Genomic DNA, 72,089 nt, shown 5'->3' with positions numbered 1-72,089 from the left:
GTGTTGTAGTGCTGAAACAAATGTCATGCATTATTGTTAGCCTCTATTAATATATACAGTAGTTCAGGTGGGTAGCTACATCAGCATGCGTAGCCTGCAAAGGAACAAGTAATAGGTTTATTCCATGCTGAAAAGAGAAGAAAGAAAACACAATGTTTCGGCCGTTGAGCAGAATCAAAATTATTTGTGTAAGGAATTAAATAATTTCGAAGTCTAACATTGTTCTTGCGTTCTTTCTTCTACTGACACTGTAACGGATGTTTCAGCTCCATATCAGGAAGTTCCACTTCCTTCCTTCTAATTGTACTGTTGTGAAATTATAATACTAATTTGTATGCTCAGACTTTTGACATATTGTGTACAAGACATCAAATGTTACCATCTCAAAATCACAATTTGCCAAGTGGTTCTATCACATCAATTATCTATACCTATCCTGATTATTTGAAAAGTCTGGATCAGTAATAATACTGTTACTTGAAGGCATCTTTAAAAAATGAGAAACAATCAGTCTTTTACAGTCACTATATCCCAATTTATCTGTGGGAAATTGAGATCCCCCATTAATATCATGTTATGTTTGCTACACACCTTTCTTATCTCATTAAATTGTACTCAGCACACACCTGTCTGAATTTAGCTGGTATGTCACATACAGTTAATGCCTTAAGTTTTTTTTTTCAGTTTAACACCATTTTGATTCAAAACCATCTGTGCCATTTGACTTTAGTTCTTAACATATAATTTATTTTTTCTTCAGAACTCCCCATTGCCCAATCTATTTCACTTCTCTGTAATTAATTAACCATTAAAGTTATGTAGAGAAAACCTACAAAAACATTATTGGGGATAAACAACTAAACAAATATTGTATATACTGTAACATATACTTTAAATACAAATTATGTGACAGGTTAAAAAGATTATGTGCTTTACAGATCATTTAAAGGATCATCTATAAAGAGAATTGTGAAAAAGTACTTACAAGTAGCCTAAGCTTATAAAGTCCTGTTCCAGCAATTTAATTGAAAAACGTTGCTTTGTCAGACAGCCTACCTGTTTAACCTAAAACCATTGTTTCAAAAAAACAACAATGGGGAAACTTGTTGGGAGAAAAACATATAAAATGGAAAATGCATCATCAGCCTCTGTGGGAGATCAAACAAGAGTATCTTATATTTATAATAACCAAAACTGAAACAAAAAATCCAAAAATTGAGACTAAAGACAAAAACACATGAACTGATAAACAATAAAAACTCTTTCTTCCAGAATCTCAGTTTGATCAACAATGAAGCAGATTTAATATATAATATACTGTATCAAAGCACAGCCCCAAAAATATGGATACATTGATGCTATTTATTTAAAAGTAAAATAAAGTTGGAAGGTTATCAACTATCGCTACAGTATATGGCTATGAAACTATATTCCATCTGTTGAATTCTTCCACGTTCTATGTAGTTCATTATAGGATAATCCTAAAATGTATAATTGAATTATTATGCTCTTTGTTAATTGTAAGGTCTGGAAATAAATAAAGGAAACATATTTTGAGAAAGAACAGATTTAATTCATACCAAGTGGTGATGGAAAATCTTGTCTGTCAAATGGCAGAGGAGATGAGATTTTTTTACTATCATCAGTTCCTCAGCCCTAAATAGCAGTCAGTATCTCACAGGCTTTCCACAATGAAATGCTAGCCACATTGCGCTGCTGTGATGTCTATTTAAATCAGAGCTAAAAAATGATTGCAATAATTAAAGACTGGCAGCCCTTGCTCTGCTGCATTGCCTAACATTTCATCCACCAGAACAATTATCTAAACAATTGCTTCACCTCATGAGGGAATTTAACTTTTTTTTCCATTTCAAAATGACTTCAATCCTCATGAAAATTACACAATGGGACTATTGAAGGTGAAATGGAAGGAATTCATTTTTATTCTCCAGTGTATGAGTGTGTATGTGTGTCTCTGTGTTTGCTGCAGCAGAAGTAGGAGGATTAGAGTTGGCCAGGTCTGCCAAAAGTTTGTCATATTATCTCATTGTATTGTAGCAGCTCTGGTTGTCAAACAGGTGCATGGTTACAGTTAGCTGAGCTCTTTTCTCCAGGAATGTGTAGGTGGACTGCTGTTTGCAGCAATCTCTGAAAATATTGTAGCTATTATAGAACACCGACAACAGCTGAAAGCTGGGAAGCCAAAGCTAAGTGCTGTAATGAGTTGAAGTTGGTTGGACAGGACTGGCTAATATTGATACCTTTAAATGTGCTGAGCATATTTTACTGGAAACCCTTTAAACAGTGCTTTATAATAGTTCAGCCTCAAGGAAATAAAAGCATGGATAAGTCTCTTCACATCAGATTGTAAGAGAACAAGCTGGATCTTGGCAATATTTCAGAGGTGAGAAAAAAAAATAATTTGTGGAGGCTAAGGATCTGCACCTGTGGCTGGAAGGTTGCTGGTTCAAATTCTGCAGCCTGCAGAAGAATCTTACTCTGTTGGGCCCCTGAGCAAGGCTCTTAACCCCACCTGTTCCAGGGGTGCTGTATAAATGGCTGAACCTGCACTCTGACCCCAAGCTTCACTCTCCCTGTCTGTGTGTTTCGTTTTTACACATTAAAGGAAAAAAAAAACTTTTTGGGACATTCTATTACAGGTCCTTACATAAATTGCACTTTTGATAGTTTAGACTGGACTGCCCTGAAGATGTGAAAAAACTGTAATCACCTGAGGAAACATTCCTCCTCAGTGCCTCCAGGTGGTCTGAAACAATGTAAGGAGCAAAGCTGATTTATTTTTAACTGAAATATAGACAAACACAAAATCTAAAGTCTGCTGTTTTTCTCCCAGATGTCTCATTTGGAAAATGATGAAGTAGTGGCAGATGTGAGCCATCCTGCAGCATATTTTGCAGAAAATGTTGAGTGGGCCACATTTCATTCATATTTATTTTTGACTGAGTCACATTCAAAAGGTGCTACAGGCTGAAACCAGCACTTGGCATGCTGTTGACTTAAACCGTGCAAAAGCTGCTACTGTTGGAAAGCACTTGTTAAAAACTGAAATGATTTACTCTACAACTCTACATGATGAGCGATGGGGAGACATTTGGACAGATGTTACTCCTGAGGAAACCAGACAACAATTACAGTCCAGTTACTGTATTATTTGTACAAGTTCCTACAACCCCCCCAAAATGATAATATTTCATTTATTCAGTTTTTCCAAGTTCTTCAGCAACTACTACTTCATGACAAACAGTTGGAAAACACTAGTTTGTGCTCAGGATGAGGGTTCTGTTGCTGGCCTCCTTTTAATGTAGAGTAGAGGATGGTTGTCATGGAGCCATTGTACCTCAGATGGCAGGGGTGTCTAGTTTCTGACTGGAAGGTCCTGGGTGCAATCCCAGGTAGGGGTTAGTGATTTACTTTGCTCTAATTCCTTTCAGACAGCTCCCAGGTCCACTTAGCCTGCTTTCCAAATGAGTGCCAGGGGTCACAGGCCATCTGGATTGTGATGCTGATCACATCACTCCACCTCCAGTATTGGATGGTTGAGAAAAATTTAAGCCCAGTCCCCCATGGGCCTTTATGGCCTGAAAAGGGGACCTAACCTACAGTACCTAGAGGTTGGTTGTCACATTTATACCAAGTTCATATACATGTGATAAGACACATTTAATTTACAACAAATATTGTTTTTGTTGGTTTTCAACATAAAATCAAACATTTGTTGATTTTAATCAACATATGATTAAAATCTAAAAAAAAACGAGATTACACACCACAATGTTATGGTCAGATAAGGTTAGCTCTCTGATTGATTGCTTGAAGTAATTATGACACATTTCCCACATTCCAAATTACTGCTGCCCAAGAAAGGTTAAATGGATCTAAATGAAATCATTAATCATTTAAAGAAAATTACAGTACACAGAGTGTGTTATGACCCTTTTTTAAATTGACAACAAATTTAAAAATATAAATATTATTGACTGTTTAGTTACAGAGGAGCATGCAATTATTTAATATGCCCTGGGATGCTTCTTTAATTAAAATAAATTATCTTATTTTTCAAAATGAGTTGTGTAAGAATTTGTCCCGTTCTTGTGTTGAATTGTTTCAGTGGTTTCTCCATACATCGTGCTTTCTTTTCTGTCTAATTATCACAGAAACCTGAACAGAACAATTAATGTGCACAGTTTTGTTTACAAAATCACTGGTAATTTTACTCCTATAATACTTTGAGGGGACAGTGGACATTAGCAACAATTAACTAGTGTAATTACAAATATACCATGAGTTAGCTTTGTTTATCTTGGCTTCGAACATCTCCAGTCTTGACTGAAATAATTTTTTCTCTCAGCTTTCTCATTACATTGAAGCAAATTTTTCATCCAAATCATAAAAGCTCAAAAACAAGTGATAAGGTCCCAGGGTCTTCTGGTGTTGATTCAAACTTAAGATCTCACTCAGTTAATACAGGTATTTGCTGTTCGGGAAATTTCACTATTGTAAACATATTTGTCATTTGATGATTCAAAACATAAGCAAATTTCAAACTACAGTATTAGGAAAACATTTCATATGGAAATAAGAGGTTTATTATCATTATAGGAAAGGTTCCAGTCACGAGAAAGCCATTTAGTCTACTGTTCACTAAACCTAAACCTACTTTGGTGCCTTTTACTGACTCTGAGCAACTCCTCCAATGGGAGAAACTGGGCCAAGGGCTCATTTAAGGAGGGCAGCCCTTAGATATTGGACAGCAGTTATGCAGTATGCTGGACCCCCTCCTTTTGACTAGACACAGCTTATGACCTCCTTAGCTTGGATACTTGAACTCCGACCTTTAGAGCAGAGGTCCGCTGTTAAAAAAAAATGCATTCACTTACCAGATGGAGAAATACCAAACCATAGGCCTTGAAGTCACATTTGTGAGTTTTGTTTTCTCTCACTTGTGCCATATTGATAACTCTACTATATGTACCAAATAACAGTTTGGAAAATACTCTGTGGCAAATCATTTAAAAAAAATGTAATGTACCACAAAAAAATTAGTTGAAAATGAATTAATTAAGTTAACTGATCACATCCAGGAGTTTCTTCAAAGAACACACGGAACCAGATTCAACATCATCAATGGGAACACAGTTACAGATTCCAATAACTTCACTCTTTGCGTGAAGACGTACTTCCTAGCAATTACAATATGTGACCAATTAAAAATCTGGAAACTTAATTGGAACTGAAATGCAGTGAAACTTAAGCCATACTAATGTCCTGCAAATTTTAGATACTCACAACTTGAGAGTCGTTTGGCACGCAAGTACAAAATAGGATTCTGACTAGGATTTAGTGAAATAAAAAAAAATGTGATAGGGATTTGTTAAAAACACAAAGGTTATCTAGCTATCTCCGTTGTACATTTGTACATGTTCTCTTGGAGTACCACAGACACATAGCTCTTTAAAGGAAATTGCTGGCATATTTGTAACTAAGCTACTTCTTGTTTATTATGATACTATTTTCAGAAGATCATTTCCAGTAAACATCTGAACATTTTGCAAGTGAACATTTTTGCAAACAGGGCCAGTGCACTTTTTATTTACTAACAAAATGAGTATCTTGCCATTCAGAGAGGTAATAATGAGTCCATGCAATGTAATAAGGATCTCTCTTCCTTCAAAGCTGCAGAGGTCATGTGACCTTTGGGAGGCAGCAGAGGTCTGATTTTGGTGCAGCTATAGAATTCATTGAACTATAAATGTATCCATTCAATTCTGAGTGGCACTGGAGGCCTGAGATTTCCAGGCTTCCTGTAGATTCCGCACCTGTTTAGGATACATGCTAAAAGCAATTACGCTGTAGTTGCCATTGAACATTCATCAACATGAGAAAAACAGAGCAGTTCAGCAATCTCATTGGGCACATTAGAAGAAACAGCAGAATGCAGAAGTTATGAGGTTGTCTCTTAAGGGTTTATGGGTGGATTTATGGTTTTATACTGCACAATAGTTATCAACCCAGTTTCCCTGCTTATATGTCTGTTATATTTATGTGAAATAATATTTTTTACAGGCTTGACCCTGGTGACTATAATTATCTATTATGAGAATTGAAACTTATATCTGCATATTGTAAACCTAGACTGTTTGTTTAAATATATAATAGATATGAACAGATACATTACTGATATACTGTAGGTATATATTTTAGAAGATATACAATACAGTATATTGTACATTTTCTGTATTTATGTCAAATTAGTGATGATACTATAATTTAAGTTTATAGTGTACTGTATCTACTGCATGTAATGTATACTTTCCAGTTTGTTTACTTTAATTACTTTTTTTTTCTATTGATCTCTCTCAAAATAAACTGATTTACAGTATGTGAACTAAGGGATTGTTTTGTAGGAAATGCACCCCAAAGAATACCAATGTAATGTTGCTATGTAAACATTTTAAATGAATGATTTTCCAGTTTTTCTTTCCTTTCGATGTTGTTTAATTTTGTTTTTCATCATGGTATTGTACTGTTCTTGTATTATTGTCAAATATGTTATATGTTTATGAGCTCTTGATGACAAATTCCCTTAGGGGCAATGAAGTTTAATTCATTCAATTTAATTCATTCAAAAGATAAATAATAAATAATAATAAACCTGTTGAGTACATTCAGAGCTGCTGTTAGTATGAAAGATCCTGTAGATGGCCATAAAGGGAGCTTCAAACACTTAATCTATATAAATTCTTTGAGATAAGGATGCCAAAGAGAATGAGTTTTTCAGTAAGAACAGCATATAGTGTAGTAAGAAGATCACAGGTGGCTACACCAGCAAGAGTGTTATGAATGCAGAATAGAGTTCAAGATGTCTAGTACAGACTTCACAAGTTTGAGCCTTTGGATTTTTCATTAGCCACCTGGAGCTGGGATAATACAAGCTGTAGCATGTAATAGTCCCAGCAGGAGAGGTGGTTAGAAATTCTGAGATTCTTCGGATTGCTGTGCAGTTAGTTGAAGTATGTGTCTGTGAGCTAGCAGAGCTGCATCTCTCTTTCAGTCAACATCATTACTCTAGTGAGCTGGCTGAGGCCCTGTACTTCAGCAGAAAACATTGATGGTTCTTGTTATCCTTTCTGGTACAGTACATGGCTTTAGAGGTGAGCCCAGCTGATTAATAGCTGGAGATATCAAATTGGAAGTGTATCTCTTAAAAGCAGTTATATCAAATGTGTATTAAATACTGTACAGTATATCATTCATAACAAAGTTATTTTTAGCTTTTAACAGTTTAGTTAATGTATTAAGATTAACATTAATGGTATATGGTGTCATCACGGGCTAGAATCAGGATAATGTGGCTGCTGTGTGTTTTGATCTTTTTCAAATCAGGAATCATTGACTATTATTAATACTCATAATGTGGTGATATACAGCACCTTTTTTTAAAGTTGAAAATCATTAGTTTGTTTTAGGTTGTAGTTCCCTGCTGTCTTTGGAATCTAATGGGCTTTTCATCTATCATATTTCTTATTTTTCTGATGCTTTTTGTCCCTAATTCATATTGAAAGGTCCCTATTCTGATATTACACAATATTACCTAAAAAGCCTAATGCAATAGAGCAACTGTATAAACCCCCGTACTCCACAGTACTCTTTGTGCTTGGGATTTAGGGACTCATCTGGTTTTGGCCAGATACAGTGTTTAACAAAGCACAGATTTAAAACTAACTGTTAATGCTAGCTCTGAATTATTTATCACTACAGTGGTTCTACTGCAAAACTGTTAACAAGCTTGCATGAGCTTCTCATGAGTGATGGCATTTTGAAAAAGCTCAAGGTATTAATGAGTAAATCCTAATCATGCATTAAGCCAGCATTGCAGAAAAGCCATGAATGTAGGCATTCAGAACAATGGATACTTCAATTCGGAACACAGAACAATGGATGGTTCATTTTTTAAAGACAGTGAATAAAAGTTTAGATGTCATTTGTATTTTATAAATTAATAAACCCTGTCCTCATTTTCATGTTCCTAAGAACATGATACGGTACATTGACATGATGTGATATATCCTTAACAATAATGACCTATTGATAGCTGCTCTTTATCTTTATTTAGAGATTAGAAAAAAAATAAGAAATGGGACATCATACTCCTGAAGCTGGCTTGAGCCTTATTGATTGATTTTTAAGTGGGATGACAAGATAGCAATGAGTGAAAAGTGAAGATTGCAGTTTAGAAATGAATATAAATTAAAACTGAATTTTCAGTCAAAACATAAGAAAACAACGATATAATGTCCCCATACATACATTGAACTCATTCAAAGCAACTAATTCAAAGCAACTATGCTTATATACAGTATATATAAAGAAGGAAAAAAATTGCCTGTTTCTATTTTTCTTTTACCTAACAGAAATATAAATAAAAACTTCCAGTAAAAACAGAAACATGAGATGTATTCTTCTTTTATGGGTTTTCAAATATTTCATAATTATTGCACACTGAACCAGAAAATCAAAAACTTAGACTCATAGCAGTCACTTTCTATACATGCATTATCATAACGTGAGCCTATCAAAAGATATGATATTAAAGATAAATGTTTTTCTTCCAAACGTAAATACGTAATGACTCCGAATGGCAACAAAAAATTCAAAGGTTTTTACATTTTTAGCATCACAGATTTTTAATAGGTACTCTACTGTACCCTTTTTGATGTAACTGCCTAAGACACGTGCTGGTAAAATATTAATTTTAAAATGTTTTATTTATGAAGTACGGTGTGTGTGGCAGTGATCATGTGGGAAGAAGAATGAAGTTCAGGAGCTGCAGAAGATGGAAATTTCAAAGAAAAAGTAAAGTGGGTCTGTTGTGATCTGCTGCTGCTGGCACAGGCTGTGTGACCTATTTACTATACTAAACAGAGCTGTTTGAAAAGGAAGGGAAGTGAGACACTACACAACATTCCAGTGATGTTTGAGTTTATAGTTAAAGTGGTTTATTGTTGCTTTAATACAAATAATAAAATCACATGGAGTCTTTAATAAAATATGTTATAAGTGCTGCAGAATTGTTGTTATATTATTCAATTATAAAATTAGAGGGCTTCTGTAAAGAGGATGAGAGTTATAAGGTTGCAGGGGTTTAAGAGGGTTGGTTACCATTCACCTAATATATTACAACAACAACAACATTACTTTATTAACCCTTTACAATTTCTTGTATAAGGAATTATCTTTTTGCATACCCTAGCTTGCTCTCCATGAGACACACAGACAGGGAGAGAGCCTGGGGTCAGAGCGCAGGGTCTGCCATTGTACAGCGCCCCTGGAGCAGTTGGGGTTAAGGGCCTTGCTTAGGAGCCTAACGGAGTAGGATTCCTCTGCCAGCTGTGAGATTTGAACTGGCAACTTTCTAGCCACAGGTGCAGATCCTTAGCTACAGAGCCACCACTCCGCCCCAACACTAAGCGTGTTCAGTGTAATTACAGGAGTAAAATCACAACAGGAAGTATGTTTATGTATCGTGGATATTTAAAGGCAAGAGATTGAAGTATGGGCTAGTTACTGTCTTAAGAAATTATGTCTGCATTAATTTTACTTACTATGTACAGTATACTATGAGAGGCATTTATAAAACAACAAATGACTAATGAATGAGTTACAGTATGAATTGGTTTAAAATCATATCTTTTCCCCTACTGTCAATGCGCCAGATGAGATCTGTAGCTGCTACTGTACATTTCTTTAAGATTCTTGTCCTGGGTTAGCTCTGGAAAAGGTACTCACTGTAAGCTGCAGTTTTCTATCTGTTATCAGGTCTAAGGATATCTTACAGCAAATAAATGAATCATTTACATCAATATCAAATAATATATTTTCCTTTTCTGATGGAAATTCACAAAAGGAAAAGTAAGACTTTTCCTCTTCAATTTAACCGAACCATCTGGCAGTGAAATGCTTTCCTTCTAGAATAAGGTATATGAAAAAAATGAGTTTCTCTGGTGCAGGCCCTTACTTGGGTCAGCTCAGGACACTAATCCTTTCTCTTAAATCATTCTGCCAATGTTACTTTGTGTTCAGCTCAAAGCTTTCTCACATTGAATCATATTGCTGCAAAAGGGATAATTACCAACTGTGGGGGACATGACTGACATTTTCTTCCTCTCAGTGTGTAAGGAAACTGGAGGAATGCCCTATATCTTAGAAAGATTTAAATCTTTCTTTGTTTTTGTGCATTTATATTTAATCATTGTAAGAGGTAGGGAAATGTAATCTTAGTGACCTGACTTTTCTGTGGGTACCACCGTTCTGTGTGGATGAACATGCCTGATACTCTTTCACCAGTTCACAGATCATAAGCAGAAAGGGCAGAGGGCTTTTGCCTACAGCCTCCTGCATCCTTATGAAGACAAAATTTTGTGACTAAATACAGAATTCTCTTGACGTAAATCGACTAGTAAAACTAAGAAAATGATACTGCTGCTGAACCACAGTACGGAGTGAGTCTCTCATTGCCACCGTAAACGAATCAACTGGTGACTGAGAGAAACTGGAGTTGGTTCACGATCCATACCTGTTGCAGATGCCCCCAGAAAAAATACCCGGACCTGACAGAGCTCAGGGCTCTGTCATTGAGTTTTGGCCTGTGGGCTCCTTGAGCTTCGTTTCAATATCTGTTACCATCTTTGCTTTGTTGTATACTGCAACCCCAGCTTTATTACTGACCATGTTCCTGGATTACTCCCCTCGGCTTTGATTTACTGTTTGTTTTGGACTATGACCTCTGGATTTGCTGCAGACTGAGTCCGGGGTTCCCTAGCTAGCCAATGCTCTACATTAGCCTGTGTGCGTGGCTATTCAGCTTGGGTCTCAGCCGCCTCTCACTCAGCAGCTGGGTTCTTATAAAACTGCTGGTTCACACTCTGAGTCTCACCTCGAGAGGACAACATTACAATAATAAGACAAATCAGTGCTTCATAGCCATATGTAATGAACAATTCATTCAATGGAGTTGAATAAAAGTTGGGGAGGAGGTCAATCCCCATCCATTTCCACTCACCAAAGTATCCGGATTTTAGCACATGCATAGTCACTTCACATCCCTACCTCCATCCATGATCTGGCTGGCCTTATGGACAGGTATTTGTTCCATCAGCCAGGTGATTTAAATCAACACATCAATACAATTTGTCTTCCTTGTCCTAACATTAAGCATTCTCTGACGTACTGAAATGCTTTTCCATCATACAAAGATAAATAATGTTCAGCACACTTCTAAGCACATTTTATTATTAAGAAATGCCTAACCAAAAACAATGAATAATGACTGATTCTCCAAAGCTGCTACTAACAAGGCACTTATTCAAAAATAGTCTAAGTGATCTACTATACTTTTAAATAGTAATTAACTCTCTACAATTCCAGTTATTAAATGTAAGGCGTCATACTTAAACTGTGAGATATTAATACTCTTATTAATATCTCACAGTTAATATAGATTTACTGTACTGTATATAGAGATAATTCTAGGTGTTCCAATGGAATGTGGAGTATTTATAGTAAGATTTACCAGTTTTTTTTAATTAACACACAAGCTAAAAACATAAACTGTTGCTGACAATGCTTTTAAATTTTGATTCTTCCAATGAGAAATCCATTCTTCAGCTGTCACAATGTTTTCTTGAACTGCATTGTGAAACTTTTTGGATTCTGAAGAAACATTTTCTAATGAAAATTAGAAACCGTACTCGAAAACTGATGCAGGGTTGCATTAATTGTCTGACTTAGACATTTCTTCATTTACTGTACTCCACTAGTCTGCAAAATGTTCTTTTGAGCACGCTTTTAGGAATACATAAGACTCAGCTCACTGTACAAGTGTACAAGGCCAAAGGGTCAATGAGCTGTCTGGAAATACATTTCTGCCCTGACCATATTTACTTAAATGTACAAACTCCAGAAAAGTTTTCCAGTGATGAAAATCTGTATTTCTTTTTCATTATTATAATGTTTGATGCTCCGGAACAGAATGCTTTATATTCATCTGCTGGACTGGCACTTTTGTCTGCTTTTCTTTCCTGTAATTGCAGTGGACTACTGACACATACAAGAGTTGACAACTGCATAGAGTTTCTCAAATTCTCTATGTTTCTCCTACAGTGTATTTCTTAATGCAAAATCTGGTGTCCAAAGCCTAAGACAGCAGAATAAACAACACATCAATGTGCATGAATACATGATAAAAAGCTTCAAGCAAAAAACACAATTTGGGATCCTCAAAACTGTACTGAAAGCCTCTAGCTGGAAGAATTAAATTCTGATTTCAGTCTAATGGGTAATTGCTGGTTCTCTTTGGCAGTGTGTAGTTCCATGTGATGTACTGTGCTATAGTTCCAACATGCTGGCACAGCCTGGTGAAATCTCCACTAGAAAAGAATATACCACACATTTTGATACTAGTGCACACTTGTAAAATTACTAAACTTAGACTGTGCACAGAACAATAAATTGTACCCGTGATTTGATTTTCTTTGGCCTTTTGGCCTGTAAACCTCTGAGTTGGGACTTGAACCCAGGCCTCCAGTGTCACAGGTGATGTCACTGCGCTGGTAAGCCGGCTCGCACAACCTCTAATGTTGGCTGTATGCGTTACAATACCTTCACATACTTCTCAGCTAAGACAGTGTTGATATGCTGAAGATTTCATTTAGGAACACTGTAATGAATCTGGCTTTTGAGTTCATTCTGTATGACATTACGCCCTGTCTCAATCAGACCATTTGAATTTGATTTGACATTCTGGAAAAGAGTAGACAGTTTTTTATGTGGTTTGCTACTCTGCCATCTTGCTTGCTGAGCAGATGTGCTAGTTTGACATAATTTCCCTTGTTCAGCAAATCTCCTTTGGAGTGCCCACATTTCAAGTACAACTTAAGTAGATTACAAGGCAGATACTGTATATCTCTTAAGTACATCCCTGGTTTTTATATATAACTGCAGTCCATCTTCGGTGCCCAAGCTTAAGGTCTATATGACTCCTGACAAATGTTCATTGAGTTTGAATTCAGACATTAAGCAGTTCTGCACATGTACTGACTTTCATGCTATTTTAATTCTGTTTGGCTTCAGCTGTTTTACTAGCAAGAGTTGCTGATGGCACAGTACAGTATTAAAAGTGCTGATTTGTCATGCTGAGTTCACACAGCATGACAGGAGAATGAACACAACAATGACGGCACTAACTAGACTGTTGACCTAACAAACCACCCATGATGCACATATTTAAAAATAATAAGTAAATTCCATAGGATGTAAATATTCTGCTGTTACCACATTTCAGATCTCATTGGTCATTCACTGCATGAATTCCATGATCCAACTGTACTGTACACTATTGATGTATTCTAATTCTTGTTGCTCTACATCAGTCTTCAGTGGTTTGAATAATAAATTAATTTTAGAAGCACCCTATAGCTGTAAAGAATAAAATATGATTATCTTCCTTTTTAAGGTTATGTATGATGCAGAAAATTAAATCTACTCTTCATGCCTGAATTCACAAATGTTGTTAAAGAGAGTAACTATGAGTTGAGCACAGGTTGACTGCATAACTATTTAGATTGAATGAAGGCAGAAATCTTAGCAGTCCACTCAAAAGCAATACAAATGAATTAAACCTGTACTGTGTCGGGTTCAAAAACTGCAGTTTATGAAGTTCTATGGATAAGAGGTTAAACAGCCCGCACTGTTGAAAAAATCTTCAAATGAATTGGTAGGCCTGAAGTGTGGGTGGTGGGAGGTAGGAGGTGGGGACAGTAACTTTTCTGGCTGTCTGCTGCCTGAGAATAGGAGATACAGTACTTTCTGCTGTAATAAAACTGATTAACGCTCCATCGTAATATGTGTCTGAAGATTTTATTGCACAGGAAGGATTGTTGAGATGAAATGTGGAACTTTTCAGTAGCTTAAACTGTCTTTATACTGTACATTTGGTTTAATTTATGATTATATACTATACTTAGCATAACATTTATTTAAGAGATGAGAGTGTAGATAGCTTGGGAAAAAGAGATGTAAAAGTGAGGTCCTTGACTGCCTGTGGTCATTAAAATTTCCAGGTTGTTTCTCTCAAAAAGTAGAGGTGTAACCCTGGTGTCCTGGCCAAATTTCCACTTGGTCTTTACCAGTCGTGGTCTCTTATTAGTCCCCATCTATGAACTGGCGTCATTACTCTGTTTTCCTCCCCACTATTAGCTGGTGAGCGGTGAGCATGCTGGCCGCGGTATGGCTGCCATTTATCATTCAGGTGGTGCTGCACATTGGTGGTGGTGGAGGGGAGTCCTCATTACCCATATAGTGCTTTTAGCAATATAAGTTTGAGGAATTTTTGTTGTTATTCTTTTTCTTATTTTTATTGTTATTACTGACACTCATTAGGTGCAGGATTCAGGATGACAAGGTTGAAAAAATTAAAATAACTTTTGTCATGGCTGTTCATTAGATTGACAGTACTGAACAGCTGGGAATGGAGAATTGTTTTTGCTCTTCATCAAGATTCGCCATGCTTGTGCTGAAGGTCTGCCAAATGGAACATTTTGGTTGTTCTTAGTATTGGAAAATGCCAAGAATCTATATTCAAAGATTTTATACTTTATGTTTGAACTTTTGTTGTTTTGCCTTTGCATACATAATTAATAATAATAATTGCTTACACTTATATTGCGCTTTTCTGGACACTCCACTAATGGGGACTCCCCTCCACCACTGTGCAGCATCCACCTGGATGATGTGACAGCAGCCATAGTGCGCCAGAACACTCACCACACACCAGCTATCAGTGGGGAGGAGAGCAGAGTAATGTAGCCAATTCAAAGAGGGGATTATTAGGAGGCCATGATTGGTAAGGGAAATTTGGCCAGGACACCGGGGTTACACCCCTACTCTTTTCGAGAAACGCCCTGGGATTTTCAATGACCACAGAGAGTCAGGACCTCGGTTTTACGTCTCATCCGAAGGACGGCGCCTGTTTACAGTAGTGTCCCCGTCACTATACTGGGGCATTAGGACCCACATGGACTGCAGGGTGAGCGCCCCCTGCTGGCCCCATTAGTACCTCTTCCAGCAGCAACCTTAGTTTTTCCCAGGAGGTCTCCCATCCAGGTACTGACCAGGCTCACACCTGCTTAGCTTCAGTGGGTTGCCAGTTGTGAGTTGCAGGGTGATATGGCTGCTGGCTACATAGTAGTGTGCAACATTATGCAGCCGGAACAACCTAATCCACCCATTTCTAGAACTGCTTTTTAAACAGTTTTACCCAGTACAGGGTCATAGAGGAAGCCGGAGCCTAACCTGGCAAGTAACAGGCACAAGGCACAAGGGAGGATACTCCCCGGACATGATGCCAGTCCATCAAAGGGCATACTCACAATTAACAGCACCAATTTTACAGAAGCTACTGTATTAACCTTCCAGCATGTATTTGGACTGTGGGGCTGGAAACTGGAGCAGCAGGAGGTCGACCACGCAGACATAGGAGGAACATACAGACTCTGCAGTTAGAAGCCCAGGAATTGAATCCAGGGTCCCAGCACTGCAAAGCAGCAATGCTAACTACTGCACCACCATGCAGCCCTAACCTAGTCCATTTTTCATTTTCACAAGTACTGAAACAGAGCTATTTTTTGTGATATTGGAAAACAATTTAAAAAAAACAACATTTGACAATCACTTCAAATGCTTTAGATTCAGTGCATCTAATTAAGCTTTATTTCCTTAGGAATAGTTAATGAATCTGCTGCAGTGTACAGACATCACCGTTGTCTAAGACAATAATGTAAATGCCAGACTTTGGAACACATCATAATCCCCATTAGATAAACAAAAAATTGCAAACTTGCAAACACCACCATCGTGTCTGAAAATGTTGTCTTAAATTTGTTCTCAGCTGCCCATAATCTGTATACATAATAAAGTATACATATGGTACTGTATAAGTTTGCTTTGAACTGAAGCTTAGCTCACACAATATAAGAAATTCTGATGTGATAAAACACAAGATCTCCACCTATTGAAAAGTACTGTATATCAAAACAGCTCTGGCACACCTAATCCCTCTCAGAAATTGCTTATTTATATTTAAATTTTAAGTTTGAAATTGAATCTAAGTACATGCATGCATGTTTTGTATTTGAATGGGTATGCTGTCACAAATTGTTGTAATCTGACAGCTCTGACCTCTGGAATACAGATGACAGAGAATGGCCTTTATCCCTCAATTGGCATTCTAAGAAGACCTGAGGATTGCCAAGTATGGAATATAATGAGTGTGATTTATTTAAGTGCTGATGACAACTGATGCTGACAGAGCTGCATTCTGTCTTCTCTGCCTCTCTGCCCATCCAACACTCAGCCAACATTACCGATCCTTGTTTTCCATGATGAAACAGCTTATTGTAACATTTAGATTTCAAATGTCAAAATACTGAAATGTGATTAATTGTATTTCTAGTTATATATTTAGTTCTATAAGATCAGGGAACTTAGATTGTGGTAAAACTCCTGTAAATTACTGTGCACAGCCATGAATGAAACAACAAGAGCATCAAAATGTTTAATAAACAACTGTTGCTAGTATGGTTGGTACCTTGTAAAAGTGCAAAACAAGAGAGAATGTGTGAGTAACATCTAAACAGATGTTAGAGTGAATTTTCTGGACACATGCTGAAAATGTAAATGCCCTTTGGAGATACTGTTCTCAGGGATCTTGTGGCAGAAGGAAAAGGGAGAGAAATGTACATACTGTACTGTATGGATTGGCAAGAAAGAGTTATCTCACAAAAACCATGAGCATTTGCAGATTTGTACAAGGTACAGGTTTCAGAAGAAAGTACATGTTACTAAAGGCTTTTGAGACATTTGTTAATGAACTCTTTGTGATCCGATCTCAACTTCAATTTAGCAACGGCTTGATCTCCTTCTGATAGCTCTACTACTCGACTGCTCGACTACTTGTGAAAGAGTATGGTTATGCTAACAGTGACAAAATGGTGAGAGACTAGGGATTTGCCCATTCAGTCACAAAGAGAAAGTTTTAAATCAATGTTACATCAAGGTGCAGAGATAGTGTTTGAAAAGGTTATGAACCTTGAGAGATCACGAGCCAACACAAAGTCTGTTGAAATGGACTCTAGTTGAATAAGCAGTATGCACAATAGGCTTGTGCACAAACAAAATAAACAGTCCAATTATTATGTAAATAACTACTCATATGTACTACAATTACAAGAAAGATGTTAAAACAAGTGGGAAGAAGTCAGAATGCTCCACATTAGAAGGATGTAATTATGTGGATGACATCAACCTGGAAAAATACCTAGCTAATGGCAGAGAAGGTATTAGAAGTGGTACTGTAAATGGTAGTATTTTACAAAAATATGCAGACCTGAGTTACAGCAGTGTATACTGTAAGAGAAAATTGGCCAACTGAGTGGGAATCAGACTGTGACGAGCCGTTTACTGATTCAGTGTCAAATGAGAAAGAGCTATCAGAAGCAGATCAAGCTGTTGCTAAATTGGAGTTGAGATCGGATCACAAAGGGACACAGCTCATATTTAAATTTGACACAGGCTCTCAGGTAAATGACATTGCTGAAAGTGATTTCAGCATCCTGAGCTCTGAATGGAAGTTATAGCCAGCATGAGGCTTACAGGATACATTGGATAGCAGCTAACTGCACAAGGCACCTGCAAGCTGAAATGCAGGCTTAAGGACATTGTGATGCACTTTTCTATTGTGGACACCCAAACACCTTCTGTCTCAGATGTTTAGGTATGGAGCTCTGTGGCTTCACCATAAAATGAAGGAAACACAGTTTTGGAGGAATTAATGGCACTAATTCCATTGATTGGTATCTTTCTAAGAGAAGGTACATTTCCCCATTAACTTTAACTTTATAAAGATGTCGTTTTTTATTCTCTATTTTGTAGTCTCAACAGTTTTTTTTTTTACTTCTGACTGGGAAGTACAGTATGGTGTTCACTTTTACTTTTTTGCATAGCTTTTTATTAACATTTTTCTTGTTTATTCAGTTTCTTTGGATAAGCAGTCATTTGCACACCTGGCATTGATCAGTGAGGTTAGAACTAGTTCACAGTTGCTTATATCATGCATTTGTGTTTGAGATGCTCAGCCTATCCCAGCCAAATATGACAACAGTTAAAAAGAGTATTTATTAGAATTAGAATTAGAGTAATAATGATTTTTAAAATGATGTATTTACTATTTGAGAGTAAAGTATGTTGACAGATGTAATGGCATGTTGCATCTCCTCTTTGAGTTATATTTCATACAATAAAAGGCTCCATCATTAATGATCTATTAATAAATCTATAATTTATACAAGATGAGTCTATTGCCCATTCAGCATAAATAGCCCTATAATCAGCATTAAACGAAGAGTTAGGCATGAGATGATAATGATTTAATTTAAAGGTGAGTATGATCAATGTTGAAACACCAATATTGTTTTGGCTGCAAAACTGAATAGCTTTTCAACAATCAAAGAGAGAAAAATATGAATTAATATGAATTAATTTATTTCTCCCCCTATGCAGTCAGGAATCTGGTATTCACAACTTTTCGTTAAATCCTATATCTACAGTACATTCATTCAAAGCTACTATTCTCTGTATGGACTAGAAACTATGGTGATTAGTAACGCATACAGTATGTTATCAAATTATGGATAGGTTAATTAAATGTCTTTCATTATTCTGTTAGCACTTGGAATGTACCGTAATAGATTAGCTGTTCTTTTGCATCAGCTTATTTGAAGCAAGCCCAGATGTTCACAAGATGTCCTTGGTGGTGACCTAGTTTATGATGGTAGAGGACCAGTCTTCGGGATAAACAATCCTTCCTGTTTCACAAGCTTCTGTAAATTGGACAAAGTACATGAGAACTGTATTGGAAGAGCTCTTTTTCATTATCGTGGTATTGTGTAATGTAATTTTCTGATTTCCAGTTATGTTTTTATTTTAAAAGAAACCTACAGTAGTGTTTATTTATGGTTTTGTTGCAGAAATAGATACACTGTATCAATCTATATCTAGACAGCCCTGTTTTTCTCAAATTTCTTATTCAAAAACCTTCACACTTTGTAAATTGCACAATTAAGTACATTTGTATAATGTTAATATATATATATAGTATAATGCAGAATATAGTCGTATACAGTATAGTTGTGAATACTTACATGATAAACTGCTTAACTTAATACTGTTAATTATATTACCAGAAGCAACAATAATGTATAATTCAGCCAAGCAGGTTAAGGAAAATTCTCTAGATACATCCTCAAATGCATTCAATTTTTGTATTAAATTATACAGTACCTCATGAAATGCTGTTAGTCAACAGAATATACAACTCCTCCAAGAACATGATCTATTTAACTTTCTTAATACTTTTCTTATGGTATAGATTTTAACAATTATTCTTCCAGGAATTCAGGCTATTTCTATGATGCTAGAAATTGGATTTTACTGTGACCCCTCTTAGTTTTCATAAAGATGTCTTTTTTAATTGCAGAACAAACACATTTTCTAATTCAAGGTCAAAATCTAGGCCAAAGTATAGTAGAGTACATTTGAGGACTTGTTTTATGTACAGTAACTGCCAATACAAACTATACTCATAGAAAATACTGTAATTGTTCCTGGGGCCAAATTAAAGAAAGAGAAAATTAACTGCAGATAATCCCATACCCTGTATATTATTCTTGATTTGTTGTTATAAGACACCTAAAAAACAAGTATAGGGATTAAATACCAATCATGTTGGTTTATAGTGGTCAACATGATGGTCTATAATCATGACATGTCTATAGTGGTGTCACAATTCTATCAGCAAAAAGAAAATTCACAAAAAGAGGTAATTTAACAAGAAAGAATTGATAAAGCTTTTTTTTGCATGATATACAGTAAATCACATAAGACTTAGTGGAATGTATCAGAAAATGACAATTTTAATTTCCCATAGCAGCAAGCATAGCACACTGCATGTGATACAAGAGCTTGTTGACTAAAAAGAATGTATCCTTCTTGCTGTCTCATATACAGATTTATTTATTAAAATAATAAATGATCTCCCAAGACATGCTTTATTTGAAGTGCATTGCTGATGTTTGTGTATTTTAATTCATTGATATTTTAGTCATGAGCTAAAACTTGACAGATACTATTTGTGGATGGACCCAATTTCATCTAGTAGTATTAAGAACTTTTATGATTGAACATTTTGTCTTAAAGGAGTTAGTTAATCTAAATAGCCCAATGTGCAATGTGCAAGGTAACCTCATTTTGTCGGGTAATAAGGGACTTGAGAGGCCTCTATTTTTAGATAGAAGAGCAGAAAACACATTATAAACCCTTTGGCTATCCTTCAGCTATATTCCCAGTTGAAGGTATTTCCAAGTTTTTTATTCATAATTTAATTCAGAAAAGAAGTTAAACTTCTATATATATATAAACCTAAGTAAACTCTGACTTTGTGTAAGTTAAAAATTGTACAATACTGTATACTGTTTGTACAGAATAATTTTTAGTTCAATTTATACACATACTGTGTAGTCAGCATCAAAATACAGTAAATAAATCCCTTCAACCCACATCCAGTTCACAAAGTTATTAGAGTCATTATTAAGTCATTCATTTATGTAATTTTATTGGGCACAACACATGTGAATTCATTATGTTCATTTACATTTGTCATTAAGAGTGGGGTCTACAGTGAAACTAACAGGTCTGCAGTGCTTGGCCGTGTTGGAAGCAACACAAGCTGTCTGTTTTGAGGTAGTGAGTGTTGGTGGCTTTGTGAGACAGCCACCTGCTAATTAGAACAACCTGCAGAAGGAGGCACATGTGGTCTGATTGAATAATTAGCACTACTGAAGGAGTGAAATTCCACGTGAGGGAAAAGAGCTCTCATGATAGGCTCTGCATGGAATTAGTTACACCTCTGGGCTAATTAAGAGGCTTATAAGAATAGCCAGTTGGACAAAACTAGCACTGCATGGTATTGCTGGTCAGAAATAGTACACACAAGCTAGAAATAAAAGTCTAGATAGCACAAGCTGTGTCCTGAGTACTCTCTGGGCCTTGCTATCAGTAGACAGACAGGTGTTACAGAGAGTCTGTGGCCAAATGGGATCAACTTGGGCAGTTAGATATGAGAAGAGCTACCTGGCTGTTGGTGAAGTGTGCAAGTGAAGACTTGAAGTGATTTTAATGACAATTGTTATTGGTGATATTGAGTTAATCTAATAGAAAACTCTAGTGCCTGTCAATTAGTGATGACAAAGTGAAGAATTTGATAAGATCTGATAAATGTGATGAGCATGTGGGGTGCCTAGTAAGAAATGAAGTGAAGTTAGTGAGAAGACCTAGTGACTTGTGTGAAAAGCACCCAGCAAAGAGCAATCAAGAAGGAAGAGGACTGTCCAGTCCTCCCTAAGAAAGGAACAGTATGAGGGGAGGGGGGAACTAGGATCCCAGAAAGTGTTTAAAAGTTTTTGTCACCTTAAGTGGCTTAAGATGTAAAACAGTGTACAACACTGACTTGCATAACAACATCAGGTTACATTGCACTAGGTTTGCAGATGCCACATTGTGGGATACAATTACTGTCCCGCTGCACTTAGACTTGATAGGAATGGGACTGTTTACTAGTACTGTATATGAACCCTAGCTGCTTCATATTGCCTCTGTTTATTCTACAAGCGGTTTGCTGTCGGATTCTCTTTTGAGTGTGACTGGTACCAATTATTTTCTTTTTAAATAAGTTGGCCAGTCTGTGCTATGAATGAGAGCATCATCCAAATATTGTAGCTGCATAATCTTCAAGGTTTTTAGTTAATAAAGTCTGATCCAATAGATCCTGAAATATAGCAGATCAGCCATGCGGACCAAAAGATAGCACATTGTATTGGGGGGGACATCCAGAGTAATAAAGGTCTTTTCTTTAGCCTTCAGAGTGGGCCTTCTGTCAGTCAGGTCTACTATGGTAGCTCAGTGCATAGTATACGATTTACAATTATTCATTCTGTCCAAGCTGTCTAAAAGACAGAAGCAGGTATCTGGGTTAAATGAACTTGTTTCTTTGAAACTCTTCCCCTCATGAAGAGGTTAACTGAAATACATCCAAAGTGACGTAGCAGTGGCAGTTATGATGCAGACAGAGCTCACCCCTGCCATTGCCTAAATAATCCATCACCATTCAATAAAGAGCCATTGTTGTACGAGAGAAATTAATTTCAGTTTTGAAACTTTGGCATTGTGGTGACTGCGGAGGCGAGAGTGAAAGAGCTACACCGCAGTCATTTCCAAGGACATGTTTTTCATTATTTTAGCTGCATTCTTTTCACATGACTGTCTTCTCTTCTTTCCCTCAGACCGTGAGATTTCGAAAGACTGCTTCTTTTAAATATAAAGTATTTTCTTAAGAGATCAACTCAACAGTCCTTATTTAGAGATACACCATTTGTTCCTTTTCTGTGAAATTTAAATGGGTCTAATAGCCACATAATTGCTAGGTATTATTTCTGTTTTTATTACTTTATACATTTTTACTTTATATTTTTGTTAATACATCTTAAGAGTTCATTTTCTTAGTATGTGATCATTTAATTTGTGCTTTGTGTCACCCAGCATGATTCTCCAATAGGTTTTCAATATAGATCACTGAGGAGCAAAAAAGCATCTTCTGATTCATCAAATACAGCAAATATATCTTTCTTTTACATTTTCTTTTGCATTGTAAAGACTCCAGGAGGACTACAGTACATGAAAATATCTCATTTGAAATGGATAATTTCTTTTTATCCCCAAGGCTGGAACTATCAGTTGATACTTAGTTCAAGTTTATTGCTATGGCAAGTCACAGAGGCTACTATGGGGTGAATTTGCTTCCAATTATGGTCAGCATGTCATAGCCTTGATTCTAACCAATCAGAATCCCTTTCAATGACCAGTGGTCCTCCCTGATTATGTGTTTCACTAAGTGGTCATGTGCTAAACTACAAAATGCTTCTCAAATTTCAGTTTGCTTTTGGGAAACATCATGCATTTTCCTATCTCTTAATGGCCTCTCTAAAATACTGCTTGTTAGATGTTTCTTAATGCCTTCAAATTGTTACACCTGTGGTCTTAACTGCATCAATGTAGTGGAGAGCAGCACTTGAATAAACTGCCTTATGCATAGAAAATATGACAAGTAGAAACACCTACAAGAAGCAAAAGGGCAACTAGTCCAATAAAGAAATAGATTGTAAAAAAAAAAATCCATTCTGCTGTTACAACTTAAAATGTTAAAAATATCTTATCTTAAAATGTTAAGAAATATATGACAACAGCAGTCTCGGATAATAAGCAAACAAACATTCAACAATAAAACAATTACATACAGTATATAAAACAGCAATAAGTAGCAATTATATCAAGTGTCTTCATTTAAATGACAATATTGAATTAAACCAGTTAAGAGCAATTACAGGAATTCATTTGAATCGTTCATGACCAGAGGATTAAATACTGTAGATTTCTTAGATGTTTGTCTGCTTAGCATATATAGCTTCAGGCAAACTTAGGCAAACCATGCAGCCTTTTACTACTTTGAGACTGTGTAGTGATGTACAGTATGTTTTGTTGAAATTCTGGCCATTGGATTGGAGCAGGGGCAATTCTGAGCAGACCTTGTACAGAATGACTCTACATTCTGCACATTTTATTCTAGATTATTCTAGTTCAGCCATCCCATTTGATCAGAGGAAATATACGGTAGAAAGTTTCTCAGTTTTTTTAATTTACCTAGTCTCTCTCCTGCAGAAGCAACTCTGCTGGAGGTGCTTACAGTATATCCTGTCTGAGCTAAAGGACATGTTTGTAATGGAGCAGCTGTGTCTCTGAGCCATCTATGTTGGTTTGCACTGTACTGTAGGTGTGCAGTTTAGTGAGCAGTTGGAGAGAAAAATGCAAGTATTTGTACAAGGTCGTAAGAATAAGATATCAATCATTTTCCTTTATAAACTGGGAATGAACACAGGTTTAATGGCCTATTCAGCTTTTTAGGCAATGTCAGGCTAGTTAAGACCAGGCAAAAAGCTTACAGTATATCCACTAATTACAACACCACAACTTAAGTCTGAACCCTTTACTTGTTTCCATCCATTGACCAGTTCTCAATCCACATAAATGCAAGAATAAGTGTAGGGTATTGTAATTATTCCTGTAGGCCCAGAACCATGCAGCTAATAAAAACAGGTCAATGAGCATTTTAACTGATTTTTGGAACATGCATTTAGTACAGTACAAAGACATTGCAGAGACTGAAGAAGTTTAACTCCAGGCTTGCGCTTATTGTTTAGAGGAGTATAAAGACTATAAAAGTGCAGTTTTTCTAGGGGCAACCGCAGTGTGTCCAGACATAGTGAGTCCTTTCTCAAACTATTGGAACAATTGAGATCAGCAATCGCAAAACCGTCGGAAAAATCTGAAATCCATGGAATTATATTGTGGCAGTACAAAGTAATGGATTTTTTTGTATGCCCAGTCAAAAACTCATGCAAAGACAACGATAGCATTGCATATCAGAGTTTCTGCATGCACTTATCTTTATAAGGATAACACTGCTGTCTGACTGCAGTTCAAAAAGCTATTCAGCAGCAAGAAAAAAGAAAAAAACACAACTTTCTTATTAATCTGACTGCTTTAATGGTAGGAAAGGACATGGCTGATGATTAATATCAATCATATTAAGGTGCCCCAGAATAATGCATCTCCTACTGATCTCTTTAGTTATATTTTTAGAACACCACAACATAAACACTGTAGGCGTTAATAAAAAGTACTTCTCTGCAACAGTTCTTGAAATTTTATAGAAGGATTTTAATCTATAAATCATATAGCTTCTTAATCTGTACCTATAAGAGACAGAGAAGGAACAAATGATGACATATTGTAGTTGTTCATTGAAAATCAGCTTTAGACTTTACCGGTGTAATTCATCTTATAGGTCACTTGTTCCTGAAGATTGGCAACATCTGTATTCACCTTAGTACTGATCTTTGGATAAAGATTGGTGATTGTAATAATAGCCTATGAAGCCTAATGGAGTGAGATGATTCAGCAGCAGGTTTGAAAACCTGAGGTTTAGATGCATTCTTAAAGGTTTTTCTTGTCCATCTGGAAAAAAGTCCAACTACTGTACAGTTTCAAAAAGGTGCATCTTACTCCATAGCAAGAGTGCGAACAACAACCAATATAACACTTTGCAGTTACGTATATTTAATATTTACAGTCTTTAGTTGTAATGCAGATTTCAATGAAGGATAAGATCAGAAATGAAGAAATCCGTAGACGATGTAGGGTGGTGGATGTGGTTGAGAAGATGCGAGAGGCGAGGTTACGGTGGTATGGACATATCATGAGGAGGGACGTTGAGGAAGTAACAAAGAGGGTAATGGAATTTGAGGTGGAAGGTAACAGAGGAAGAGGCAGGCCTAGAAAGAGATGGATAGATTGTGTGAGAAAAGATATGGAGGTATGTGAAGTGAGTAAGGAAGATGTGCTCGACAGAGACAAATGTAGAAGAGGAACCAAAGCAGCTGACCCCAGGACAGTCTGGGACTAAGGCTGTGAAAAAGAAGAAGAAGAAGAAGTTGTAATGCATCACTGCCCACTTCACCAATTTTAGTTAAACATATAAATCATTTTGGGAAATCCTGCTTGTGGTGAAGCCTAGTGTAATTAAATTTGTAATATCAATAATGATGCTTAAGTAAACACATTAATATTCATTGGATAAATTGTCTTCAGTGTCTTAATATTAAAGTATTTTGAACTCATATCAGAGCTGCACTTTCACCTTTAATTTAAATTAAGATGAGGACATGCAATTTGAGAGTTTACTCTTGATTGATTGATTGATTGAGACACCATGTGGTGTTTTAATTTCTCCTTAATCTTGCAAACCTGTAAACTTTGATCTATTCCTTCTGATTTTATAAGAAACCTTAGAAGACCTTAGGATGGGATCGACAGCTGACTATATCTAGAGCAGATGTCTTTATCTGTTTTTTCACTTTACAATTTTTTTGTCTTTGTCAATCAATCATGCTTTTAAAATCAATAAGATGGTTCTTCTTACCTTATTGTGTCAGTTCTTTAGAGTGTTTTCATTAGCCTGTTTGTATTGAACCTTAAATTGGTACTGTACTTTGTGTTACAATATCATTCAGAAAGGAATTTTCTGTTCAGATAAAGCACCTTCATAAACATGTTTATGCCCTTTGATTGACATGATGACCTGCAATGCTCCAATTTAGCAAGGAAGATCCTAACTGAAAGAGAAATATTTTTTTTTAATGAAAGATTAATTCCCCTTTTTAGAACATCTTGCCTAATACTTTGGATTGTACAATCAAACATTTAAGAGATATTTACAAACCAACAATGTGAAAATCAAAGGAACTTCCTGACTGTGATGAAGGAAGACACTAAATAAAAACTGAAAAGTGACTCATTTACAGCTCCTGGACTCTACTGAACAATGAAAAAGAGTTAAATGTGTGTAAAGTGATGGAAAATGTTTCTGTAATTACTGTATTTTTTTGTGTTCTATGTGATATAGTTTACTGGTTAGTTTGTGCCAATAAATAGAATTTGTGTTCATTCTCACTTATTCATTACAAAATGCCCCAATTCTTCATTAATGTCCTATAAAGAAATGGATATTAATAAAGAATAAGAAATAAGTTAAATTAGAGAACTTCCTTCTTAAAACAAAAAAGGTTTTGATCCATGCCAATTAAGTGCACTGTTTGCTTCTTGTGTGTATACAATAGCGAACCACAGCTGAGTAAGCTTTTGTGTTGATTTAATCAAAGTTATTGTGTCCAAAATCAAATAATGTATTGTTGCTAAATGGATGTGCATTGAATATCAAATTATATTTCAAATGATTGCCACAGAATGGGTGAACATTATTTTTATATTTAATCATTTAAAACATGCTTGCACCATTAAATTAAATTATGCTTAGGAATCTCGCAAACTATCTCATTGTTTTATTCTGCCACAAAGAGTAACGATTATAAGGGGATTTTTAGGACCCCAGTATTAGATATTTAAAGGAAATTAAACTGGAAAGTACATTAATTAAATAAAGTCTAATTATATTTTTGTAAAGTACCGCATGAATAATTCATAAGGGTGGTACCAATCCTCATGCAGTTTGAGAGCAAATTTATTTGATTGGTTCTCCCGCCCGCTGCATTGAACAAGAAAACAATACTAACCTCACACAAAACCCCTTCAGTCACCCCCTACTCTCCAAAACACTCCTCTGCTTAAAGCTTGAAAGCTGTCTATAATTAATATCCAGACCGGCCAGGATCCAGTTATGACAGGAGAAGGAATGCAGAGGCTCTTAATACCAGCAACTTTAAACAGCAGTCAGACCAGCCAACCAAATCAATTCCACCACTGCGACTTTATAGTTCTCAACTAGCATGAGTAGCAGCTGGGAATGGGGGATATGCCCCATTTAAAATAACAGAAAACACAACAACAAACTTTTCTAACTTAAAAAGGTGTCCACAGTTCCCCCACCCCTCTTCAGACAGAGCATTGCACAGAGGATTTGGAATCACCTTCATTGTCTGTGGAGGGTCAGATCCACTCTCTGAAGGAGACCATTTGATGGTTAGAGGTTTTGGATGTCGAATTAGTATTAAAACAGTTGTATTGGACCAAAGGGAAGATGGGGATCAAGAACTCATTCGTCTATATTGCATACATAATGCCATTTCTTTAAAATGTCACTTTTTTATTTCAACAGTTTTAAAAGAATTCAGTCAAAATGTATATACTTGTGTTTTGGCTGGGTAAACAGTTCTTGTTACTGTTAATGCATCTGAATTATGAAAATGTAACCTAATTTTATGATAAAGCCTACTGCCCTGAGATTTATTAAAAAAAATAGAAGTGGCTAGGAAAACCCTTCATTTTACAAAAGTATAATCCTGCTTAGTGAGAGATGAATATTCTCTCTGAAGGGTAGTGTGTGTTCTCACACTTGTGACCTCCTTTTCAAGGGAGAAGTCAGCCATATGTCTTCACTGTTCAGGGATCTATCCTGAACCTCACCCATTAGTCCCTGTATAATCACTGTCATTTTCTTATAGATGGCAAGAAGAGGTACTGGCATGAGTACGTAAGATTCTAAGAGTGTGTCTGATGATCTCAATATACATTAACACATTTTAAAATTATAAGCATGCAGTGCTCTGAACTAAAGCATTTTATATCTTGTCCACTGAATCGAAACATAGGTGATCTAAACACTGTTAAACACAGGTAAAGAAGGCTTAAATAAAATCAACATGCAATCACTGTCAAAATTCAATAGATTTATAATTATTTGTAAATTATTTTACAAATGTACAGTATATTCTTCTGCAAATTATAGAGCAGATAATACAAACTCACAAGAACTTCACCTGTCGGTAGCTCTTCTCAATATAACCAAACTAGTTTGTTTCAAACCGAAATATACTAAATAAAAAATGCGCACCCCCAGGAGATAAATATCTCAACAGTCCCATTCTAGTGGAATTTTAGTCTGTGCAATTTGTCAGTCATTATTTGTATTCAACATTGAAAAACAGAGCACTCTGTGATTCTCTATTTAGGAAATTATTTTTCTTCTAATAAATAATGTGAAAAATATTTTCCATTTTCAATTTTAAGAGGATGACTAACATTTCTAAAATTCCATGGAGATGTTACATTTCGTGGTATAAATGTTAAATCTAACGTCATTGCACAGTAATGTAAATGCCACTAGATTACAAGGCCTTGTGAGGCAAAATCTCCTGTGTATGTGCATCGGCATGTACTGTATGGGTATCGATTATGTTCTAATGTTACCTTAATCCTAGTGTCCCATGCAGTTTCTCACAATATGAAGTTTGTTTGGTGATCTCCATTACTAAAACATTAATAATGAATACCTTGAAGAATAAAATGTACTGGAGATCCGGCCCATGTGCTTCCAATCAGATGATGTAGTAGGCCTTTAATGGAAAGGTAAAGGTGCATGTGCAGGGTACCACCCTCCCCCAATTTCATAGTCTGAGGCTAAACCGAGCTGGGGGAGATCACTCTGAAAATACCTACAACCTATTCACAACTTATAAGCTGCATTAATAATCATAAAACAATGTCAAGCATCTTTATACCAGTGGTTCTTAACCTGGAGGGCATGCACCCCCTGGGGGTGCCCATTCTGGGGGTGCTAGACAGGCCAGATGTTTTTAGAAGGTAAATCATTGCAAACACGAATTAAACACAGGTACAGTATGTACAGTAAGTACTGTATAGCTACTGTACTTTGTTTCATCAAACCTAGACATTTTAAAATAAATTGAATTAAGTGTGTGGTTTTTCATGTATTCTTAATTTTACTGTGAAATTAAATAAATGAGTCTATCTCTTTCATTTTATAGTTATAAACTACTAGAACTAAACTTAAACAGTTACAGATACGAGGTGCGAGAACATATGCAGGGGTGCAGGTGCAGTAAAGGCTAAGACCCATTGCTATAGGCTCTTTAATGCAAACCTAAATGCAAACTAACTGCACTGTGCTGAAATAAATTGATATTGAGTGCAGACTCTTTGGGAAAAGACAGCCTGCTGCCCTGTTTGCACCATATAAAACAACCACCCGCTGGCAGTTGACTGGCAAGCACAGAGATCTTTAGAGTGATTCATACACTGTGCTTTACTACAGGGAAACATAGGTTAAAACCTAAAAACATCCATTCATACAAGACTCCTACTCTCTTTGTCATAAAAGCAAGAAAACAAAATATTTTTTTTCCCTGGAGTTGATAATAAAATTATTGTAGCCCACAAGATAGAACTCCAGGCAGATGTATGATTGACTAGGCAGAAGGAAATTTTGGTTTTAAACCTTCATCAATGGCTTCAAATTTTTAATGTGTTTATCTTTGTTTGAGTTTAATTTACTTAGTATACCTTACTTGTCACGCCCTCTGCCTACCACATTCTCACATAGAAACGCACCTGCACTAATTACAACTCTGAGCACTTCTGCCAAACGACACCACTCCTGCAAATCAGCCAACCACGACACTCCATCAATCAACGCACCTTCTTCCTCGCACAATACTTAAAACATCTGCTCTTTGCCTGGTATTGGTCGTTCTTCGGAGCTTCTACCTCTCCTTTGTTTCTGTATTCTACTCTCTCCTCGTAATGAACCTCGGAACTTTCCCTCGACTACATCTACTGTCTTGCCCTTTTCAATTAGAAGCCTTCTCAATGACCTACACTTTTTGAATCACGGAACTGCCTTTTGACTATGCCTTCTGCCTTACCTTCTTCTGCATTGGAAACCTACTCGCCTACCTTTCATTATGGACCTTGGACCTCGCCTCTCGCCAAGCCCTCATTCCCTCTGGGAACTTCACCCTCATCTCTAGACCCCCTAAGGTACCGCATAGGGTTCATCTTCCTGTTTGCTCAGCAGGTCATTTGTGACATTACTGACAACAGCAAGAACAAATATGCTGGATTTTCTCTAACTGAAACTACAATTTTCTAAAAACTGCCCTCTCTGAGTAAATCCATGAACTGTCACAGCAGGAAACAGATTTTCTGCTTGTACTGCTTCCAGAAATCCAAGGAGTGTCTTGAATTCGTCTACACACTGTCACATTGCCAGCACTACAGTTCTCAATGGACGAGGATATGTGGATTCAAGAATAGGGAAATGAGACAGTGAACTGATTCATTTGTCAATAAAGATAAATTGTTTGTTGACAACTTTAGAGTTACTGTGTGGGTGCCAACAGCATGTATATTCCAGTGACACTTAACATTTTAGCATCATGGACAGCCACCAATCAATTTCACAGAGCCACTGTGCAGATGTATGTCTAATGATCCTAACTGAAGTGTGTTGCCTGAAAGGAAACTGATTTGCCATCCAGAACAGGAAGAAAAATATATTGAGTGTGAATGCATGCTGCATTGTAATTCCTCTGTGTCTATACATATAAAAACCGATAATACATTTATGGCTGTTCAATCAGAAATAAGGGTAAGTTACTTGAGGAGACATTCAAAGTTCTAAGTTGTTGAAAACAACACAAATGGATTACTGTATATTTCAAACACAGGACAGAATGCAGAAACAAGTAAATCATCAGTCTGAATAAGAAAGCTGAAAGTCAGTAACACTGGAGATTTCTAACTTAACTGGAACAGAATCCCTGTCAACACAATAGTCCTCCAAAACATACTGTCATTCACTGTGGTGTGTTGCATACAGTATAAATGTACAGTATAGGCTATACAATTTTTTGTTTGTTTTTAAAATCAACTATCATTAAATGTCTGCATTAATTATTTTAAATAATATAAAAAACAACTAAGCAGAAATGCAGATTTTTCCTATGTACTGTATTGTTCTTCATCACACACTAAGAAATAGAGAAAAATATTAGAATACCTTTACTGTACAGAGCTAAAGGTATTAGGAGGGGAAAAAGATGAATGGCACGTTCACACCATCATTGACTTGCAAATAATATAATTGAATGTTTATTAACTAATGTACTTTGAATATATTGGAAACAATACAGTACATTTTCTTTTATTCTAATATTAAGTAATTTGGGAAAGCCGCCTCAATCAACATGTTCTTTTTAAACATATTTCATTCCTGTCTTGCTCGGCATTCCATACAGCATGTGTCCTGTACGTTTTTCCTTATTAGCATTCAGGAAAGCGTGCCGTCACGTTATCATTTACAAGAGCACCGGTACTAAAGATTTAAGGTGCGCAGTAACAAATATCACCATTTTCACAAATACGAGATGTACATTTTGAAAAGAAAATGGATGTTAGCGCTCGATTATAGAACAATCAACAGGGTCTTCACTGATACTTAGACTCCTTCTGTCTGACGAGGGATGAAGTTCTGCCAAATGAAAAATGTCCTGATCTTTGGTTTTGCTCAACCGCTAGCACAGGAAAGGATAAGCAAACAAGTGAAGATTCTGAATCACAAGAAAGCAATTAGGGCACATGAGCAAAAACATTAAATGGGAATCCACTAAATTGTAAATAAATTGTAAATAAAAATAGGAAAATAACGGACCATGTACTGTATAATTGCCCTTTTGGAAATTACTGTAGGTTTTTTAACATTAGGGATACATAGGAGCTATTATTGTGAGTGGTCACTGCAGCAAATTGCCATTTTAAAGCAGTTCCCCTACATATATTTTAATAGTTTTGTCTGTATATTCAAAGGGGTCACGTCTGGAGGGTAGTGACTGAAGGGAGTACCGGTGACGCGCGTCTCGGTCCTGTGTTTGTGTCTGTTTGGGTTCCGATTGGGCAAAAGGGAGAAGAGTGCCAAGCATTTGCACGCCGTGGGCGGGAATTGGGATGTTCATAAACCCCGGTGTGCGAGCCGTGGGCGGGAATACTAGGCTGAGAAACTGAAGACTGAGAAGGAGAGAGAGAAGAGGAGACAGGACGCGGTGGCTGTGCAGCGGCGGTGGTGGCGGTGGCTCACCGGAGCTTGTAGGAGGAGGCGCGGCTTCCCCTGCCCCTCCAACACAGCACCTGTATGGACGACCACCTCAGCCTCCTTCACTCGCCTCCGCCTTCGTCTGCCAAGCACAGAAAGAACAACATTGTTAACCCTGGCTACACTGACACCGAGCAAGACATCATGACAGTAGTCGCTTGTGACAACATGTTGGAGGAGACGGCAGCTCTCCCTGGACACCATTCTTTGGATCGCTACGAGCCTGATCATGAGTGCTGCGAGCGAGTGGTCATCAACATTTCTGGGCTACGGTTCGAGACGCAGCTCAAAACTCTCTCCCAGTTCCCAGAGACTTTGCTTGGGGATCCCAAAAAGAGAATGCGCTACTTTGATCCTCTAAGGAACGAATACTTCTTCGACAGAAACCGTCCCAGTTTTGATGCCATTCTTTATTACTATCAATCAGGGGGACGCATCAGGAGGCCCGTCAATGTCCCCATTGACATCTTTTCCGAGGAGATCAGGTTTTATGAACTCGGGGAGGAAGCGATGGAGAAATTCAGAGAAGACGAAGGGTTTATCAAAGAGGAAGAGAGACCTTTACCCACTAATGAATTTCAGAGGCAGGTGTGGCTATTGTTTGAGTACCCCGAGAGCTCAGGACCAGCCCGAGGCATTGCTATTGTATCTGTGTTGGTTATTTTAATTTCAATTGTTATATTTTGTCTTGAAACACTGCCCGAATTCCGGGATGAGAAAGAGTACCAGAGTCCTATAGCACCTGTTATCAATGGAACAAGCCCTTACCTGTCTAGTACTTTCACGGACCCTTTCTTTGTCGTGGAGACGCTGTGCATAATTTGGTTCTCATTTGAACTGCTGGTCAGATTCTTTGCCTGTCCTAGCAAAGCCACGTTCTCTAAAAACATCATGAACATTATCGACATTGTGGCCATCATCCCCTACTTTATCACACTCGGGACTGAACTGGCGGAAAGACAGGGGAACGGGCAGCAGGCAATGTCCTTGGCTATCTTGAGAGTAATCAGACTAGTCCGTGTTTTTCGCATCTTCAAGCTTTCCAGACACTCCAAAGGACTCCAAATTTTAGGACAGACCCTGAAAGCCAGCATGAGAGAGCTAGGTCTATTAATTTTCTTCCTTTTTATCGGGGTCATTCTCTTCTCCAGCGCTGTCTACTTTGCAGAAGCAGACGATCCCTCCTCTGGTTTTAGCAGCATCCCTGATGCTTTCTGGTGGGCTGTAGTCACCATGACAACAGTCGGCTATGGAGACATGCACCCTGTTACCATAGGTGGTAAAATCGTCGGGTCCTTGTGTGCAATCGCTGGCGTGTTAACCATAGCCTTGCCTGTCCCGGTCATCGTGTCTAATTTTAACTACTTTTACCACCGGGAGACTGAAGGAGAAGAGCAGGCACAGTATCTACATGTTGGCAGCTGTCAGCACTTAACATCAACGGAGGAGCTGAAAAAGACACGCAGCTCCTCTTCACTCAGCAAATCGGAATACATGGTTATAGAAGAAGGCATCACCAGTGCTTTCAAACAACCCAACTTCAAAAGTAGCAACTGCACTCAAAACAACCAGAACTGCGTGAATATCAAAAAGATTTTCACAGATGTGTAAATGAGAAAAAAAAACACAAAGTGATTAATTACTACTGCTTCTTCTACTAATCGTAACGTGTCAGTGCAAGTCTGTTGTGTGGAGGCGACGTTATAGGTATCTAATTGTGTCCTGTTAAGTCAGTGAGTATCCGAGTCCATTCGCAATAGAATAAAAGCAGCACTCGAGGTATTTGCTAGTCCATCACAAGCTCCGTGTTCTGCTTTTTTATCTCGTGGAATATAATACAGGTCATGAGGTTTTTCGTGATCAACAGCTCTTGTTTCGTTCTCGTTTGTCAACTGACAGAGGCGATGTATGCTTCCTTTGTTAATTCCAACCGTAACCTGGAATTTACTAAGTCTGTGAAAATTCGTTTTTGTAAATAATAATAATAATAATCGCAACACAAAAAAGTAAAACTTACTTTAAGGGATAGTTTATTGGCAAAACATGAATGTGAAGGATTTTTTTAAAAAAAACATTTATTATTGCAATGAAGTTATTTTTTACCAAAACTAGAAAAACAGTATATATATATATTAAGATGAACTAAATTACGATACTAGCTGTCTAGCGGATAATAAAAGGGAGCAAATCATCTTCAAATTAATCATTTTTTTATTTATTCGTGTTGCCTCATTGACGTACGCACTACTAATTGTTTATACTTGAATTATATATACGTGTCCCACCGTTTCGTGGCTAATGAAGAAGCAATGGAACAAAGGAAACCTAAGCACAAACTACTGGAAAAGCTGTCGTTTTGGACTGCTGTCATCTTAGGTGCAAGACCTAAAAATCAAAAGAAAAGGCACGCCTTCTAGTGGATGCTACTAATTCTGCCTGGAGTGATGCAGTTTCCATAGCAACCACAGTTTCCTGGGTAACCCCTGCTAATGTTGCCATGGTATCCCATTCTATTTCCTCAGTAACCTTCCAGATGGTTCTAAAGCCTGCAATATAAAAGAAGAAAGCAGATGAATAGATAAAACACAGAAATTTAATCCCAGAGGGACTTCCGTTATACTGTGAAAAACTAATGAATACATTTATATTTTATAAATGCACTCAAATAAGTAGGCATACTTGGCCAAAATTACTTTGAATAATAATTATAATAATCACTTTATCAGATATAAAGATTTTTACTTACAAAACTAAAATCTTAAAAATGCCAAAAATGCACAAACATTCAAATGATAAAAGTATACAAATAATGTGTCTGTTTTAATCTGATGACTGGATTACTTGCATTGCCATATGGATGATTGTGGATTGCAATATCCCTCAGAGGTCAGGACTGGAATGTCATACTTGTGATGGTAAATGGCTTTTTACTGCCAGAGGAAGAACAGCGTCATACAGTATGTCCTGAGCAGGACTGTAAACATAAGAAGCACACAGGGAACGGGATGCCAGAGATTTAGGATAACATTCAAATAATCTGAGCTGGAGAAAAAAAAAGAAGGAACAAAGCTTTAACAGACACAAATACGCACACAAATGGAAATTAAAACTCAAAGTTGTAGTTCTAAGGACCAAGAAGAAGAAAGAAGATGGATAATTGTTAATGGGGAGACACCAGCTTGTGTACTTTGCACCATGTATTCACAGGGACTTCTCTGCATTTTCAAATAGGAGAGGTGGGTACAAACCGTGAAAGAGTCTTGACTGACTCTTGCTTACATCATGCCAAATAAATCAATGCCACTCATCTATTATTTCTATTAAACCAGGGGAGAGAGTAAGAGGAGCCAGTCAGCCAGAAAGCTATTGATAAAAATTGCAGTTATCCCCACTTTGGGAAGGAAGTAGTAAAAATTAGCTGCTCTTACAGGGTGTACAGAAAAGGTCATGTTTATTCCTGAGCTGGTCTGGAAGATTTAAGTTCCTTTTCAAGAGGTTCCAGTACTTATTTATTCTTTTTCTATTGCAAATAACAAATACATACAGTATATAACAATAACCCAAATACAGGGGAGGAGAAGAGATTTTTTCCTGGCCAATGGAAGAAATATATCTGTACAATTTTTATATTAAAGCGTAAAAATAAGTAGTCAACCTCCAGTGAGTGAAGACGTGTATGCACGCAGCACAGGTGATACATGCAGTCTAGTGCTGCCATATAAAAATTAGCAGACTCCAAAATTGTGGATTCACTCGGTACTCTTGTACTCCCTTTGACCTCCAATATCCTCTGCACATTGAAAGAGTTTTTTTTTTCCTTTCAATACATAGGAAATCACAAGCACAACAGTTGAAGGTATCCACTTTTTGTCTTTAGGTCCATTTTATATTGGTTCTTATTAACATGTCTTCACTTTGTTGTATTCTTTTTAGATGTGAGCTGCTGTGGTTTTAACAGTTATCCCATTAAGTGTTTAGTTAAATTAACATTAAAATTCAGTACGTTTGTAGATATGGGTTAAGCAGCTGAATATTTTGCCTTGACTTCTAAAAACTTAGTCAAGCAGTTGTTCCAGATGTCTATAAACGTCTATAGCAATGCCTCCAGCATAAGCCGTAGAAAAGAAGCGCTCAGAGCCTCCATTCATGGAAAGATTGCAGATTTATAATTTATTGATGTGTAGCACACAGAGAATGATGTGTTTGCAGATCAAACTAAATTTGATTTATCTATAGCTGAGTGCTGAACTCTGCTTCAAATTGTTTTACTGCACATGGTTCCTTGTCATACAGTTTTTAAAACCGACAATCTGTTTAACATTGGCTTCCAACCAGGACATGAAAGCACCCGTGACCTCAGGCTATTATACTTTCCTTCTGACAGATTTAATTTAGGTTTCTCTCCAGTGAATTTGCCCTTTTTTGTACAACAGCACTTAAACAAACAGGAAACGCAAGATGAACGGAATTGCAGGAGACTAAACGCCGTTTAGACACTAATGCCTAAGTACTCTTAAAAAGGTAGACCAAAAGTTTTAGTAACTTTTCTTTACTAACAGTCCTTCTGCATTTTTGTAAAAGTACGATGCCTGTTAATTTCATTTTGCATAATTCTATGTGTAACATACTGTGCGTAATACAGTAATTTTTATTTGTCCTATCAATTAGACAAGAAAAATTAGAATTGCAGCCTGTGTCCGAAAGGTTTCAAGTATTCTAGAAAAAAAATTAAAACATCCATTTGAAGTCAATTATATGTAGGTGTCCAGCTATCCCTGCATTGTCTACATTTTCTTGCAAGTACTATTACCAGAATTAGAAGATATTGTGTTTTGAAACTGTGGAGTTAGGATTTTTTGCTACAGAGACTGACAGTGTTATAACGATAAAGAATGCACACATTGCCTGTCGTACTGCAGTTCTACTTCATACTGGGTTTAGATCCAAAGTTTTGTGGTAAATTGCTTAGCTACAAAATTAAAAATGTCTTATTTCTTTCAGTAATTAAAGGTACTGTAACTGAACAGTCAAATGACTCACGTTGGTTACAATAAGAATCAAATTGTACGTGTCAGCTCGCTCTGTCCTACATAGAATATTTTTTATATTTTAATTTATTATTTTAGATTTTTGTCCTCTTAATGTTATGCAAACTTTGTTGAAAATTAATAAAAATCAAGAACTTACAGGAAATATATATATATTTATTATTTAAGTATATAATACATCTTGTTTTTAATAAAGCAGGAGTTCTGTTTTGATTAATTCACCATTTTGGCTCATCTCTGCCAAGATTAATACTGTATATATATGCTGTATATGTAATGATGACTCTGGCCTGTAGGATGATTTGTGTATTTTTTCTGGATAAGGCTCACCTGTAAAGCAGTTGAGACAGCTTTACCATAACCCAAAATAACTTCTCTCTTGCACTAGTTAGGTTTCTGACCTTTATTCCTGATATTGCAACAAGGCTTTAAAATAAACAAGACTCATGTGCATGCTGGCAGGTTATTTTGATTACAGATGCTCACACATTTCATTAGTAGACATTCCTCTAATGAACTTAGAGGTTCGTTGTCATGTGGAAAGCTGGTGGCTTGTTCACATTCCATCATGTGCCGTTCCCGTCAGACTGTGTGAGTAATAATAGGCTTGTCACTTGCGCTGGACCCCTCCTTTATGCAAGTACTGAAACGAGACAAGAATCCATCACCCATTTAAAAAAAAAATGCACTGCAATGATTCAGCAAAGAATCCTTTACTGTGTCGTGCAAGCTGAATATAGACTGGACTGTCACTGATTCCAACAGTTCAGGAATTCCAATACTGAAATTCCTTTGCCTTATGTGTGCAGCTATGTGGCACAATTTAAAAGCCAGTGATTTTAACCCCATGTTTATTAAGGATGCATTCAGTGTTGCGCTGCCAGCTAGATTAAAGACAGAAACATATTCCATGATGTCACTTCTCTGCAGTGCTGCTGTTCTGTCAGTTCAATGTAGGAATTGATAATGAAGTTCACATAAAGATGAAATATTACCTTATCTATGGCATTGGAGAGGAAAAACCTGCTACAATAGTTTATAATAACTATATGGTCAATCTTTAAATATATCTTACGTTTTATAATCACATTGTATCCTGATCTTGAATTTCTGAAGGTCAAAATAATACAAAGCAACAGGAAAATACTTCTCCAAAGCACCCATACTTTAAAGTATTACAGTCAGTGATTATACAGTATCAAGACATTAGTTGCATTTTAACGCCTGTTTTGTACTTTTAAGCAGAGAGAGGTTATAGATATATTGACAATTATATATGAATGCATATTTATCTCCTAATCGTTAGTAAATTTCACTATGCACCAAAATGTTAAATATAACTGATATACAGAGAATATAAATATGTGTAATTTTATGATGTGATAGTCATTATTTTTTTCTTTCTTCAATATAACATACAGGAGAAACACTATTGATAAAATTATTTACATATACATCGAATTTACATAACTGTGACATAAAATCAAGTAGCAAGTGCATTGTATGCAGTATATATACTGCATATTATCTAGCGCTTTTTTTTTCTTTTCTGATCTCATTTTCCAATATCCTTGAGGTGACATTGGTGACAGACACATCCAGTTCTGCCCTCTAGTGGTAGCAGTGGAAAGTTATTTTGACAGTGCATGACAGTACAATAATCACGAAACTAAATTAATAGTTTAGCAGTATTATGAATTGTTTAACTGATTTATAGAGTCATTAAAAGTTAGTACAAGGTAATGAACAGTGGATAATTCCAAGAAATGCCCTAATTTACAGGTTTAATCGTTATGTAAGCTACATGCCAGGTAATTATTATACTGTTTTTTTGAACTCATAAGATCCAATCAATTTTTTGGTAAAACCATAATTTTGTATTGTAAAGAATTTGTTTTTCCTAGTTTGTGGGTCTTGCATGAAGAGAAGGAATTATACATTATTATAATACTTTGTAAATGGTGAACAGAATGTGATGTAGCAAACTAAATATTATCATCTGTAACTCCATAGAACTACTGTACAGTACAGTATATAGCAGATTTACAGTTGTCTTATAAACCATGTTCGATAACCCAGCTTTCGCTTTCCTGCCTGTCTCACAAGTTTATTACCATTGAGGAGACTGGATTTGCTGTTACGCCATTGCTGAATGGTCACTGTATACCAATTGTCCCGTAATGATGAAGCCTGATCCCAAGCCTATACAGCCCAGTACCAACCACAAGTGTGTGGTGTATTAACATTAATGTAATACAATTTACTTTAGTTTAGAGATAATTTGTAATTCATGTACTTGGATTAAGAACTGGTTAGTAGAAAGAAAACAGGGAAATTGGGGTGATGTAATTTGTGAAGTACCTCAGAGATCTCAGTTAGGCCCAGTTCCATATTTTCATCAAAGATTCTAGTTGGAAGCCAGAAGGGCATACATGCAAAAAACAAATGGCAAATATATAAAGGGAAACACTCGAGAGAAAGGGCTTCTTATGAAAAAGACATAAATGTTGCTGTTGACACCTGATTTACATCTTCTAGATAATGTGCTTAAGCAATATCAAAGGGAGAGAGAATGTTAGGATATATATTGTAATTAAACGTTCAAATCAAGAGATGTTGTGGTACAGATATAGAATGCCCCATTGAGACCTCAGTTAGAATACTGAGCACAATTTCAGCCACCCAAACACAACAAAGATATGGCTGCTCTGGAATCAGTCCAGGGAAGAGCGACCAGAAACATTCCCAGGCTCAAAGGAATGTCCTGCTCTGACAGGCCAAAAGAAGTAAACCTCTTTTTTTTTAATATTGAACAGAGTAGGGTTTGATGGGACCTCATTTAAGTATTCAAAATCCTTAAAGTCACTGGTAAAATTAATTGTATTGACTTCAATCAACAGTGGATCATGAACTAGAGGGGAAAAGTGGAAAATACCCAGAAGCGCAATTAAAGCTGAGAACAGGATACCTCTTCACGCAAAATGTTGTGGGAGGATGGGAAAATCTGCCAAGCGATGTTGTTGAAGTGAATACCCTGGATTCTTTTAAGAAACAGCTTGATTAATTGATCCTTGACTCGCTTAGCATCCAAAAAAAACCCAACTAAATTAAATGGACAATATAACAAATTTATTTTTTTGTGATGACTCTTATAATTAATAGTCTGGCCTGTGCCAATTTTTAGCCATTTCATATTTATTTTGTAAATCTTAGGGGTATAGATATCTTTTTTGCTTTTGCTGGTGGAGAAACTCTTGGTAACAACATATCTTTCACATATTTAAAAGAAGTCTCTTCAGATTTGGAATTGGCAATCGTATTTTCTGTTTTTCTTCTCTTCCAGCGATCTGAGCAAAAGGTTGTTAATGATTACCTTATCACTGCTATACAGGGAAAATCAGGATATGAGCACACATTCCTCCAAAACACCAACCTGTCAGATTCATTCATCGTTTGACATGCTGTGAACTCCAAATGCCGTTGTAGAAGAGTGAGCAATGATTGGAGAGATGATGCGTCTCTTACTGACAGCACTGAAGTTTGTAGTTCTATGGCAAGCCAACGATAGCTTGAGCAATTCAAGCTCTCCTAAGGAGTAGTAATCAATTAGTTGTGCCCACTACTTGAGCAATGTCAGTCACCATTGTCACCATTGATTAAAAACAAAGGCCTAAGCAATCAAAATTTTCAAACATTTGGTAAGATCATGTGTAAGCAGTGTCTTTTCATCAATTCAATTCAATTTTCATATAGCGCCTTTCACAACAAGGTTGTCCCAAGGCGCTTAACAATGCAGGTAACCATACATCTTGTGAATACAGAACAGAAAAGACCAGAAGAAGATTAATTAAGAATTAATTAATTTAAGAAGATTAAAAGATTAATGAGGAAAGCACCCATGTTCTATGACTTATTCCCACGTCTCTTTGATACTCTAGGAAAGTTTGTCGACCAGAATGGGTGTCTGTTCTTGGGAGCCCCATGCTGACAGACCATGGGGTGCTGCTTTCACTCAGAAACAGAAGCGTTGTGGGCAAGGTAATGAAAGCACAGCTTTTTATTTCAATTCAGAAATTCTGTGTATTGATGCAGAAAAGCTGTTGGTTCTTTCAAAGCTGTGGCACATAGTTTCTGATCAATTATTTTTGATGGTGTGTTTTTTGTGTGCAAAATTGTGCAGTGAACCTTGTACAAACAATTTCCTTTTTTTTTAATTGGAAGGGAACTACAGTATGTACAGTAGAACCTTTGGGAATGCTTTACAGGAAACACTGCTGTAACAATGGCATGATGGTTCAGATTTGTATGTGTTTAAAACGTGCAGTATGTGCACAGTGTCCTTAACCTATATTAAGCCACGCCTCTGCTTTTTTAAGAAAAAAGGGAAACGGGAAATCTAAATTTTTCTAGGCAAGAAGAGTTAGATTTATATAATGATATACAGTATATATGATATATAGTTATATATTATATAATTCAAAGTATTCATAAGTTTGAATATTAAAATGGAAAGAGGAATTTCTTTAAAAATTGAAGTGAAATGTAACCGAAAATGTAAATGATGATCAATTAATCCCATGACCTTTTTGGATAAAGTGGTTGGAAGATGGATGAATGATCACTTAATTTGTGGTGAGAATTAAATATACTGTACACTAAGTTACATTTATTTGTGCAGATATTTAGGAAATCTGAAATACTTGATATTACTGTGAATGTTTCTAAAAAAGTACTGTAGCCTGGGACCGTTTTTTAATTAACACATGTCCCTGCTGTCACTGACCTATAGTAAAAGAATCTGAATAGTAATAGTATTCTGAATCTAGGACATTTCGCATTTCTTACTTAGCATCAGAGGCCATTTTGGATGACCGCAGATGGTACTTTTCCACTTTTAAAAGAACATAATGCATTTCCACACAGCTCCTTCAGAAAACACCCATCTTCCTCATGTTCCATAAAATAACTGAGGTTATGTTTTTGAGGCAGCACAGCTGATTCTGGAAATTCCAAAAGGCAACAATGTTTTTCTGTCCTTTTATACAGTGTATTGTGAAAGATGTACTGGGATTTTGTTTGGATCTCAGTCAAATTCTGCCACTGCAGCAGTAGGATTAAGACTGCAGTAGGCTTCTTCAGTGCTCCCTCTCGATGACAGAAAAAGCACCACTGCACAGCAAGGACACTTGATAAGTGGTGATATCTGCATGCTAAATTAAGCCACTCATTATACAGTATCTGCAGTGTGGAGAATTGGGTAAACCTGGCAAAAATTGAATTGAATGCAAAATAGGTACAGTATGGTCTGAATTAAGCAGGTGTTCATTAAAATGTAATGAAATGTAATAAATGTCCATTTTATATACAGTAATATTTTAAATAAGAAACATTCTTAAGAGAATTTATAGTAAATATTATGCAAATACCACTGCCATTTATCCAAATTAGTATGCACAACTGTATTTGCCCTTTACATTCACATTCCATGTAATGAAGACATTAAGGCAAGGATTCACGAGAATAAATGTACAGTATAGTTTTGAAAGTGCTAAATACATTTACAGGTTCAGAACAGTTATGTTTTTTTTCATTAAAAGAGAAGAAATTGATCAGAAAGTTACTAATATCTAATAAGTTGGTTAGGCAGGATGGATTTTCTCTGTTGCAACCTTTCAAATGATCTTTTTAAACTTTTTTGTCCTTCTTAAAAGACAGACTGAATCTAAGAGTGGTCAAGAGCCAGGGCCTGTTTTATGAATCTGGTAATCCCAAGCAAAGGAACATAAATGTAAAAAAATATTTTACAAATTCTGATGGTTCCATAAAATTCTATGGTGATTTGCACTGCACCCTAACAGATCTTGGGTCCTTTGGTGTGTTTTTGGAATCACCAGATCATCTGTTTTATTTTCAACTTTTGTCTTTTTTAAGTAAATGAAGAGGGTGTCTAGAAACAGTCATCAGTTCTGGCATTTTCAATTATTTTTTCTGGAATGTGTTCCAATTATGTGAACTGTAAAATACTGTTCAGTACCTAACAAACCTATGCAGAAATGGTATAGTTAAGTTGCTGTGGTGATGAGCACTGCAATCTTGGGTCCTTGGTGTGTTTCTGGAATAGGCTGACTTCTGTGGGGAGTTTGCATGCATTCCCTGTGTTTCTTTGAAGTTATGCCTGGTGCTTCCTCCCAACTTCCAATGACATGCTATCTGGGTTAAATGGTGTCTGTAACTTGTTTTCGTATGTTTCCCCCATCTTGAGCTCTATACTTCCAGGAAAGTTCCAGGTTACTGTGATCTTCAGGAATAAACAGTTTTCTCTGAACAGGGAGATGGATGGATGTTTGACGGCTGAATTGAACACTTTTTGTATTTTTTATGAATATACGTCAGTTACTTTTTTCCCAAATGCGTGCCAATTATGTGCCTATAAAATACTATACAGTATATAACTCAACTATGCAGAAAGTGCAGGAAAGTGGCAAAGCGTAGGATGTGGACGTGCAGGATAGAAGTGTTGAAATGTTGAAATGTAATGTATTCGTTATTAACTATCTAGCATTTTTGTAAAGAGTGAGCAGGCTTTGTGGAAGATGTTTTTTCTTTTCACTGATATTAACATTTTCTCAGCACAATATGTTGCATATCCCAATGCACTGTTAATGTGCCAGGAAATGAAGAATTAATCTAATCTTGATGCAGTCATTACATGCTGAATCCTTTTTTAATTAAATAAGTATTGGCGTTAGTCACTGCACAGGGGGAATAATGAATAGTGTTTGTTTTGTCTGTTGTCCAATTCAGATAGACAACAAAACAGACTAGATAGACTAGATTCTATACATAAAGATTCTATACATAAAGAGGACTCCATTGAATGGTTTTGACAGCCTGTTGGGGATTTTGCTTTTTTGTCACAATATACTGTAGCATGCAAGTAGATCCATGTCTTCAGTTGCATCTTAAGTTTGCAATATTTCTCGAAATATCTGGCCACAATTTCAGTGTATGAATATTTTCTTTAAAAATTTGAAATATTTCTCAAATGGGCAATTTTTCAGTCATTAATTTAATCAATTAAAGCCATGAACAAGCATCAAGAAGGACATCAATGACAGTTTAAAACAATTTCTAATTTTTGGCAGCTGCATATTTTGTTTCTTTGGGATTTAGGGTTTCGGTCAGCCTCTTGGCATCTAACCACGAGTCCATCCAGTGCTGAGAATCTATAGAATTTTTTTCTCTTCACGTTCTGCAGTTCTGCATAGATGGCCGTCCTGGCCTGAGTAAATAAGATCCAGCTCAGAATTGCTGGCTCCTGACTTTAATCAGAACGGAAAGGAAGAAGCCTGCACTCTGTTCCCTGATTCTGCACGCAAATCTCCTGGTGTCTTAACAGTTTCTGTGTTATGCTTGACATCCCCTCTGCATTCTTTTGCAGGGCTGGAACCGACCCGACTGCATTGAATCCGAACAGGTGCACCCCTGCCTCTCTCTCTGCCTTCCACGCCACGCTTGTCAGAGCCTCTCTCGTCTCTCGAGCGAGGGAACACACCAATCTATCTCCTCCATCCCTAGCTAGAGAGACAAGGTGCCTTCAGCAACGGATGTTGACAGCCTTCTTCTTGCAGCGCCTATTATTGGCACTGACATGCGCACCGTTTTCTCTGAACCTGATTCACCATAATCTTGTGTTAAAGGAATAGTTTTAAAGATCGCCAGAATTCAGGTCACTTGTTTGTAATCACACAGACTTGTACTGATGCTGCTACTGCTGCGAAGAAACCTAGAAGTGCTTAGAAACAGCCCAAATGAATGCTGCCCAAAATTTAGGGACATGGGGGTCATGCTTGTTCCATTCACATTTATAGTTGTGGCACACTGTCCTAAACAAATGTGAATATATGAACTTAAGCTATAATAGTCTTTGCTTTTTTATTTGTATTTTTCGATGTGAACTGCAGTTTAACTCTGTTTGCAAAATTGAATGAAGTGGTAGCAGATATGCAGACAGAGGAACTAATGGTTGGTGGAGGGCAGTATGATGGATTGCAGTGTGGTTGCTCCTATAAATTACCATGACTGTTCTATACAAAATAAAAGTGCTATTAGAGATTGTCTGTTGTGAAATTTTGTGGTGTCCCGGGGGCAATCCCTGAATTCTCAAATAATTCAAAGAAACATTTTTTTAATACTGTAGGTAAACACATACACACCTTTATTTTCATTTAACTCCGGTAGCAACAATACAAAATGTCAGATAAACTTTAGGAGCGAAAAAAAGAAAAAGATATTAGGCCTCCAGAATGGTGGGCTCTGCAAGAGAAAGACTAGGCTCAAGAAAAAAATTGCAGAAACATCTTCTATTTACCCTATATTTATTCACTTACAATAAAACTTTCAAAATGTATCGTTTATCTGTACAGGACCTGCAAGCAATTCCTGCCATTCCAATGTAGGAATGTCAGCAGAATCCTTCATTACTAAGAAGTCACAAAGCTACTGTACTAAGTGGCTACTGTTTGTCAACTGTCATAAAAAAATAATTCTGCCTAGTTCCATTTTTACAAAACACAGAGAGATGCCCAAGCAAGGAATCAAATTCTTTCTGCTAAGAATAGTTTCCACTGTAGTGTACACAAATAAATGAGTTGTTAAGCATGCTCTAGAAACGCCGGCACGATTTCTACTTCATAACAGTGAGGATGAATATTGGGAAGCAAGTGCGATAGAATTCCCTGAAGTCTTTGACTGTGTCCCATCGAATGCAAAGACCAGCAGCTTTACCATAATTAAATTCAAGAAAATCCTCCAAGTTAGTCTGAAACTGAGTCAGAAATATTTCATTTCACAGTGGTGTGGTACTAAAATCCCAGTGGAGGGGATACCAAAATTCATCAGTTAAGATAGAACTGCAGCATGTGGTGTGCTGATCTAATTGTAACATGGTCATTATTGCCACCTCATTGTGTATAACCAAAATAATACTATCAATTCTAAAGTATGATTTACAGTATGTCTGGACAATAACTTCTTTATCTAAAGAATGATACAAACATTGTACATCTAACATCAGACATTCTGCTGACGATTTGTTTGGCTAATTTGAAAATTCTGTTCACCACTTGTCAATGACAGCGTGAAAATGTAGGTTTATAAATGTAAGTGTTAATGTGCAGCATATTGTAGATCAGACAGCTCATGTACTAGAGGTGTCAGTCTGCCTCAGAATTTATGGTGGAAAAGAGAACATCTGACCAGATTAACAGAAATAGAAATCCTTGAATGTAAAACCAAAGTGTGCTTATGTGCTCTTTGATAATTTCTGAGGTGATGAGCATGACATTCTTGCAGGTTTAATTGATAATACTTTAAAGATGCAAAAGATCATTAGGGTATATTTAATTTAATACTGTAGATAATTAAATACATGAAATACTGAAGTTCCTTCATTGGTTGCTTTCCTTAAGCCAAAAACTATCTAGAACCAGGAAATGTTGTTTCAGTCCACAATTTATATATGTATTTTACTGATCCTCTGGTGAAGAGCATCTATATTTTCCTTTTCAGATGTGATGTACTACAGAGGGTTTTTAATTACGTTTATTCTTCTAAATCAGAAATAGCTTTCAGGGAACCCACCAGGGAATAAACGAAATCAATAAATCTCAAAGCACAACTTTGGACCTGTATATGGCTTAAATACAGTAGCTGATTAATAATAAGGATGCATTTTACTTTTTTAAAATATAATATTTACACAACGTATAAATATAAGCTGCAATTGTTAACAATATTTAATAGTGAAAATAAACTTCACTTATTGGTATGTTTTTGTATTATTGATAAAACATATAATTGTGAATTGTGAACTGTGAAATAACATAACAGAAAACAAACTAACATACAGTACAACATAATATCCAGGGTATAATTAGATTTGCATTAAACAATGTTTGATAATATTTCACAGAAGCTAAGCCTGTACAATGGGTGGCATGCTGGTTAGCATTGCTAGCTTGCAGCAGAGGGGCCCTGGGTTCAATTCCTGGGGTGTTATCTGCCTTGAGCTTGTATGTTCTCCCTGTGTTTATGTGGGATTCCTCCAGGTGCTCCAGTTTCCTCCCACAGTACAAAGATATGCTGGTTAAGTGGCTTCTGGAAAATTGGCCCTGGTGTGAGTGTCTGTGTGTGCCCTGGTACATCCCATTGAGGGTGTACCCTGTCTTGCTCCTAGAATAGGCTCCAGCTTCCCTGTGATGCTGTATTGATGGATGGATAGAAAATGGATGAAATATTTATTTGAGTGGAGAAGAATTGTAACACATCAACAAAAGCCACCAAACGTATTAAAATAGAATTTGGAATGAGAATCCAGAGATGTCAAAACATACAGCTGGGATACTGTACAGTATATGCATTGGTGCTTCTTTTAGTGCATCTAATACACAATGAATGAACAGCAGTGTAAAGGCACCTGTGTAGTACTCCCAGTGGATAATTTCACATAACAAAACAAGTAACAAAATAACAAGAAAGAGAGACATTTTTTTCAGTCATGTGACATCAGGGAGAAGGAGCTACATTGGAAATGGACACCCCCCTTTAGCCTGGAAGTATAGGGAGTTCAAGAAGTATTAAATGAGACCTTGGAGATCCTGAGAAAGTTACACCCATCTACTTTGGATCTGCGTCTTGAACTGCATATTATAATTTTTCTCAACTCTCACGCATTCACTTTCTTATGTTCAAGTTACATAAAAATAAGCAAAAACCATTTCATTTATTGATATTTATGTAATAATTAACACTTAAAATGAAGTGAGGTTTGTTGAAAAAAATCAAAAGATTTTAACATGTTCTTATTCACCATAAATGCTTTATATGCATTTAAAATTATGAAGTGGAAAATTATCACCACATAGTAATATTATGGACTCTAAAATATCTGTTACTTAGAAAAACGGAATTTATTGCAGCATTTTACATTACAATGTAATATGTTGGTTAAAATGTTATGAGATATAATCAATCATATCCTATCTTCTTTATAAACGTCTTCTTCTAGTTAAACTTCGTTTTCCAGTTCTTAACTGTCATACGCTAAAGCTTGTGTTTTGTGAAAACAGTTGCAGTCTTTCCATCTTAAAAGTAAGGATATACTTTGGTGCCTGATGGCTGCTTTAGCTGTTTGAGTTACTCTGCTGCAGTGAGAAGTATTTTCTAAGCACATGTTGTTGTTAACCATGTCCGATATCCCTAATCTTCCTGAGGGAAGGAAGAGCATCTGTTTAATCAGTTTCTACTCTCCAATTAGACTGCTTGCCAAACCCGTGTATGAAATCGTCACCAGACACTCTCTTGAGCGCTGCATGTGGGGAGAGGCGCTTCTGAAGACAGTTACCATAGCAACAAGGTGAGCATGAAGGTGACGAGACTCAAGCATCAGTTGCATTTCATAATCTGAAATAAAAGTGAGGATTACATAAACCGCATGTGTGTGTATGTGTGTGAGGGGTGACAATTTTCTGTTTGTTAGTTTTCTTTTTGACTAGTTTACTATGGTCTTGTTTCAGACACAATATTAACAAGCTATTTAAACATTTGTGATTGAACAGTTCTTCATATGTGTGTGTGGTCTATGCAGTCTTACATCCAAAGCACCATTCACTAAAACCTCTCTACATCATATCTGGAAGCCAAGGATAATCTGTTAAAGCATGGCCACCCTTGGGAATGCAGCGATACTGGAGTTAATTGACCATAAGGAGTAAATAAAACAGATTCCAATGCCAATTACATTACATGAGCCATCATGCCTAAATTGTCTACAGCTGAGAGGAGCATGTGACCACAGGATCTCTCGGCTTTCCTAGTATTCCACAAGCCTTGCGCATGTGTCAGCTGTTACCATCCACTCCAGCTGCCAAATGATTTGTTGCGTCCTTTTCTAGTAACCACCAGAACCTGTGCTCATACTGTGAGAGGCTTTCCAGTATCGGCACATTACGAGGCAAAACAAAGATATCTCTTTCTGTTTTGTAAACATTAGAAGAAGTTAGGATATAGCTAAATATGTCTAAATACAATGCATGTATCAGTTTTCCCCTTAAAATTATCAGAGGACCAGAAGCTCTGAGATGTACTCTGAAGATTTTTTTAATTTAAAAAATAAACAGAACCTGGGCTCTGTCTACCAGCCAGTGATGACCTGAATGTCCAGAGTGCCATTACACAATTGTCTGATTTCTGCCATGTTTTGGTGGGCTTGAGACCAACAAAGCTACAGTACCTATGGATTTAGTACTGCAAAAAAGTGGCAAAGGGTTTTAACAAGGGCAGAGTTCAGTGCATCAAACGCATGGTCATCACTCCCATGGGGTTAGTAAGAGAATCGTTGTGGTAAGCCATGCTGATTAACAACTACCACAAAATACTGTACTTCAAATAAATACATCTACATTTTCCATTCAATTCTTTTCATTCCAACTTTTTTAAGATGCAAACTAAGGTTTCTTTCATGCACGGGCTGTAAATTCATTTTTTAAGCTTGCCCTTCATGTCCGCTGAATCTCACACACATTCATCAGCATTTGAGGTCTTAAAAATATACTGCACCTTTCCCAGCTGCCATACCGCGAATGACAGCTCCTGTGGAAATCCAGTATATGGGTCAAGGCAATGATCCTGCTGCTTGCAAGATTGTGCATTAAAATATTTATACAACACATCTTAAGTGAAGACTTAAGGCCATGACAGCTTATGAAATGTAACCTTACTGTTGTGGGAAACTGTGTGTACAGTACCTGCACATCCTGATGTTAAAAAAGGGTTTCCTAGTACTTTTCCAACTTCCATACTTTGTAATAGCTATGAATACCATGTCTGGTGTAGGGTGTTAATTCCTATGAGTTTAGGACCTGCACTATTCACATTTTAACACTTGAGAAACAAGCTGTCATTACAAACAGTGATATCTTAATTCAGTAAATTAATGGAATATCTCCTTGTCCTGAAGCATTGATGAATGTTGATATCCATGTCTGACTTCTGATTTTGTGAGGTTGGCCAACACAAACCTGTATTTCGTAGTCAATGTACTGTATTTAACTGTATTGGCTAGATGTTGTAACTGAGAGAGATTGATCAGCAACTTGTGTGTAACACGATAGAATGATTTAGATTTACCCTTGTCTTGGTTTAATTACCCCACGTGTATACTGTGTAATTGCTGATTGGTTTGATTGATTGATTAGCCATGAAAGTACTGTACTCTCTCAATTTACTGATCCAATTTCTAATTGTCTGAATAAATGCAAAACAACAAATCACCACATTTGTTGTAGAAAACACAGCATTCTGTCAGACAATAAAATAAATCCTACGTTTAGGAAAGGAAGATCAATGAATGTGATACTTGGGAATTGCTTAAACTGTATCATTAAGGAAGTTCTGAGATGTCATTCTTTTCTTTGAAAATAATTGTTCAGATACACCTATATTTATTTTTTATTTATGATTTAACATTATTAGGTGTGTCTGTTAAACATTTTTTAAAAATTTATATAATTAAAATCAATTCTACCTTCTCAGTAAGTCAGGTATTAATACATCCTCTGCATCTAGTCATTGGTTTCACCCTGGTTTCCCATGAATACTAGTGATTAACCTAATTAAGGCACAACATTTAAATTTATCACCAGCCAGATTCCTCTTTCCCTGAAGGGGCTTAAAACAACTGATGGCAAGTTGGTGCACACACACACAGGAGAGTCATAAAAAGTACACAGAAACACTTACTGGAAGGTCTGCACTTGAAACGGGTCAAATGAGTATAAATTACCTATGATCCTCTTCAGAAATAAAAGAGACAATATTAAAATTTGAAATAAAACCTGTTAAAAATAATGTTAGATGAGCTCTCTTTGCTGAATTATAATAATGCAACTAAAGTTAGTAATATTTTCTGAACAACAGAATTGGTAAAAAATTTAAGTTTGAATGAAAATGCTTTTCAGTTTGTTTGTCATGGCAGTCATTGAACAGTGTAATAAGGTTACTAAGCATATTCAGTACTGACTATTATCTAAAAAGAGCTTTCCTGAATCCATGAGAAATATATTTCTGGTGATAAATATGTTATGTTATATATACTGTTAATAAAGTGTTAAATATATTGTGGCACCTCCACAGTGGAATGGGACTCCACACTTCAGTTCCTAATTTAATTTGGAAAATCTAAGATTAAACAATAATACAATATCTTCACCCAGTAAGCAGAGCAATGATCCATGGTATTAGCTTTTTGTAATAAATTGTTAGAACAAAAGATGGCTTCAGTATAAGATTTTTCCAATCACAATAATCATCTAAAAACGATTTAGTTATTTAGCATGATGGATAAACAACTCAGAGCAGAGAGCTGGTAAGGCGGTGTGAGTTTTGATCTTTTTTATAATTCATTGCCAGGAGGAAAGTGAGCTTTAAATAATTCTTGACTACTTCTAAAGGGCACTGCATGTGGTCTGTTTCACAGAGAAATTAGGCTTGTGCGTGAGCAAGAAAATAAGCAAAACCTGCCCTCAGCTATACTGTATCTCCTATTCTTTCTAAAGATTTCTTCCCTGTGTCTATGAGGTAACCATGACTTTTTACTTTCTGCCCACATGGAGGACCCTTTAAAATCTGTTATCTGCAGGGGTGACATGGTGGAGCAGTGGTTAGCAGTAGCAGTGGTTAGCTGGGGCCTTGGGTTCAATTCCCGGGGTCTGCATGGACTTTGTATGTTCTCCTAGTGTTTGTGTGGGTTTCCTCCCAGGTGCTCCAGTTTCTTCCACATTCCAAAAATATACTGGTTGATTAATTGGCTTTCGGAATTATTGGCCCAATTGTGAGTTCGTGTCTGTGTGTGCCCTGTGTTGGACTTGCATCCTGTCCAGGGTGTATCCTTCCTTGTGCCCATTGCTTGCTGGGATAGGCTCCTGCTCACTGGTGACCCTGTACTGGATGAAGAGGAAAGAAAATGGGTGGATGGATCTGATCTGCAAAACAGTGAAACCTCCCAAACTTGGCCCAAGCAACTCCTGCTTCATCATCTTCCTATGCACTCTTCAGCCAGTTTATTGCCTAGTTTGTTTTTTAAGGCACCCAAACCACATGTAGATGCCTTGTACAGGACCTGCAAGAATTCATTCAACTTACCCTTATCAAAACTAGTTTGGTTTGCCTTCATGTTGAACTCATCAGTTAAGAGAAATGTAATAAGGGCTGAAATTTGTTTCTCCACACATTTTTTTACTACCCATACGAACAGTGTCAATGTTTGAAACTTTGTTCAGTACAATGTAGTGAATGTCCTTATGTTTGAACCAGTGGTCTGAAGCTGGATTCTGTAACTAACAAGACCCTTCTGCTTTCTTGCTGAGGTAGCTTCGTCCTTCCCATGTTGCCCTACAATGCCATTGTCTGCACCTGCTTCACTGAGATGGAGAAGAAAAGAGAAAATGGAACACCTGTTCACAGACTGCAAATGACAGGGGGCCATTCTTCACACAGCACTGCAGAGACTCAGAAATGGAAACTAAGAGCAGCCTATGCATTCATTACTTTGCCAGTCATCTTATCAGCAAATATCTTACAATGGAGTAATTCGGTTCCCTTCTTTTGTTACTTACTGTACTGAAAAAGTATGGGTAATAAAATCCAATGTATTGCATAACATCTTACCTAAAAACACAAGTGATATAATAACTTCATAATATAATTTAACATCAATAAAAATTCGACAATTTTCTTTTTCAGCCCAGGAGAATAATATTTTAATTCTCATTTGAAATTACTTAAATGAATTATACAGTAATGAATTGCACAAGAAATAATAATGTGTGTGACAGCCCAGAAATCTAGTTTCAAAGTTAGGTCTGTGGTTTTGGTAATAAAAGATTTCTTAGCATCAATTAGACTATATTTTTACATTTTATAGATAAAAAGCTGCCTGATTACATTTAAAACTCTGGTTGGGTGGAACGTGTTTTAAGCTGCAAACAACTCTTGCAATAGACTTTTTGTAGTATAATTCTGGGACAATAGGTAAACTACCATAGCTACTGTATATCAAAGCATTGGGACAACAAAGAAGAAAATTAAAATATCTTATATTGTACAGATACTGCAGACTGTACAGCTATACTTGATGACTGCAACTGCAATGGTCTTCTTCATAAATAGCCTCTTCTGGCTCAGCATTTCCCATTTTGCATATATAGTTTATGCATTTTCTACCTGCTTGTACAATCCTACACTCTCTACACTTGTTAACCATTTCTTGTCCAGCTGTCCAGCATCTTCTCTGGTGTTTGCTAATCATTCTATTTTGGTATCAACTGGAAAGTTGCCTAGTTTATTTAAAAAATGACAAAAGCTCCTTTTGTCTGGGAGGGCTGTCAGAAAGATGTGACAGTCTTTCTTCAGTTCATTTGCTCTTTGAGCTAGAATTCCTGTCTTGCATGAGGCATCAAAGGTCTGTACAGTATGTCAGAAATTAGGATAGCTCTGAATCAGCACCACCCCCACCATCCAGATGTGATTATACCTGTTTAGGTTTTCCTAGAATAAGGTCTTAAATAAGGTCAATAAGAAAACCCATTAGAACATAAAGACAGATATAAATGAGAGGAGGCCATTCACATCCTTTACCTGTTTGGTGGTTAGCAGTTCATTGATCCAAAATTCTAGACCATAGATATAACTTTTAAAAATTACTGGTCTCAGGTTGGATCCTTGGTATAATTCGCTAATTACATCACCCCAATTTCAGCAATTTACCCCTCAACTGTACTCTCCGTTTTCTATTAACTGATTCGTAATCCAGACACACACATTTCCCTGAATGCCGACAGCTTCTAAAATTAGATGTGACCATTTATGTGGAACTTTATCAAAAATGGTTTGAAACTCTAAACACACTATATACGTAACATGTTATCTGTCTATCCATTACTGCAGATGCATGTCCAAAGAACTCTAAGAATTTTATTAGGCAAAACATACATTTTCTAAATCCATGTTAAATATTTCCTAGGATATCATTTTCATCCATACAGTATATACTGAGATCCTCCAGTGTAGTTCAAATAATTGTTCCCATAACCTTTCAAGTAATAGGTGAGCACTATATTATCAATTCTCTTGAGCGACTGATGGGATAGTCGTGTCAATGGCTTCTGAATAAAATGTCTTATTTCTTTGAGAACTGTAGTAAGATACAGTACGTTAGGCCAGAGGGATTAATTATTCATAAGTGCTTCAAGTACCCAAAATTCTTCTGCCTCTTTAATGAAAATACTGTTTAATGCCGAACCTTGGCCTTTTACTGCCTGAAGGATATTGCTGACTTCTTCCTTACTAAACACCTGAGTGAAACAATTATTTTGTACATTAGCAACTTCCCTTTCATCTTCTAGAATGTTCCTATGATCCTCTTGGATATAATTGAATTTCATTCCTTATGGCTCTTTTACTGTTGTAGCACTGAAATAACTTCTTCTAACTAATTTTAGCCTCCATCACAATATTCCTTTTCATTTTCCCTGGTCTACCATCAAGCATTCTAATTTATATATAAAATTGAAATCTATCAATATTATCATATTATTTGTATCACATGTGCCCATATCCTCACTAGGTGGTCTTAAGCTCTTAGAACTTCAATTTTACAATTTAAACCATATAGCTCCAAAACTACCAATACTCTTTTGTTTAGTTTTTAACTTGCAGGTTTTTTTTAATGCAATCTCACCCTATGATCTCTTTTAGCCTGCTTCTCCTGTAAAAAATATACTGATTTATTTTAAAGTATATTTATTCCTACTAATGTTCCATAGCCATGTTTCAGTTACTTCTATCATGCTATATACTGTAGTTACACGTGTTTATTCTTTATGAGAGTTGGCTTCACCCTAGTTCTGACAGCTCATTCAGGAATGTCTGCAACCTGAGACCCATACACACAATATGAGATTCTCACTACCCTGTCTAACCCTACCTCATACCTTTAATAAGACATCGACTCCAGGTAAATGTTGCAACAATCCTTTTGATCTATTACATCTCACAGTGGACTTGGAGTGATTAGAATAGTTGGCTGATTTTGATGGAGAGGAATTAATATGGTTTTGAGTCCAAGGATGTGTTAATTTTTTGAAGGTCAAAGAAAAAGTCTAACAAGTAAAAACATTAGCAAGGTATATTTGCCAAAATGGCAATTGATGTTATAAAGTATCCCACCACTTCTGTTCTTTGCCCCTTTAACGTCTGCTACTCGATTGTAATCTTTATTAAGTTTAGGATCTATTGGGTTTTACATTTACAATTGCTTGCAAACAGTTCAAACTCAGAGAGTATACATCTCTCAGTTGCAAGTAACACACCAACAGGGCTTTATTGTGGATAGTTCTATCATTTCTTATCATTATTAATTGAAGCAGCTGTGGCATTAATTATAGATTGTAAAAATATCATTCATATACTGTAATAAAATGAGTAATTCGATTATGGATCACAGAATTGTATTAATTCCAGTAACATTTATATAGTTTTTCAGTTCTTCTTTGTGTTACCTATGTCTCTCATAGCAATTAAAATAACCAATCAAGAGCCATGGCTAGGAGCTGTGTGAAACTGCCTGGTTACACTGTTTTGTTCCTTATGAGATTAAACCAAAGGCTGATAAAGGAAAAAGGCACACTGCAGTTTTAATTAAACAAGGAAAGCTAATGTGAAGTGAATATCAACTGTCATTTCTAGCAATGAAGGCTCACAGTTAATGCAGTCTTTATAATGGAATGCTCTCATAAATAATGAATGGGCCATCAGGGGAAGCCTGGGAAAACCATTAGGAGACAGTATGATTGTAGAGTGAAAGCTGGAGAAAATGCAGCTTTTTAAGGTGCAGAACCTGCTGGAAAGAGCTTTTCAAATCTACTTATGAATTGGCAAGCACTTTGTTGTACAGTTGTACATTTTCTTGTGTGTTTTTTCCGATATAAAATAAGGCCACGACTATCAATTTGATGACTTCAACCATTAATGTCTCCATTAAAAAAAATATATGTTTTTTATTCCCCTCTTCCCCTCCCACAAGCCTTGTGTGACTTGCTACAGTGCTTGTCACGCCATGACACAAACTGCATCTGTTCTTGAGCATCGTGCTGTGGCAGCATTCTGCTACTAGGGCCATGGAGGTAAATGATCCCCTTATCTTTCTTGTTTTTTGGACTTTATTGTAAAAAATATCAAATGTTATTGGTTCCAACTTATCTGTTACCTGTAATTTGATGCCAGTCATCACAAGTATTACCCCCTGCAAAACCTGTGAGGTTCCTAATCTATACTCCTGAATGGGCTGAATCAGCTGGGGTTGAGTACCTGGGTCAAAGGTGTAGCAGCAGTTCCTCCAGCATGGTCCTGGACCCCCAGCCTCACACCTGTGAGGTCAGAGGTTTACCACTATGCTATGTCACCCCTACTAAACCAACCTTTAACTACATTCTTCTAAAGAATGTACTGTATATGGACATCCAATACTGTATACTTACAGGAAAACTTTATGACTTGACAAAGTATCATCCCTGTTAGGTTGTCAAACAGCTTGCCTAGATCTACCCTGCCTATGAAGAAGTTAGAGCCAGTTTTCCCAGAAGCCAATTAAGTATTAAATGTCTTGGGTATGCGGGTGGAAAGTGGAGCTATGTTTTAAATTTCCCTAAGATAAAGCCTTAAAATTGTTCTATCGATACTGGAGCACATCACAAGTCACTTTTTGTAGTTTTGACAGAATGCTTTGCATTACTGAAGACATATTCTGTCAGTTCGAGTTCTTTTTAATTTTGCAGCCATACTAATTCTCACTAGCCTCTATCAGTTTATTTATGTATGCTTATTCTGATAGCTAAGTAGAGAAATTGAGTTCTCTGTCTTTCACTTAGACAGTTATTCTTACAGCAATCTACAACACAACTGAGTCAATTTTATCACAGTTATAATGCTGACAAGGCTACGGAAGCCAAAAAATAACTTATTTAAGATTTAGGAAATCGATTTTTATTTTTAACTTTTTTTTTTTTGCTGAAGGTTTGTGTGTTTATGTTTGTGCTTTAACACAAAATAAAATAGCTTTCTTCCCATTTTTTCCTCAAGTTATCGGTTCTGTTATCCCTGAACTGGCAGTGATGGCCTTCATATTTGAAATTCAATTAGTCTGTATTGTATTCTGAGTGAAAGTGCTGATGGTTATTTTATTCAACGTCTATTGCTTTGTGCCAATGTTCCTCAATCACATGAAGTGTTTTACCATATTTATATACAGTATTCCTTTCACTGACTGTGAAGGAAATGTCGTCATGCTGTTTAAATTGAGATTGTTTATACCCTTTTAAAAAGCATTGTTTAGATTTATCAGGATTATTTTGGTCTTCAGCATATCAGTATAGCAGAAATAAACATTAACAGAAGATAGCACAATATCTAGGTCAGATACAGTATTTTAAAAAAAGAGATTATTGGTCTATTATTTTATCTTTGTTTTTAAAGATGTCAGTTGACAGTTTAGTTCCCTCAGAGAAGCACATAAAAAGGTAGAGTTCATATAAATATATCCTTTTTTGAGTTTGACTCCCCTTAGAAAACAGGACATTTCTGCTGTTATTTGACACACTGCAAGCTCTACTCTCCTGCAAGGTTCAGTTTCTATTAGAGGAGATATTAATGAGATGCTTACACTAACGTTATCACATGCCTTCAGATGCTGAGGTCTCTGTTTCACCAGAAGCTGTATGAGCCCTGGCTGACTAATTCCAGTCCTACTAGAGATGACACAAGTCAATAGTATACTCCTTTCTTAAAAGGCTATATAAAACATTGTCATTTAAAAACTTTTAGTAGCCTTCAACCTGTTACTAAATTTCACGTTTTTTATTTGTCATTCTCACCTTACTTATTGTATTGTGTACACTTCATTGTGAGCCCTCCCCCTCCCTATTCCTTCTGCAGATAACTAACTGATTAACTGAGCAATCAGGTAAGCTTGAAAACACCTGTGTTCAGGGTGTAGCCTTTCCTGGTTCACTGCTGGTAAGAGGAGCAGTGGGTCCTAGTTGGAGAAAGTGCTTTGGTCACAGAGATGGTGCCACAGAGGATTGTAGTAGCAGTTAAAGTAAATTTGGAAGCGAGAAGGTTTTTCTTTTTAAAAGAGATTACTGCCGGTCTGTGTTGTATTATTTTTTAAATCTTCTGTATTTTATAACTTCCATTCATCGTCATAAAAACACTGAGAAGACAATGCTTAAGTAAGTGCTATAACTGTAGGGCTATGCAAGTCCATGTCATGGCACGCAGACTGGGGCAATTTAGAGATACCAGTTAACTGAGCCAGCTGGAGAACCCATGCGGACATAGGGGAAACATGTAAACTCCATATAGATCTGGGACAAACAGTGCTTCCATCTGGAATCAAACTCAAAAACTATCATACCACAATGCTGCCCCCATTGTCATCATTATTGTAATTGCTATTACTGTAGTAATAGAAGAGGGAGAAGAACAATTGTGTTCACACTATTTTTCTATTATTATTAGTGTCTTAAGATGGTCCTTGAACCTTTGCCAGCAACTTTGGCTTTGAGCCATGTAATCCATTTCATGTCTGCTGGTGCCTAACACTCATTGCCACACCTTAAACTGTCAGGAGCATTAATTGGTTGGGGCTTTTACTTCTGAAAGACTCTGAGATAATGGGTTTTTAAACTATGATGTGCAGCCAAACCTTTTTTTATTAATCCTTATGGGAAAGACTAACATTTTTTAACATAATCCAAATGGTGTTCCAACCTTCTGGCAAATGTTTGTTCCTGCAAATACAGTGCATATACTGTAAATATTAATTTACAATTAATATATTCGCAAGCATAAACAGTACATCCGGTTTCATAAGCAATATTAAACTTTGACACTAATGGAAGTGTGGATAAGTCATATAGAGTTCTACATAATTGTATATGAACCATAAATGACAGATCTCTTAAGGAAATTAATGGACTTGTCAAGTGAGCTACATATATTTCTTCCAGCCGAGAATTACATCCTTATAGATTTAATGACAGTATACAGCATACTGGCTTCCTACTGATGACTGGAACCAAAAGTGGTATCCGATTTATTCTGTCTACAAAACTTCCTTAGTGTATTAATGCGATCCTACAACTCAGAACACTACTGAGCTTTTAGAGATGCATTAGCAACTTACAATTAGTTTCAGAGTGTACAGAGCAAACTGTGTGCAGAAATGTATTTGCAAGAATCACGCTAGCATGCTTGTTATTCCTTTTCACAATTAGTTGTAATTGCTCCATACAAAACCACCTCTCTTTAAAATAGATTTTTAAATAATCAGAGTCAACATTTGAAAAATGATGCTGTCTAGCAAAGTTGGAATGACGTTTCTAAATTAAACCCACAATTGAAATAGAATTAACTCTTGCCTTGCCCCAGGTGGTGTTAATTAAGGAGGCATTGTGGGGGTGCTTTATACGGCTCACTGCTTGACCTGCTCACTCAGGTTGGCATCATATTAACCATGAACTGGGATCAGTTGCAGAATTTCATGTGTTTGCGTGTGGTTTCCACACTGTCCTATCTTCTCTTATTTAACCAAACTCCCAAAAAACAAGCAATGTTTTAATTTCGTGCAGCTTTGGCGTATGTCATATTTCTCCCACTTCACTGTAAGAAAATTATATTCCACGTTTTTTTTATGTGAAGAACATCACCAGGACGCGTTCCCTTTAAATTGCCCACGCTGTAGAGGGGTAAGGAGTGGTACAGCGCAGAGAGGAGCTCGCTCGTTCTCCCGTTCCGCACTCTCTTTGTATGCATATCAATACCTAACTGCAGACTTCTCTGTAAGCCGTAATTCTTATTGCAATTTCTAGGGGTGAAAAGCAAGGAAAGAAATCCTAAGCCTGAGCACAAATCGCAAACATATGCTGCACATTTGTTTCAAATTAACGAGGAAAAAAAGGGCACGGAGACGCCTGCATCCAAAAGATAACCTGTTTTGATGTGGAGATTGAGTCTGAAGATCTGCATCTTGTATACTGGCTTACAAGGGTGATTTTTTTTGTTTATGCATGCCATTTAGTTAAATGCTTAAAATATCAATCATATTTAATACGCTTATGTGACATTGCATGGATTTACTGTTATCTGTACCATAGATTATATTCCCAGTTTTCCAGAACAATTAACCATGGCTTGAGCATGCCACGGTAGACACCTCTTTTCGCAGTTTATCTACTGTAGATCAGCTAATGGCATCTGCAACGCTTGCATAAGGAAAAAAATAGTGCACGAACAAAATAAGTACCATTTATTCTAGGGGACTAGCCAGGATGCATGCACGTGGGTGCGAACATGTCAAATTATCACAAACGTGGTCTTTGTGGTAATTGAAAAAACCTTTGTGGGACGCGTTGGTGCCGGGAACATGGCTTTTTAAAAACGATAGCTCCAATTTGTTACGCTGTCAGAATGTACAACTGTAGTGGTGGAGTCTTCCATCTGTTTGATGCAATGAATAAGGTGCAAAAAATGCCAGCCATAAATACCAGTTTCCTTCACTGTTCCCAGGTGGAATACAAAATGTTTAACCTCCAAAAATGTAACATGCTGAATGATTTAAGATCTGAAGTTCCAATTCCGATCATGTAAAAGAGACTGTATAGATACAATTACATAAAAGCAACGCCTCCCCGCAACCTCCCTTCCTTGTGTTTTTGCAGATGTTGCTTCTGTGTAGTGTATCAGGACTACCTTTGCTGCTGTTTGTTGCAGGCAACGTCATATCTCCTAAGGACACTGGGGACGTCAAATTTTGCTGATCTTAGCATCTTTGGACCATTATAGAGGAAGCATAATTGAAGAGATAAAGCGCTTTCCTCCTCCAAGATCGGTATCCCCGTTCCTATCGCCTTCTGCTTCTCGGGCTTCGAGCTATTGTTCAAACGGAGAACCCGGCGGGCTGAGGCGCAGACCCTCCCGCATCACCCCGACACCAGTTCTCTCGGCGGATGCAGGGGAGTTTGTGGTACTGCATAGCAGTACCTGAATGATTGTCAGGACCTGGAAAGACTGTGGACCGTGGGATTTGAGACTAAGGTCCAAAATATTGGAGGTTTATTACTGGCACTGGGTTTTTTTGAGAGTAAGCAGACGTCCCCCGAGACCTGAAACCCACATCATTGGCTTATACGTGCTGGAGGCGACGCATAATAGCAGGTGAGCTTAGCTTTTCACGGTTGGCTATTTAACAACAAATTTGTTTAAACATAGCATTAGAATTTGTATTCACTCTTAGAAAAGCCTAAACCTCTTTAAAAAAAATATATATATACAGTATATTACTGACAGATTTGTTAATATAAAACGGAAGATTATTTATTAAGAGGTTAAACTTTGATTTATTCAAGTTAAATGTGAGAGGAATGACAATTACGCTTTTTGTTACTGTTGAACTAGCCAAAGGAAAATACAGGAGCTATATTTGAGAAGGATACAATGAATTTAATGCTGGTAAAATCCTTTAATATATTGAGGGTTTTTTTCTTTAACAGTGAAGCAGGATATTTAAAGTTGTAAAGTTTAATAATAGTCATAAAATAAAATAAATCTAGTGAAATGTCTGATACTTAAAAACGACCCAATGTGATTGTAATCAAATGCTTTAAATACATGGTATTGATTAAAAATATAATTGTAATAACAATCATTAATTGGGCATATTAATTGAATGTAAAACCTGTTTGCATTTTAATATTTTTTTGGCAGACCCAGACATGTACAATCATTTTAATAAACTTTAGAATTTAACATCTTCAGAAAATAAGTTGATTAAGTTGTTATTATTGTAGGTTAATCTCACACATGTCAAATAACTAAAAACATAGCATTAACTAAGATTCAACAAGCTTTTCAAAAACTGGACAATTATCTCAAATGTTTACAGTATGTCTTGACGTGATCAATGTGTGTGTATATGGATGTGTGTGACTGTACTTGGTAATGTGCATTTTAATGGCTTGTGCAGAGGTGAGTTCACTGAGCATGACTGCACCACAAAATTATCACACAGTGATAAACTGAGTCCTAGTTTCAGAACACAGGTGTCTTCTTGACAATAATTTATTACTGTATGTGTGTTTGATTGTATTTTCCACAAATAGCCAACCTCCTCCTATTTATAAAACTGCTGACACTGCCACAGAACTGGTGCAGGTTATTATACTGTATGAACTTGTGATACACTTGTGCATATTTTTTGTGTTTGTGTTTCTCAGTACCTTTATTTACTGTACATATTCTGGGGCATTAATAATTGAGCATATAATTCCAATACAGGGTATGCAGCCCCTTTCTTGCCTCTCTTCCCTCTCTTCTGCATACTTCTCATTAAATTCTTGCGATTATCTCTGAGGCTGCAATGAAGACATTATGTGTTCTGCAGTATATATAATTAAAAATTAAATGTTTAGTTCGTTTTGATTAGGCACACTGAAATGTAGATTAAGAATGCTAGAAGTATCACTTATATCATGAGAACAAGGTCTGACATTTCTCAAAAGGGCATCTTGCTGAGCACCTCTCTAAGGTACTTTCTCTTTCACATAAAAGTATGCATAAATGTCTAACTTAAATGGGTTTAAGAATACTTCCAATAAAACTCTCCTTGAAAATACATATTTGGACTTGATATCTTTGAAATCAAAATATAAATGAAGCTCTTATTTAAAACATTCCAACTCATTAAACAAATAATTTTACTTTGTTGTTGTTTTTTTTTTGTTGTTTCAAGGTGCACCAGGCTGTGGCCCTGTGGTCCTCAACCACCAAAATAATAAACAGGGCTCATCACATTGCCCTTACTTCTCACACACAAAACAACCTCAGCTCCACTGAGACTTGCAGGCCTTCTCTCCTTCCAGAATGACAGTAGCCACTGGGGACCCCACAGATGAGGCAGCTGCACTTCCTGGCCACCCTCAAGACACCTATGACCCTGAGGCTGATCATGAGTGCTGCGAGCGAGTGGTCATCAATATCTCAGGGCTGCGCTTCGAGACGCAGCTCAAAACTCTCTCCCAGTTCCCAGAGACGTTGCTTGGAGATCCCAAAAAGAGGATGCGCTACTTCGACCCCCTGAGGAATGAATATTTTTTTGATAGGAACCGCCCCAGCTTTGATGCCATCCTTTATTATTATCAGTCAGGCGGGAGGTTGAGGAGGCCAGTCAATGTGACCCTGGACATTTTCTCAGAGGAAATCCGTTTTTATGAGTTAGGGGAAGAGGCCATTGAGATATTTAGGGAAGATGAGGGCTTTATCAAAGAAGAAGAAAGACCGCTTCCTGAGAATGAGTTCCAGCGACAAGTGTGGCTGCTCTTTGAATATCCTGAAAGTTCAGGGCCAGCAAGGATTATCGCCATCATCTCTGTAATGGTCATCCTCATCTCCATTGTCAGCTTCTGCTTGGAGACCCTGCCTATTTTTCGCAATGAAGAGGAAGACATGCGAAAAAACATCTACCAGCCATACTCAAACAGTACCTCCAGCTATCAGTCCACCTCATTTACTGATCCATTCTTTATTCTGGAGACCTTGTGCATAATCTGGTTTTCTTTTGAGTTCCTGGTACGGTTCTTTGCCTGCCCAAGCAAAGCAGGCTTCTTTGTCAATATCATGAACATAATAGACATTGTGGCCATCATTCCCTATTTCATCACATTGGGAACAGAGCTGGCTGAGAAGCCTGAAGATGGCCAGCAAGGTCAGCAAGCAATGTCACTGGCCATTTTGAGGGTCATCAGACTGGTCCGGGTTTTCCGTATCTTTAAGCTGTCCAGACACTCCAAGGGGTTGCAAATCTTGGGACAGACCCTGAAGGCCAGTATGAGAGAGCTTGGACTACTTATCTTCTTCCTTTTCATTGGAGTCATCCTCTTCTCAAGTGCTGTCTACTTTGCTGAAGCAGATGAGGAGGCATCTCAGTTCATTAGTATCCCTGATGCCTTCTGGTGGGCTGTGGTGTCCATGACAACAGTAGGATATGGTGACATGGTTCCCACTACCATTGGAGGCAAGATTGTGGGGTCACTCTGTGCCATTGCTGGTGTACTGACCATTGCCCTGCCTGTGCCTGTCATCGTGTCCAACTTCAACTACTTCTACCACCGAGAGACGGAGGGTGAGGAGCAGGCCCAGTATCTGCAGGTGACCAGTGTCCCAAAAATACCTTCTTCTGAGGAGCTGAAGAAGAGCAGGAGTGCCTCCACCATCAGCAAGTCAGACTACATGGAAATTCAAGAGGGAGTAAATAACAGCAATGAGGACTTCAGAGAGGAGAACCTCAAGACAGCTAACTGTACTCTGGCTAACACTAATTACGTCAACATCACCAAGATGCTCACGGATGTATAACAGCTGGGATAATTTAGCCATGGGTGGGGGGCTGGGAAGGGTGGAAAGGGATCAGCCTCCAATTTTGGAGGATATGGAACCAAGACATGGATCCAGGAAGAGATAAGAGAATCTCAAAAGTGAGCAGAGAGTATGCAGGGAACGCATAACCCCTCAACCTCCCCACCCTTTTCCCCATCTCCGATTCTCCATGTCCCAGATCCTCTAATTCTGCATCCTAGTTTTGGTGTCTGCATGGAGTTAGTCTTATCTGTGTGACTGTTCAGTAGTTGTGGTCCTGCTTGAAACAGTAGCCAAACAGTAGCCAAAAAAGTAGCATAGAGGGATCCTGACTCCAGCCCAAACATCCCTCAGCTCTCCTACACCTCACTCAAACCTCTGCGCCCCTCTTGTGCCCTGTCCTTGAAGATAAAATGCATTTCTTTGCATCCCCAAAGAGTACCAATCGTGTGCTTTCTCTTACTGTTTCCTGCATTCTTGGGTACATCAAAACGGAAGGCCCAAGATAATGAAAAACACAAAAGGAAAATGTCCTGTTGAGCTTACAGTTTACAGTCTACAGATCACAGTCGATTTTGCTGTAACCTCCAGCAGCCTATCAGAATTATCTGAGGAATGCTGTGATCAGCATTATGTAAGGGACACTTAATGGCACCTGTGAGTAATTTACCCATAGGGGTGACACATGCTATTTTCAGCTGACATCAGTATCAAAACTAGCCTGATCATTTGCCCTATAATTTCCTGCCATATTTGTTTTCATTTGTGCCTGAAGAGCAAAGGAGTGTGTGACACACTCTTCACTTTCCTGAGCTAGATTTTCAGTGAAGTGGAGGCTTGCAAACATTGAAAGCGTAATGAATGTCTATAATTTTTATTTGTTTGTTTATTCATGTGTCTGTCGTCGTCTGGCTCTGCATTTCAACTGTGCTTGGTGCCTGATTTTGTGACCAAGGTTAGCTAGAAGGCTCTTTTCCCCTGCATTACGTAGACGCAAACCTGAGGGAAAAAAAAGCAAATTAACATGGCTACATGGTGATGAATCATTCCATCCGTTTTTTTCTTCCAACAACTCCTCCCTTCCCTATTTATTTGCATTCCAAATTCATATGTGATATATTACCAGGGGCTTCTGCTCTAATAATGCAACACTCTCATAACTAGAGCTCCTATAGGTTGGAAGAACCATATTGACATTTAACTGTGACATTGCAGCTTAATAAAAGCAAATGACATTCCTAGCTCACTTTTCAGGTCACCAAAGATTAGTTCACTGCTGCCCAACAGATATGTGTATCATTAATTTGAGTTTGATTTGTGTGCTCATTTATTTTTATCTTTTTTTTCTTCTTAAGTTGTGTTCATTCTCAAATGCTGGAAATACTTTGGTGGAACCTGTAAAATAATATACTTCCTCTTAAACGCATTTTAAGAAAATCAGCTATTCTATTATTCTAATGTTGCATGACTGAAACATTCTTTGTGGCATGCATTTCAGTACTTACAATATTTTAAACAAAACCAGTAATAATAATGGTAATACATATCTAACAATATATATTTTTCTGCGTGAGATATTAACGCTATGTGCAATATATAAAAAAAAGTGTCTTTTTATAGTTGTGTGAGTTTTTGGTACTGGTTAATTTAATGGTTTTTGTTTGGAACACTGATACTGTAGGTCACTTTCAGGGTTCATCCACTTGAAGGTTGGTCATTTTGCCTCAGGTAAAATTACTGTAGTGGAATACCAGATGGTCAAAGAAATCAGGACATTTGAAGGCTTATAATAAGTTCTCTTTTGGGACTAAAGCATTGCCATTTGTTCAAAGAAACAAAAGTGAAACAAATCTGATGTTCTGGATGTAAGCTTCACCCTATCCCTTAAAATTCAGCTAAGCTTGGATTTATTCGGATTGGTCTTATTGCTTTTACACATGGGTCAAAATACGATGTATTTCTTTAGAAATGCTGGATAGTTTTCTTTAATACATTTCAGGACGGGCTTACAGATCTTGTTTCAGAACAACATGTTAATTGCTGTTTATATTCCTGCATCTCACAATACTTTGCCTAAAGAAGAAGTTACTGTTCCTTTAAAAAATGTTGCAGGGCTTACTGTCTGTGACAGGGTGAGGAGCTCGGCAGTATGGAAGGACCATGGGGCAGAGTTGCTGCTACTCTGGATTGGAAGGAGTCAATTCAGGTGGTCTGGGCATCTGGTGCGGATGCCCCCCACTGCCTCCTGCTGGGGATGCACCAGGCATGGCCCACTGGGAACAGACCTAGGGGCAGACCCAGTACATGCTGGAAGGATTATATCTCTCTTCTGGTCTGGGAGTGCCTGGGAGTCCCCCAGGAGGAGCTGGAGACTGTTGCTGGGGGAAGGGATGTCTGGTCTGGCCTGCTCTGCCTGTTACCACCGTGACCCTCACCAGGAGTCAGCTGTTAGAAAACTAGCTGAGATGAAAAAGACTGCTGTAAGAGTTCTGTGGGCAATATTGAATTTATCATCTTAAATGCTTGGAGACTCTGCTTCAGTGTCATTTTTATTAGAATAAACTCTATGCCCCATTTGTGCCAAGCACCTTCATTGAAATATTAAGGTGGCTTCTTCTTAAGGCCAGAGAACCAAGTGTACTGCTTATACAGGGTCTGTAAGCTCTTATATTTTCATGTAGATATGTAACTTCTGTTCATCTGCTAAACTGTATTACCTGTATTTTCCTTTTTAAATAAGGAATAGCCTTTTTTTCTCAGTGATATTACAAAGAGAAGATTTCTGATTGTAAACTAAAGGCACGCAAAGATCTTTTGGTGGGGGAGAAAAATGCCAACCTTCTTGTGTGATACTAGTTCATTCCAAAATACTTTATAATTCCTAGCTAATGCCGCAGTATCTATCAAGGCTGATGTGTTTGTGTTTTGGGTAGCTTTTTGACTGGAAAAGGAGCCAAGGTGATACCCCTTTGTGCTTCTTGAGTTTGAGTAACATTGAGAGAAAAATATGACTGTATGAGATTTTCTGGAATTGTTTGATAAGTAGAAAAAGATAAACAACTGTAATTGCACTTTTCTTTCCTACCTTACCCTCCACTGGTGTTCTGTCCAGCTCACCAGAGCAGCCCATACTTTACAGATATGGCATCTGAGTGTGTGCATGTAGTCATTGACACGAAAGCAACCAGTTTTTGCACCTTTCCATAGGAACTCAAAAGGCTAAGAAGGACCTGGATCTCATACAAAACAACCAAAAGTGACAAAAGGATAATCATACCAAAAGACCACAGGAAAAAATCTGTTTGGAGAAACAGCAAAAACAAAACTATATGAGACTGCACTTTCTGGACTCCAGCCTATGGACCTATGGATTTCTCCAATTGGAAATTAGAAATTTATCACACGTTCTAAAGCTGCATAATTATAGTACCCAAAGCTATAATTTTGTGCATATACAGTATAAAAATATATACATAGAAGTGATTATATTAACACACAGCTTTGACTTATATTATATACTGTCGAATGCAAATGTTGTTATCATTGTCTTAAATGCAAGATTTGGCTTTAAATTACTGTATCTTCTGGCTTGTACAGTGATAAACATCCACTCCCAGGAAACTGGGCACCGCTAACTGCAACTATATTCTAATGACAAAGCTAATAAATGTACTAACAGTATCATAGCACTAGCCATAGTTTTTGGATACTTTGAGCACAACAAAAAACAAACAAAAAAGCTATTATAATCAAAGTTATTGTAAGAGCTTTACAAATTCTTGTCTTCTATGAAAACATTAGAGACTGTTTCCTTAATATTTCTTTATTTTGTGCTGTTGCCTGGGTCAAAATTAGTACTTCATTGTGTCAGATTTGTTTTGACCATTCCAGGACCATACTGTATATAAAATCCACATCCATACATACACCAGACTTATCTAATGTGTGCATATGTAATATACTTTCAATTTGTACAGACATAGACAAAACTATATATATGAATATGTATATATAGTTGTAAGTATATGTCCAAAAAATTCAGGCAGCTACTCTTTTGCAGGCAGCCTGTTTGAGCTCCTTGCCACAAGTCTTAAATGCTGCTGCATTTAAGGGAGAGAGAGAAGCTCTGAAATGTACTGTGCAGCCTTTGTTTCAAGGAGACAGTATTGATTTGTTACATGTATTGGAAAATCTATGCTGTTTTCATCTGCACATGTCCTCCCTGCCTTGCCTCTGCTGCAAATATCTTGTCATGTGGCAACCAGAGCCTCTGAAAGGCTCCTTTAATCTCCGGCAGATTCATCGCCATTTAAGATCCAGGCACAGTCACATGTGCTGAGTCATATGCAACCTTGAGTGTGTCTGTGTGTGTGTATGCATGTGTGTGGTGTGTTATTGTGAATCAACAGAGAAATCCACTTAAACTGATTGATTGTGCCTCAGCCTGCTTTTTATTACCCATAAAGGTTACCTGACAGCTGACTTACCCTATGAAGCTTTTTTTTTCTATTAAAACCACAGTGAAGCTATCCAAGTATACTCGAAATGCTTTTTTGAACTGTGGATAGAAACGTCACCAATGCACTTTACAAGGACTACAAAAGAATCAACTGAAGAATCTATGGAACAAAAAATCAAACTGCTGCAATCCATGTTATCCTTTCAAACCATCATCATCTTTGTGATACTGTTCTCAATATTTGAACGATAAAACTTTCTGGTGATTGTTACAAATTACTGACATTACTACCCCTGCCTTTAGCAGTAAAAAAGGAAAGAGGCTGGATCTTTGAAGCACTGATCTGAGACTGATTACTAAAGGAAACGGATGGAAAGGGAAGTTTACTAACTTATTCTCCAAACCATCAATCGCAATTGAAGCATGTTACTTCTGGAATACCTATTTCAAATGCATGAAGATGGATAAGTGTTAAGTAAAAAATAATAAATGGACATTTTAACCTGTTCTCAAAATGGGGGAGAAACTGTAGAATGAATGGGTCCTAGTCATATATTTTTACAACTTCAAAAAAGATCCTAATGTTAACTTCACAAGATACAGTATGGAAACACTGACCATCACAGAATCTGGATCACATACATGTGAAAATTGACTATTTGCTTATTTTTGTCGATATTGTTCAATTGTGCAAATACCCTTCAGAAGCTGCTGTTTTAGGTATAGATTAATGTTTTCCTGGCAAATTACCTCTATAATCTCTTCACTATAGGAAAATTATATGCTATGCTGTAATCAGTTATAAACAGAACAAATCTCCTCATGAAACTGTATAATGAGTTTTCTCTTTACCACCAACTTGTCTTGAGAGGTTAATGTTTTCTTTTATGTTGGAAATGCTGTGTTTCTCCTATAAAGGTGCTTTATTTTAATAGTTAAAGCTGAAATATTTAAGGGGCTGGATTTGTACAGATCTCATCCACAGTTAATGTAGAAAGGCTCATTTTAATGTCATTTATAGTTATTTACTTATTATAAATAACACTTTGGTTTTATAAGATCATTATTCAAAGTCCAGATCAGGGTCCTATAGAAGCTCAAAGTTGTCGTTCATTGTGGTGCCACATTATTTCAGAGTATTTATAAAGATGAATATAATATATAATAATTAGAAAATGCAGTCATTATACAGTAAATTGCAGTGCTACCTGACAAAATCAGAAGGAATGTGAGACATATACAGTAGGAGTATGTTTCTGTCTTGAAATAATATAGTAGTCTTTTATGGGATTAAACCTATTTGGTTTTATAAAGCACCTTACAAAATCTGCATGCTATGTTAAAGAAATCCTAAAGTTGGCCTTTGTGTGATTTTTAAATGCTGTTACAAATTAGCAGTTCTGTTGCACTTAAGCAGTCTAGCCTTACTGATGCTTAATTAGTCATTTTCTGTGCAGTGTTTTCCCACAAGACATTTGCCAAGGTTAAAAAATTCAGATTTAAATTGTTTTTGTTCTCCGACACTTGTTTAAAAGGAAAACCATAAAGTAATCTCCTTTTTAAAAAAATGTATGAAGAGAGTTTGGTGATTTCAAAAGCTTAGGGAAACAAAGAATAAGTAGGAAGAAAGAATGACTTACTAAATGGGCTTACTGAATGAGAACCCACTTAAAAACAAGGCCATCTGACTTTTCCTACTACTTTTTACTTTACAATATTATAATTACATAATAAAACCTAACTTATTTTGTACAGTATATTAAATCAGGAAATGAATCTGTAGGTGAATATCCAACATGTCATGCTCATTGCTTTAATCTTTAGAAAGATTTAATAATAATAATGATGATGATAACAATAACATTGGCCATGAGCCTGACACTGTATACATTTACCGTTGATACATAGTGTATGCAAATGTAAATTGATTATATTAATATATGTTCATATATATTAAATATTAATAATATGTAGAAAAGGATGTTAGAAATGTTGGAACAACATTTTAGTACTGCTATGCTAAGCGGGGTAACATAGGCAAAGGCTTGATTTACAGCAGAGCAAAGTGGTGTTTTGCTTTGTTTGGTCCTGTGAACTGGGAGGGATCTGACAAGGCACAGGTGCAGGTCTGTGGAGGCAGTGCTGAGCACCTACAGTGGCTCATTAGGGGTTTATTTACTGGCTTTTAATTAGGTCGTACTGCTCAAAAGTCTGGGTATCTTTCCCAGCAGGATAGGTTAAAGACTGATGGAGATGGTAGTGATGAGTGCTAATTTTCTTTTTCCTTGTAGATTAAGCATTGTGTGCTCTTCAGAAGAGAAGACAGTGAATTTTACCATGTATAGCTCTCTTT

General features: G+C 36.9%; 2 protein-coding genes across 3 annotated transcripts; both read left to right on the top strand.

Annotated features, from left to right (window-relative positions):
• Positions 1-32,743: 32,743 nt before the first annotated feature.
• On the top strand, positions 32,744-45,865 carry LOC148658630 (potassium voltage-gated channel subfamily A member 3-like). Of its 2 annotated transcripts, XM_088640048.1 has the most exons (3): positions 32,744-35,940; positions 41,691-41,790; positions 45,194-45,865. In XM_088640048.1, exon 1 carries the CDS (start codon positions 32,744-32,746, stop codon positions 34,313-34,315), a length of 1,572 nt encoding a protein of 523 aa, XP_088496174.1. In that variant the 3' UTR covers positions 34,316-35,940; positions 41,691-41,790; positions 45,194-45,865. The 2 variants fall into 2 exon arrangements, with proteins under 2 accessions (XP_088496174.1, XP_088496175.1); XM_088640049.1 differs by lacking the exon at positions 41,691-41,790.
• Positions 45,866-60,620: 14,755 nt separating this feature from the next.
• On the top strand, positions 60,621-70,564 carry LOC148658629 (potassium voltage-gated channel subfamily A member 2). Its single transcript, XM_088640038.1, has 3 exons — positions 60,621-60,915; positions 61,639-62,082; positions 63,656-70,564. Exon 3 carries the CDS (start codon positions 63,787-63,789, stop codon positions 65,275-65,277), a length of 1,491 nt encoding a protein of 496 aa, XP_088496164.1. The 5' UTR covers positions 60,621-60,915; positions 61,639-62,082; positions 63,656-63,786; the 3' UTR covers positions 65,278-70,564.
• Positions 70,565-72,089: the final 1,525 nt, after the last annotated feature.

The sequence above is a fragment of the Lepisosteus platostomus genome, chromosome 7 (assembly GCF_059453375.1).
Source record: "Lepisosteus platostomus isolate fLepPlt1 chromosome 7, fLepPlt1.hap1, whole genome shotgun sequence".
NCBI lineage: Eukaryota > Metazoa > Chordata > Actinopteri > Semionotiformes > Lepisosteidae > Lepisosteus > Lepisosteus platostomus.
The sequence above is the reverse complement of the archived record's forward strand: the minus strand, read 5'-3'. Positions and strand labels throughout refer to the sequence as shown.

Coding starts and splice junctions, on each gene's coding strand:
- LOC148658630 (XM_088640049.1), top strand. CDS start 32,744: ATGGACGACCACCTCAGCCTCCTTCACTCGCCTCCGCCTTCGTCTGCC.
- LOC148658629 (XM_088640038.1), top strand. CDS start 63,787: ATGACAGTAGCCACTGGGGACCCCACAGATGAGGCAGCTGCACTTCCT.